The following is a 69,703-nucleotide window of genomic DNA, read 5'->3' as shown; positions in this document are numbered from 1 at the left end:
TTGAGGGTGGCACAGCACCCCAACAGCCTGCCCGGACACGTTGTGGAGTCTCCTTCTCCGGGGATCTTCACAACCCGCCCGGACGCCGTCCTCTGCAGCCTGCTCTGGGGGAACCTGCTTTGCCAGGGGGGTTGGAGCAGATGATCCCCAGGGGCCCTTCCAACCCCTGCCACTCGCTCATTCTGAAAACAGAAACCTCTGCTCTTTGGCAGTAAAGGACCAAGTCGTTTCTCCAGTGCCCTGGGCTCACTGTTGTTGGCCACATTGGTGTGGAGAATGCCTGCGTGTTTGCTCAACAAACTTGTGGTCCTAAAGCCGGAACACGCGTTGGGGAGGGGGAACTGGTGAAATACACTGATACAGAAATGCAAAGCACAAGAGCAGCTCCACCGCTGCTCACAGCGTGGAACTGGTATCCCCCAGCACAGCTGACCTGGACCAGCTACTGCAGGCTGTTCCTCCAGCCAGGCCTTGCTCTTGCCCAAAGCAGGCAGGTGCCCAGCACAGCACATCAGGAGCGAAGCTCAAATCCCTGCTGCTAGAGCAAGAAGCGCAGGCTTTCTTCCCCACGGGCCAGAGCCCTGACAGCAGGGGAACTCCCAGGCCACTCCAAACGGCACAGTGCCCATGCTCAGCTCCCACTGGCACTTGCTGGCATCCTTCCTCTTCCTCCTCAGAAGGAAAGGACAATTCCCAGCAGCACTGCTGAGAAGCAAAGGTGCCAGGTACTGCGTGATGCCATCACGGCCACGGGCAGGCATTTCAACTGCTTTGTTCTGGACACCAGAAAACTCAAGTTTACTCGCACTGCCTGGGCTGAACCGTGCTCCTGCTCCAGGGAGAGACAGTCTGCCTGCGAGGCTTTTCCTGCAGACAGCAGAGGCAGAAAACAACGTGAACCAGAAGCCGTCGGTGACCGCACGACGTCCATACTCATCCCTCGGCAATGAGGTCGGTTCGGAAGCCAGTTGTCCTCGGAAGGGTTTCTCACAATGCATTTTCCTGAACACACGATCACCTCTACTCCCAGCCCCTTGTACCAAGCTTCTGCAGACCTCCACCATGTTCTAACTCTCGGCTGTGACCCCAGCCCTCACAGACCACACTTACTGGCCCCCCGGCTTCTCTTCCAGAAAGGTCTCCCGGGAGGCTCCGCTGCTCCTCACACAGCTTCAGCCACAGCCCAGCACTCGGTGGCCACAGCTGCCCCAGCCGCCCTCCCTGCCTGGACACCGGCTGCAGCACGCTCGGGGCACGGGGCAGAGCCCAGCTCTGCACCTCCAGCGCTGTGCCGGGACGCGGCCGAGCACACACAGCCCCAGCACCTCCTCAGCCGACGCTGCGCACAACCCACTCCGGTGCTGGGAGCACGCAGCGGCGGGTGCCGTCTCCTCCCGGCTGCCATGCACACGGGGAAAGCGCGGCCCCTCCAAGGGCGACCCGAAGCTGTGTGCCCACCAGGAGACCAAAAGACCTGGCAGCAGCACTCGACCGAGCGCTGGGGAAGAGCAGGCCACTGATAGAGGGGATTGTAAGAAATGTGAAACTGTAACAAAAAGCCTTAATATTTTCTAGTTTTTAGTAGTCTTTAGTACTGTAACTTGTATTCCTGCATGCACAGTGATCTAACGATGTAACTGTTACACTAATCCCTGCTTTCTCATTAAGGAATGTAGTGGAAGGACATGGGCACAAGCTATCACTTAGTCGTTAGACAAAATAATTAAGTGAAACAAAAGTGGTCTTGGTTCTCAGCAAATAATTGGGATAATTGTGGGATAAAAGAGACTCCTAAATAACTCTACTCCAGACAGCTCGGCCTTGGGAGGGCAAATGCGCCAAGCTACAGAGATCAGGAGGCACCAAGACGGCAACAAGACCGGAGCCAAACCACCTGAAGGACACGATATACGTGATCCTGGAACGGAGTTTGTGCAGAGACAAATGTCAATCAGTGAACAGCGTGATGAAGAGGATGGGCCTTCATCTTGGGACCCCCAAAGACCACCCAAAGATGCTAACAGACATGCGTGAAAGATATTTACATATGCTAATTAGTTCCTAGAAATATAATGAGTATTTACATGTGTGATTGTATTTAACCTGAAGCAACAGGGTGTCTGGTGCGCAGGTTTGGAGGAGAAATCCCCGGTGTGCCCAGCGCCGCAATAAAGAATCCCTGCTGAGCAGTGTACATTGTGCTGTGAGGTTTTCCTACCGGATCTTCGAATCAGTTTGGCACCCCAGATGGGACCCATTCTGTTCGGCTGCGGGACCCGGTAAGAAGAGGACCCCCTTGGGCCCTCGGGAGCCTTTTCCCAAAGGGGCTCCTCGCCTTATCTGGATCACCGCGGGAACAGACAAGGACCATCTGTGAGTAAAGGTATTCTTTTACTACTCTTTACTACCGACGGGGTTCGAGTCCCCTGAGTCGTAATTTAATTACGCAGGGAGAGTATACCGGGCTGCCAGCGCCTTAGAGGTATACAGGGGTTCAAGTCCCCACTGGATGGGGTCTTGACTGATACATGGATCATTATTCTGGAAATTGCCTACGATTCTGGCAATCGGTTTGGATTGCAGTAACTCCGGGTTAAAATTGTGTGACTGTGTGTGAGGCCTCTGTGTGAATGAGACACCTAAACAAGGGTGAGTGTGGAGTTTTGACCTGCGGTTCTGTTCTCCCGCGAGGGAAGCAGCCGGTGAAAAACAAAGCGTAAGAAAACAGTGAATGTTTATTTTAAAGTAATTATCCTATGTTGTTATTATACTACTAGTGATAATCATAATAGTATGTTGTATTTGTTATAAGTGTCATACAACATTCCGGTGTAAAATTGCAGTTCAGTAACTATTTCTCGTAGCTTAAAGTATAGAATTTGGTTAAGTAATTAGAGCTGTCGGCGTCAGAAGGGTTGGTTTAGGCTTGTTTGTTAGGGTTTGCTGTACATTGATTGGGGAACAAAGAGGTGGACGTGCTGCATAATGGGAACTTCACAGAGCAAAGAGATTCTGAAGAAGAGCCCCTTGGGCTGTATTTTGCATCACTGGAAGGAGACAGGGGGACCCCCGGGAGGTAGTGTGAATAAAAGGACGTTAGTTAAGTATTGTAATCAATGGTGGCCGTTGTACAAGTTAGATGATGAGGCAAAGTGGCCTGAGAATGGCACCCTGGATTATAATACTTTGCTACAGCTCATGTTGTTCTTGAGAAGAGAAGGAAAATGGGATGAGGTCTCCTATGCCAAAATGTTTTTCACTTTGCGAAATCACCCCGAGTGGCAAAAAGAAAGTGGTATAAATCTAGCCCCGCAGACTGGCATTAGAAAGGGATAGAAAGAACGAGCTGGGAAAACTTAAGCGGTGTTGTTCTGCGTGCAGCGTAGGGCAAAGGTGTCTGAAAACAAAATGGAATCAGAAGAAAGTGGAGGAGCGCAGGGAGGATTTTGTGTCACCCCCCCCTCCCCGATGCTGGGTCGGCTGCGGGAACCCCCGCCCGCGCAGACGGGGACGAGGCCTCTGATGAGGGCGGAGCGCCACCTAGCGCTCAAGTCCCGTCACTGCTCGGACTCGCAGTGAGGTGGGAGCCATCATCCAAGCCCCTTTAAGACAGGCGATGGGGCCGGGGGGGCCGACCCTGATAAGAACACCCTTCCAAATGGAAGATACAGACAAATGGAGAGAAACTGTAAAGGAATCCAGGGAAGATCCTAGCGGGGTAGCCAAGAAATTTGAACGGATAGTTAAGAATTTGGATCCGGATTGGAAAGATGTGGATTTGATGTTAGAGGCAATGACAGAGACTGAGAAAGGAATTGTGTTAAAAACAGCAAGGGATCATGTGAGGGCACAAATTACTGCAGGTACCTTACAAGGGACCGAGGAGCAACATGTTCCACTCAGAGACCCGGGGTGGGGCCCTAATGATCACACGCAGTATCGACTGTTACAGCAATACCGTATTTGGGTTCAGTGTGGGCTGGAACACAGGATCCCGAAAGCAGTAAACTGGTCAGCCTTGTATGAAGTAAAACAAGGTCCGACAGAGACCCTGAGAGAATTCCTGGATAGATTACGAACAGCAGTGCGGAAACACACAACCATAGATCCGACATCAGATGCAGCTAGACAGCAGCTGGTATCTCTGTTTATAGGACAGGCTGCTAACGATATTAGAAAGAAGCTGCAGAAGCTTAAAGAACCAGATGTAAGGAATTTAGAGACACTAGTGGAAGAGGCGTGGCGAGTGTATCGTAACAGGGATGAGAACAGTAAGAGGAATTACGATCAAAGGAGACTAAAAAGCAATGAGTGCGCTCGTTGTAAGGGATTCGGACATTGGCAGAGGGAATGTCCACAGAAGAGAAAGGCACCCTGCCCCACAATAGCTGCTGACCTACAGGACACTGAATGACGGGGACCTGGGGAATCCACCCTAGCGGATCCACTGGTTAATATCAAGCTAGGGAAACGCAGTGTGGAATTTTTGGTAGACACTGGTGCGTCGTTTTCTGTTTTAAATCAACAACTGATGCCTTTGGGTAAGGATTTTATAACCGTTGTGGGCGCTACAGGCCAATCGGAAAAGGCATATTTTCTAAAACCATTAAAGTACAAATTAGGTAAGCAAATTGGAATACACAGATTTTTGTACCTGCCTGGGGCCCCTAAGTCCCTTCTAGGACGAGACATGTTGGAACAACTGAATGCCACAATCATTTTCAGAAAGGCACAAATAGAATTTAAAATTGAGGATACTAAATTAACCAAAATTCTGAGCCTGGCATTGATTCAAATTTTAGAAAAAGGAGAAATACCTCAGGATATACTGGACCAAGCGTATCCAGGGGTATGGGCTTCGGGAACCCCAGGCAGAGCCAAAAATGCAGACCCAATAGAGATAAAATTGAAGCCTGGAGCTCGACCAGTTAAGATCAAACAATACCCCCTTAAGCTAGAGGACTGAAGAGGAATTAAGAAAATAATTGATAGTTTTATAAATTTTGGATTGTTAGTGTAATGTGAATCTGAATACAACACCCCCATTTTGCCAGTGAAGAAGTCGGATGGGAAAAGTTACAGGTTAGTACAAGATTTGAGGGCAATTAATAAAATCGTGGAAGATCTCTACCCAGTAGTAGCTAATCCCTATACCTTGTTGAATAAACTGGAAGATAGCCAGGGATGGTTTACCGTACTGGATTTAAAAGATGCCTTTTTCTCTTTACCTCTGGCCTCAAACAGTCAGAACCTATTCGCTTTTGAATGGGAAAATCCAGATTCTGGACGAAAAACCCAGTTAACCTGGACAGTGTTACCCCAAGGTTTCAAAAATAGCCCTACCATCTTTGGAAATCAGCTAGCTCGGGATCTCGAAAAGTGGAATCCTCTGACACAAAAGGGGACTTGGTTACAATCTGTCGATGATCTCCTCATCGCTGCAGAAACAGAGCGGGATTGCAAAAAATGGACAGTGAGTCTTCTTAATTTCCTGGGACTGAATGGTTATCGAGTTTCTCAACAGAAAGCTCAGATGATTCAACAACAAGTGACTCACCTCGGACTCAAAATCTCAAGAGGACAACGAGAACTGGGAAGAGAGAGGAAAGAAGCAATCTGCCGGACTCCAGAACCACAAACGGTAAAAGAATTAAGAGCCTTTTTAGGAATGACAGGATGGTGTAGACTATGGATATATAGTTATGGGCTAATGGTAAAACCCTTGTATGAACTGTTGAAAAATAATGCCAGATACCTGATTTGGACCGGAGATGCAAAAAGGGCTTTTGAACAATTAAAAAGGGAACTTATGAGAGCCCCGGCTCTTGGACTTCCAGATGTTCTAAAACCCTTTTGGCTACTTTCTCACGAGAGACAAGGCGTTGCCCTGGGAGTGCTCGCTCAACAGCTGGGGCTGCACAAGGGAGCAGTGGCATATTTCTCCAAGCAATTAGATGAGGGAGGCAAAGGATGGCCTGGGTGTCTGCGAGCTGTTGCAGCAGTTGTCCTTAACATTCAAGAAGCTCCTAAGTTCACTATGGGCCAGAAAACGACAGTCGTAGTCTCACACACAGTTTCTGCAGTATTGGAACAAAAGGGGGGCCATTGGCTCTCACCATCCCGATTCCTGAAGGACCAGGCTGTTTTGGTGGAACAAGATGATGTTAATATTGTGACAGCTAACATCGTAAATCCAGCATCTTTTCTTAGTAAAGATTCCGCCACTATGGAACCCCTAACGCACGACTGCTTGGAGACTATTGAAACAGTCTGTTCCAGCAGACCTGATTTAAAGGAGGAACCGTTGGAAAGCGCAGAGGACTCCTGGTTCACCGATGGCAGCAGCTTCATAAAAGACGGAGCTCGTAAAGCAGGGTATGCAGTAACCACCGCACACAAGGTAATCGGGGCAGAACCTTTACCTGCAGGTACGTCTGCTCAAAAGGCAGAGATAATCGCTTTAACCAGAGCCTTAGAATTGGCGAAAGGAAAGAAAATAAATATTTGGACAGACTCCAAATACGCCTTCGGGGTCGTCCATGCTCATGGAGCATTGTGGAAAGAACGAGGACTGCCCACAGCTCAGGGTAAACAGATCAAGCATGCAAAAGAAATCTTGCAGCTTTTGGAAGCTATAAATCTACCAGAACAAGTGGCAATAATGCATTGCAGAGGGCATCAAAAAGGTAACACTGAACAGGAACTGGGAAATAAACTGCAGGTCAAGAGGCTAAAAGGGCAGCAGACAGAAATTCTGTAAAAACCTTGGCACTGGTACCAGACGGTAAGCTCGTAGATACAGAAATGGAATTTAAATATTCAAAAGAAGATATGAAATTAGTAAAAGATTTGGGAGCCAGTGAGCAAGGTAAGATGTATTTAACACCAGATAATCGTATAGTTATACCTTCAAACCTATTATGGGAAGTAGTCAGAACAGAACACAACAAAACTCACTGGGGAGCAGATGCATTGTATAAAGATTGAACAAGAGAACAGTAGGCAGAAACCTGTACACTACTGTAAAACAAGCAACCCAAATGTGTGAAATTTGTCTGAGAAATGATCCAAATACAACATGCAAAGTACACTTTGGGAAAACTGGAAAGGGGAACATAGCAGGACAACACTGGCAAATAGATTTTTCAGAACTTCCAAGAAAAGGGGGGTATCGATACTTGCTGGTTATAACAGACACGTTTGCCGGATGGCCTGAAGCGTTTCCCTGTAGAACAAATAAGGCTCGGGAAGTGGTACGAATTCTGTTAAATGAAATCATACCCCGGTTTGAGGTGCCAGCAATCATATCCTCGGATAGAGGGTCACATTTTTGCGCACTAGTAGTACAGCACATCAGTAAAATTCTGGGTATTGATTGGCAGCTACACACCCCCTACAGACCGCAGGCAAGTGGCCAAGTAGAAAAAATGAATCATTGGATCAAACAACTGGCAAAAATCGGTCAGGAGGCAAATTTGTCTTGGGACAAAGCTCTACCCTTAGCTTTACTGAGAATCAGAGTAAAACCCAGGAGCAAAGAGGGCATTAGTCCATTTGAAATTTTGTTTGGAAGGCCTTATCAATTGTCATATCAAGCGGGGGACATGGTGCAAATTGGGGAGGGGTACTTACAAGAGTATCTGTTAGCTTTGGGAAAGCAGATAAATAATGTTCAAAAATGAGAAGCACGGGGTAGGAGCCTAGACCAACCAATACACTTAATCAAACCTGGAGACTGGGTTTTTGTTAAGACTCTTTCAGGTGATCCCCTTGGAGAGAAGTGGAACGGACCTTATCAAGAGCTGCTAACCGCTTGTACTGCAATCAAAATCCGAGAACAACCAGCTCGGATTCATTATTCAAGGGTCAAGAAAGCCTCTGTTCCCTGGACTGTACAACAACAGTCGCATCTCAAGATAAAAATAACAAGACGACCACGACGGGTCTAACTCCGTGGGTAATGATGGTAGCCATGAGTCCAGCTATTTGATAAACTCACCTCATGGCTACCAAATTTATCCTGGTTAAAGAACCTGTTTCTCCTAGCTCTTGTGACAGGAGGTGTATGTGTTTTGGCCTGCATAATGATTCAATGCTGCAAGTGCTGTAATCGATTATGTTGGGAATGTAAGAATGGACTGATCTGATGATTACTAAGACTTTTTGATCTAAAAGAAACAAAAGTCTTAAAGAGAAGGGGGGAATGATAGAGGGGATTGTAAGAAATGTGAAACTATAACAAAAAGCCTTAATATTTTCTAGTTTTTAGTAGTCTTTAGTACTGTAACTTGTATTCCTGCATGCACAGTGATCTAACGATGTAACTGTTACACTAATCCCTGCTTTCTCATTAAGGAATGTAGTGGAAGGACATGGGCACAAGCTATCACTTAGTCGTTAGACAAAATAATTAAGTGAAACAAAAGTGGTCTTGGTTCTCAGCAAATAATTGGGATAATTGTGGGATAAAAGAGACTCCTAAATAACTCTACTCCAGACAGCTCGGCCTTGGGAGGGCAAATGCGCCAAGCTACAGAGATCAGGAGGCACCAAGACGGCAACAAGACCGGAGCCAAACCACCTGAAGGACACGATATACGTGATCCTGGAACGGAGTTTGCGCAGAGACAAATGTCAATCAGTGAACAGCGTGATGAAGAGGATGGGCCTTCATCTTGGGACCCCCAAAGACCACCCAAAGATGCTAACAGACATGCGTGAAAGATATTTACATATGCTAATTAGTTCCTAGAAATATAATGAGTATTTACATGTGTGATTGTATTTAACCTGAAGCAACAGGGTGTCTGGTGCGCACGTTTGGAGGAGAAATCCCCGGTGTGCCCGGCGCCGCAATAAAGAATCCCTGCTGAGCAGTGTACATTGTGCTGTGAGGTTTTCCTACCGGATCTTCGAATCACCACCTTCCCTCGCGCCCTCGAGGCCCTTGTTCCTGCCTCTGCCTCGCTCCACGCAGCGCAGCACGCAGCAGCACACGCAGCCGTCACAAATGCATCTGCCGGGTGGCACAAGGGGGCTGCGGATGCAGCTTGGGCCGCACGCGGCTCGGCTGAATCCACTTCTTCTTCTTCCCCCGCAAAAATCCTCTTTAAACACAACAGCACTTGCACCCACCGCCCCCGAGAGCCGCCGGGAGGGGCCAGGGACACCCCAGCCCCCTTCACCCTCTCCTCCCCACCACGCCCTGGGGAGCCTGCTGGGGCGGGACGGAACACGGGAGCCCCCACGTCCCTTCCTGGAGACGCCACAGAGTCCCCAGCACCCAACAGCCACCACAGAACATGGCGCGGCCACCGCTGCGGCTCCCACCCCGCGGCCCCCGCGCCCCGGACCCTGCACACTTTTCTGCTCCCCGAAACCTTCTGCCCCCCAGGCAGGCACCCACCCCGACCCCTGCAGCCCGCGGACGCTCTCGGGGACAAGAGCGGAGGTGACCGCCGGCCATCGCTCCCCTCTCTCCTGCAGCCTCAGCCAACCTCCGCCAACCGCCCACGCAGCAGCAGCCCTTCCCCGCAGCCTGGGCACCCCCGCTCTGGGGGGCTCCCCCGGCACGGGGGGCACCCCCGGCCCCCCAGCCACCACCACCACCACCTACGGCAGCCCTGCCTGCTCTGCCACCCCGACACCTTCGCCAGCCCCACCAGCCCCAGACCCCGGGCACCCTCAGCACCCCCAGACCCCGGGCACTCCCACCACCCCACCACCCCCGTCCCCACCGCACTTTTCGCACGGGGCTGCAGCAAGACCGGCCGAGCGGCCCTGCCCTCGCCTGCCTGATGCGCGCCCAGGAAATCCCATTCCCAGACCATTCCCCAAGCACTTGGGGCCATCTCTCCCGGTTCACCTCCCAGCAGCGACTCTCCTCCCCGATTCCCAGCCCCGTCCCACCAGCACAGCAGCTCGTCCCACGGGGACCACCCTGCCCACCACCTCCCCATGCGCCTGGCGCAGAGCCGGGGGACGTCGGCGATGGGGGACGGTTCGGCGGGTGCCCCTCGAGGGTCCCCCCGGCCCACCGCCGCTCCCTCTCGCCGACCCAGGGCTGCAGATGGCTCCGTGCAGCTGCTGCTTCGACCCCCGCCTCTTCCACATCCTGTGGACCAGCTCCCACCTGCCTCCACCGGCCCACACTGCGCTGGACCCCAGCACCGTTCCTCTGCCGGCTGCTGCCCTGGGGGGCCCCGGGGTTCCTCCGTCCTGGGCAGCCCCTGGGACCCCTCAGGGCCGCCCACACCACCGGGCACCCGGCAGAAATCAGAGCGCAGTGGTGGCCCCAGCCCCCCTGCTGCAGCCAATGTCCGTCCCCGGTGACCAGGACATCGTGGGGCAGCCGGCACAGAACACCATTGCCGGCACGGCCACCACCGTGGGGGCACAGCCGGGCAGGGACATCCCCCCAGACAGCGACGTCACCCCCAGCCCCTCTGCTTGACCCCCAAAGCCTTGGTGACCTGGCAGATGACGTGGAGGTGTCCGAGGAGGAACTTCTTCGAGAGGCCCTAAGGCCCTTCGGTTCCTCCTTGGACACCCTGGGGGTCAGCCAGGAGGGGCCCGGCAGCGTCCCCCTGCCTGGGGACCCTGCGGGCACCGGCAGGGAGGGGGGAGCGGTGGCCCCAGCACCACTGGAGAAGCCAGCGTCCATCCCTGGCTACCTGGACGTCGAGGGGCAACCGGCAGACACCACCACTGCCGGCACAGCCACCCCCGCAGGGGCATCCCCGCGCAGCGACGTCCCCCCCAGCCCCTCTCCTGCGCCCCAGAACCAACACCTTGGGGACCCGGCTGACCACCTTGAGGTGTCCAAGGAGGAACTTCTTCAAGAGGCCCGAAGGCTCTTCCGTTCCTCCTCGGACTCCCTCGGGCTCAGCCGGGACGGTGCCAGCAGCGTCTCCGTGCCTGGGGACCCTGCGGGCACCGGCACAGCCATCCCCCCCCGCGCCTTCCCCTCGCTGTCGCTGCCCCAGGACCTGCTCAGCCCCAACTCCCGCGCCCTCGGCTCTGGCAGGCAGCACGGGGGTCCCAGGGGGGGATTAGACCCAGAGAAGGGAAGAGAGGGAGGGGGGAGGAGTGGGGGGGAAGCGGGGGAGGACGGGAGGTGTATTTTTGGGGGGGAGGGCGGTTAGAGAAGCTTTAGAGGGGGGTGTCTTTTGGGAGGGAGGGGGGTTAGAATAGCCCTATGGGGCCTTTTCCCTTGATTTCTCGTTTTTCCATTAAAAGTTGTTTCTCCACAACGGCTCCGTGATTGTGTGGGAGGGGGAGGGAGCGCAGGGGGCACCGGGAAACAGCACCCAGGAGGTGCAAAAGCCTCGCTGAGCCCCAGATCGCAGCCGCCGAGCCCCAAAGGGCAGCCGGCCGGCCCCAGGCCCCAGCACCCCCAGCGGGGCAGGCAGTGCCGGGGGCACTCCCCTGTCCCCCTCCCCAGGGGAAGCAGCCCTGCAGCGGGGCAGCCAGCACGCACGCGTCCTCGCGGGACTCACCGACACGGCCCCACGCACCAAGCAGCACGCGGCCCTGGGACAAGGACAGACCCTGGGGGCCGGCACGGGGACGGACACACGACAACAAGGGCTCCAGCGCCTTCGTCTGCAGCACAACCAGTGTCCCCTCCGGCTGGGACCGGGCTCGCTGCAAAGCCCTGCAAAGTGATACCCGTAAATGTAAAATTTCCACTTCCCAGAGTGATTGGCATTAAACTAAACGAGATCCTTGCTGTTTTGAGAAGACAGGAAAGCTCTAAGACAGAGAGGCTCCTCAATAATTCTACCCCAGACAGCTCAGCCTTGGGAGGGCAGATGCACCAAGCTACAGAGAGAAAGAGGCACCAGGAGGGCAACAAGACCGGAGCAAAACAACCTGGAAGGACACGGGATACGTGATCTTAGAACGGAGTCTGCGCAGAAACAAAGGTCGGCCAGCGGACACTGTAACAGACTGGAAGATGATTCCTGTCGAGTGCACATATTGTGCACCTGTGGAAACCAGCATCCTGTGAAATAACAAAACCACCTAAGGCATGGAACAACAGACAGCACAGCTGTGGGGTTGAGACCAGGCTAACTATATCGCTTGTGCAAGGAAAAAACCAAGTGTGCATGCGCTTACAGGAAAAGGACATTTTAGAGGACACCGAGGAAGAAGAGACTCTTCATCCCGAAGACCGCCAGAAGAACTATAAAGACCACCAACATCATGAAATGCATGCGTCAATAAACGATGCCACGTAAGCACAGAGAACCAAAAGGAGGAGGAGGCTTCGACCACTACATCGAGAAGGAGGAGACCAAGAGCCCCACCTGAGGCTCAGCAAAGCCGTCTTTGATGCAGAGCCTGGGAAAACCGGAGCCAGTGGATGAACTCGGAGCTTTCACAGGCGGCCTCAGCATCAGTGCTGAGAGCAGCTTCCACACGCCAAGCACAGGCATGGAGAAACAGCTTGTCACGAGCAGCCAGTCCTCTACGAGGTCTCCAGACAGCTTGGCACCAGGGAGGGTTCCTCAAGCAAGCTCCTTGTCGGGGAGAGGGTCTAGGAGGAGGCTCTCCCACCATGGGCATTCTCAAGTCCAGCTCCTCGAGAACATGGCCTTGCTGCCCGCTCTCTTCCCCTACAGAGGCTGAACCAGCTGCCCAGTGGCTCGGGCCATCTCCGTTTCCAGCGGAGCCCAGCAGTCCGTAAGCATCCCAAGACAGCGCCTGTGTGGATCCTGCCCCTCTCGTACAGGCCCACGCTGGCCGGGCTGGTGTTTGAGGGCTCTGCACGGCACGCACACAGCGCCTACCAAAAAGCTCTGCTCAGCGCTACCAGATCATTTCTAGCTCAACTCAGCGGCACAAAGACAAACAGGGAGAGGCCACGGCCCCACGTGCAAAGGGAGCAGAACACACAGCAAGAGATGTCAGGGGCAACCCTGGAAGCAGCCACAGGCCGTCCACCACGACCCCCAGATCGGGGTCCCGCAGCTCAGCCCGCCACCCACACTGCTTCGAGAGCGCTGCGCCAGCGGCTCTTCCCATCTCCTGCCAGGGGAGAGAACAGGCACAGGCAGCAGAAATAACGGGGTCAAGAAAACTACAGATCACAGCCTTGCCTGCACCATCCTCACAGACACCTGGGGAGAGAAAGGGTCTCTTTTATCCCTACAAGAACATTGGTACAAAGACCAGAAGAGGCACCCCAGGGCACAGCCAGCGAGCCAGGGGCAGAGCAGAGGCACGGCAGGACAAAACGACGGTCACTCAGCTCCAGCGCAGGAGGCCGAAGTTCAAGTCCTGCCCAAGCCACAACAAAAGCTGTCATCGTTTTAGAATTGTGTATCGCGCACAAAACATTTCTGGCGGCTGTAACCCAGAGAACCTAAGAGCAAACTTGTGAAGGCACAACTGCAACTCACAATTTTAATGCTGTTAGGGCATCCAGAAAGCTCTGAACACCTTCAGAGCAGGAGAGCTCACACGCACAGCACAAACTGAAGCAAACATTCCTGCTGGCAGGCTGATGCGTCCCACCTTCCCAAGGCACCAGCTTTAGCAGCAAAGAAAGAAAGATCTCGCTAAACGACTGTTACCTTCAAGTAAGAGAAATCTGCATAAATTGCAGCTACACAGGGTTTCTTTTCGATTTTTTTTTCCCTTTCCTCACAGTAGAAAGATACTGTAGATGGGTGAAGTGCTGCATGGAAAGGGCCCCTGGAGGTGTCTGTGCCACCACCCTCTCCCAGCCACTAATGCCATCTGGCCCCCAGGGCACCTCCCAGGGCTGCACCACCCTCCTGGGGAACAAGTTCTCCCCAACACCCACCCAGAGCACAGCGAAGCTGCACATTCTGCCTTTTGCCCCATCTTCTCCACTGTCTGCCACAACTGAGAGGAATCCGGCTCCATTGTCCTCGCAATGGCCCTTTAAGCACCTGCAAACCACCATCAGATCACTCCTCAGGCTCCACGAGCCCAGCCACCCCAACCTCTTGCCTTTACTTGTCCACAATAACAGGCATCGATTGGAAACAAATTCAGGGTAACAGTGCCCACAAATTAACAACAGCCCTTGGATTTCTACTTGTTTAAGGTAAATGCAGGTTAAGGGCTTTTCTGAGAAAATGCAGAAAAAGCTCCAATCCGCTTGCTGTTCTAAAACAGACAACACACAGCTGAAATGACAAATGAACTACACATCTCTCTTCCCCTTCGCTACCTCCTTCTAACACGCAGACACTTTAGCATAGAGCGTACCTGTGAAGGAAGTATTCTGGCAATCGCCCCGCGACAGCCATGAGAAACTCCGAAACTGCTGCCAAGCTGCTCATTCGCAGCAGGTTTCTCCCCCTGCTTCTGGGAGGGTCTCCTAAGGAAGCCTGGCTTGCAGCCCGGCAGCCCTGAGGGCTCTTTCTCTCCGGTCCCACACACCTCTCTCCAGCTTCCACTCGACCCTCCTCAGGCACGGGCTCTCTCACCTGTTCCGTTTGCTGCCTTTTCGCTGCAGGATTTGTCTCTTCTGCCGATTTCCTCTTCAGAGGCAAGCGGTCTTCTGGAGAGACGCTGCCTTTCTTCCCCTCACACCCGTGAAGGTTTCTCCAGGTGGAGAGAACATCCAGCCAATACCTTGGCTCCTCAGTGACAAGGCTTTGAGCCTCATGCAGCATTTTCCCTGGAAGAAAAAGCAGCTTCAGGTTCAGTAGTTCAGGCTCAGCATTTGGTTTTCCTGCAGACCGAGAACAGCTGTTAGCAGAGACCGTGTTCAGATTTCATCGATGTGTGAGCCCAGGAACCGCAGCAGCAGCCATCACAGGCACAGCTGAGCTCTCAGCGCCCACCTACCCCCCAGCAGAGACCCAGCCCTCCCTCTGGTTACGAGCTCTGCAGAACCAAGAGTAAATCATGCAGGGGTCGAACTCTGCACAAGAATTCAGCAGCCCTAGAAACCAGCCCAGCCCTGAGAGTCACTCCCAGGGACGGAGGACCAGCCTAACGCACCATCCTCCCCGAAAGCCCTTGGTCCAGGATGAGAGATGTGGGGCACTTTCCAGGGCTGAAACACAGACACGAACGGGAATCGCACTGATCCAGCCGGGGCCTCCCGCGCCCGCCCTGCCCGCAGCCCGGGGGGGCCGGGCCGCGCCTCCGCTCCCGGCCCCCGCCCGCGGCGCCGGCTCCGCAGCAGCGGAACAGCCGCTGCCCGCAGCCGGGTCTCCGCCGCTCCCCCGCCGGACCTTTCCCGGCCGCAGCCCGCCCCGCAGAGCCGCACACCCAGCCCCGCCGCCGAGGCGTTTCGGGCGGGCCCCTCCCGCAGCCCCGCAGCCCGCGGGGAGGGGGGCGGCGCGGCCTAACCCTAACCCTAACCCTAACCCTGAAAGATGAGCACCAGCAGCTCTGAGGACTCTCCAGCCAACAAGAGGCCAGCACCACACCAGGGACACTGGAGGGGCCCTCACCAGACGCCCAAACCGGGACTGGGCCATCAGCTGCGGCACGCGCTGGCCCTCAAGGGCTCCCAGCCCCCCAGATGCAATTATCCGAATAAAAAAATTTCATTAAAACGACAGAAAAAGCCTCAGTGTTACCAACAGTGCAGATGGCATTGCTGTCTTCACCCTTTTTAGCTTTCTTTTACAGGGAGGGGTGGGATGTGAATACTGAGGGGTCCTTCTCTGTGTGCCAGGCAGTGTTTTGTTGTTCTCCCCCAAGGCAAATGCTGCTCAGCTCCGGGCCTGCAGCTCTCGGCTGGTCCCTGGGCCAGTGTCTCCAGCCCAGGGGTCTCCAGGGCCAGCCTGTGCCTCATCGCTCACCACCCAGCCCATCCCCCTCTTCCCCACACCCTCTGCCCCCACATCTCGGGGCACTGCTCCCCAACCAGCCTGCACTGCTGGGTGCAGCCTCGCGACGGTGGCACCCAAACCCCAGCTCCTGCACGGAGTCATGACGTGGTGCTGCTCTCTGCACCAGCCCAGGGTCACACCCTGCCCCAACAGAGCCCCAACAAGTGCAGCCCAGGAAGCGCAGAGTCCTGCCCCTGGGGAGGGACAACACCAGGCACCAGCACACGCAGCAGGCTGCCCGGTGGGGAAAAGCCAGGGAGAGGTGCCCGTGCTGCTGCCCTCCAGCCAGCCTTGGTGCCACCAGCATTGCTTCTCCTCTGTGGAGAAAGGGCCCGGCATGGGCAGATGCTCGGCAGATGGATGCTGGGCAGCTGAGTGCACTGCAATAGTCTGGTTTGGAGAAAAAGAGCCTGAGGGGCCACCTCACCACTCTCCACAGCTTCCCGAGGAGAGGATGTGCAGAGGGAGGTGCTGAGCTCTTCTCCTGGGGATCCAGCGACAGGATGCGTGGGAATGAGACGGAGGAAGAGGAAGGCAGAGGAGGAGGGAAGAGGAACAGGAGAAAAAGGAGGAATGAGAGAAAGAGGAGGAAAAACAAGGCAAAGAAGAACAGAAGTAGCAGGATGTGGAAGAACAGGAGAAAGAGGAAGAGGATGATGAAGAACCAGAGGAGGAGGAGCAGGAGGAGGAAAAGCAGAAGGAAGAACAGAGAAGAGAAAGAGGAGGAGAAGGAGGTCAAAACATCTTCAGATTCACTCTAGAGTGGCAGCACATCAAAATCCTTGGAGGAAACACATTCTGCATTTGTTTGTCCATGGGCATTCGCTAACCCCAAGCCTACTGGGGAAGCCATTACTCACGGGAGTCATTCAGCGCCATGGCCATCGCTCCTCTGGGCACAGACAGGAAAGCTCTGGGTGACAAAGGCTCTCAGGTCGTGCTCCAGAAACAGCAGAGCAGCACCAGAAGATCCCCAGCACCTGATCACACAGACACAATTCCAACTCAGTGACACCATTACTGAAAACAAAACACCCAGAGCAGCACCTGCCATTACAACTCCTTCAGGGCAGCTTCAGCTGCTGCAGAGCTGCAGGCTGACGACCTTCCCACCGCTGCCACAGGCCCCCACAGCAATAACGACCAGCAAAAAGCACCTCTGCCCGCGGCCCACACCCACCCAGCCTCCAGCGGCAGCACAGCTCAGCCCGCAGCTCTGAGGCACCGACCAGCCTGTGCTCACAGCCCGTGCCACCCACGGGACGGTCTGTGCAGAGTCAGCTCACCATGGCCTGCGAGAGAGGGGGGCGGGGGGGGGGGGGGGGGAGAGAAAACTCTGGGGAAAAGGGAAGGTGTGGGCAGGAAACCAGAAATCCCTGACAGGGCTGGGAGGAGAGGCCCGGGCCGCCTGTGCCTGCCCACTGGCCACAGCTGAGCCAATCAGCGGAGCTGTGAGGACAGGCCCGGACTGCCTGTGCCCGCCCACTAGCCATGGCTGAGCCAATCAGCGGAGCTGTGAGGACAGGCCTGGGGCTGCCTTTGCCCGCCCACTGGCCATGGCTGAGCCAATCAGCGGAGCTGTGAGGAGAGGCCCGGGCTGTCTGTGCCCGCCCACCAGCCACAGCTGAGCCAATCAGTGGAGCCGGAGGCGGTCTGTCAGTCCCAGCCGGGCTGGGGCAGGGCCGGGGGGGGGCAGAGGCTGAGGGGCCTGAGGAGAAAGAGGTGAGAGATGGGGGGGGGGGGGTGGGGGGCAGCCGGGGCGAGGGAGAGCAGGGCTGGGGCAGGGCCGGGCTGGGGGAGCAGCAGCAGCAGCAGCAGCAGCAGCAGCAGCAGCAGCAGCAGCAGCAGCAGCAGCAGCAACAGCAACAGCAACAGCAACAGCAGCAGGGATCTCCCCGTGCGGAGGGGCCGGGGGAGGGAGCTGGAGCCCTTCTCCCCCCAGGCCCGGCCATGGCCCCGTTCCCAGCCCTGCGCCCCAGGGCTCAGCTGGTGGTGACAGACCGGGGCCTCTGCTGTCCCCAGGCTGTCGTGTGGGGCTCGTGCTCGTGGAGCACCCCTCTCTGCTGACAGCCTGTCATAAACGGGGATTTCCAGACATGGGAGTGGTTTCTCCCTCCTGGTGGGAGCACGCCCCAGGGCTGAGCTGTCAGAGAAGCCAGTGGGGAGCGCTCCTGGCTGGATGCGGCTCCCTTGGCAGATGTTTGTGCCTGAGTCTCGGCCCCGAGGTCTGATTTGTGCCTTTCCCCCCACCCAAGCTGTGCTGCCAGCTCTTGGGAAATGGGGGTACCGAGGGTGGGTGGATTTATAACAGCCGGGATGCTCCAGTCAGCCTGTCAGGGATTTTTTACTTCCTGGTTCCTGCAATAACAGTGAGATTTCACCCAGGAAAGTACGGTGTTTAGCTTTGGTTACTCCTTGTGTGGATTGTGTCAGTCCTCAGCCAGGTGCACAGTGGCTGTCAGAGGAGGAATGAGACTGTTCCAGGGTGAAGTGAGCAATGGGGATCTCAAGCCTGTTTTGTTTAAGGCAATCAGGTGAAAAACTGCGGTTAGAGCTGTCTGCGTTGCTTACCCTTCTGATTGCAGTGCTGCCCTCTACTTCTCTGTAATACTCACTTCTACTACTCAGTTCCGTCAAGTTTAAATTTCTGTAAATTGGTACTACACTTTGCCATTGCTTCTACTTGATTCATCATCCATTTGAAAATTCCCTGTTCAGGTCTCTCTGCTTTCTTCTCTCGCCTGTCCCCCAGAACGGTATTTGACTGCAGGGCCTGCAGAGTCTGTGTTTCCTCCTCATGGTGAGGAAAATATGGACATGAAAAACAAAGAGGTAGTGATTGTGAGAAGACGCCTGCCTTTGTGCTCATTTTCACATTCAAGTCCCTGTTGTGTGTTCTTAAATGATGTGGGTTACTCTAAGTGTTAGCAGCCCCTTGTCTGCATCCCTGTGCTCAGGAGGTGCATCAGAAGCTCTGTCTGGGCATTGCTGGTGTCAGACAAGTAACCGTAGCCCTTTCTGAAAAATAGCTGCTGGGTGAGTTATTTCCTAGGCCGTAACAGAAGGGTTTCTGGTTACATCTGCAGGAACTCAGGAGCAAACCCTGCTGACGGAAACCCTCAGAAGAAAGGGAAGACAGGAGAGAGAAGAGCAGGTCAGTAGAGTTGCGCTGCTTTACCCCAGATGGTGTCACACCTGCTGGCACAGTGACTGTGGGTATGGGTGCTCTCAGGGTGTTTTCTGATCTTTTCCAGTGTTCACCACCAGAGAGGACCTATGGCCCTAGGGGAAGGACGGCTCCCCCTTCTTTGTGCACCCCAGGATCTCATTGTGATGCATAACCTCCTGTGCAAACAGAAGTGGCCGATAGTCGAGTTCTTTAGGGAGGCTGTTGTGGGCAGGAGGAAGATCCCGGGAGCAGACTTCATTCAAGTGGTCAAAGGGGTATGGAGGGAGCAGAACGGGAGTGAACTGCTGCCACTGCCCGATGTCCTTGTGTGCAGACCTGGGGTGGTTCCAGTGGGGGAAATGGTGGCGGTTCAGCAAGGGGCACTTTCTCTTGTCTTACCCTTAGAGGACAACTCCCACAGTCTGGAAAGCTGGAGGGGAAAGGGAGAGCAGGGATATGAGAAGTGGGATGTCATTGAGGGCCAGTTGTGGGAGTGAGGGTCCCCATTGCCTTATGGTCTCCAAAGAGAGTCACTGCTAAGTTCTGCAGCTGCCTGGATCCTGCTGCAGACACTGAACTGGCATCATGTTTCCCAGTGTCGATACTCGACCTTTTCCCCACCAATCTCATATATATATTCCCATTGTGCTGCCATCAGCCCGTATCTGTGCAGCACTGTTTACTCTGAGCCTCCCTTCCCACAGGGTGCAGGGGACAGAGCTGTGAGGAGCACACTCAGGTCAGCGAGGTTTCAGCAGTGCAGGTGTTAACTGATAGCCTAGTCCAAGCCAAAACAAGCCATCTCACATCCTAGGGGGCTGGGAAGTTTGGCGTGTTAACAGCCAAGAGGTCTGCAGAAGGCAGCAGAAGCCTGTTAAAGCCCAGTAAAGTTGTAAATGCTTAAACCTCACCAGGTTTCTTTGTGCTGTGCTTCCCTGCAGAACACCAGAAAATCTCACCCTGCCTACCTCTGGGGCAAGCCTTGATGCTTTTGTGATCACACTGCCATTTTCTGTATTGGCTGTCCGACTGAAGTTCCCATGAGAGACAAGGACCTGGAGAATGTGGTCATTTTGTTGACTTCCTTGAAGCGAGGGACTGTTATGAGCAGTGTGAATCTGAGGGAAGGTCAGAACCTGTGGCAGGAGATCAGAAACGGACAATGCAGAGAGACCAGAAGAGGTGAGAGGAGCACAGTGTGCTGGGAGAGCATCTCAGTAACGTTCTTGATGGGAGATGCCAGAGTGGGTCCTGAATATGGGTCCCTGAGACCCTATGGCAGCCTGTAGCAGAGTGGCCAGGAGGGGACTGCTGGGGAAGAGCTTGAGAAGCCAGGGCATGTGCAATGCTGCAGTCAGCCCGATGGCCAGAGACAGGTCACTCAGTCCTTCAGGCTGGGCTCAGAGTCTGCAGCCTGAGGTGTAATGTCCTCTTCTGGAGTTTGGCAGTGAGCATCGATCCTCCAGCTGATCAGCACCAGACCCTTTCTGCAGCTGTTGGCAGCAGCTGGAAAACAGAGGTGCAGAAGACTTTGCTTTTTAAAACCTGACTCAGACCAGAAGACTGGTCATGGTACCTGTGCTGTCTTTACCTGCACTTTTCACATCTTGGAGAGAAGAGGCGTTTGGCTGCCTGTTTGTAGTGCTGTTTTGCAGGTTAAACATACTCTGTTAGCGTGGAAGAGAACTGGGCATAGACAACCAAAAGCTTCAGGCAACTGCAAAGTTGAGATGGGGGCAGTCTGTGATATTTCTGTCCGGATCAAAAGCTCAGGGGTGTTTCCATTCAAACAGTGGAGTCTGCTGGGAGCTCCAGTCTCCTGACTTCCAAACCCTGTGTCGTAAACAGTGACCAGCCACGATGTTTCTTTCTGCCACTCTCTAACGCAGTGTCTCTGGGCTTTTCCTTTGATTGGTTTTTAATCTCTGGTAGGTGTACAAGCTCAGTTCTATCCAACCTCTTGCAGACCTGCAGCCTGCCTGCCTTCTGCTGGGGGCCAAGCCAAAGGGGTGAAGTCTCGTGCTCGTACCAAGTCCGAAGCAAAGTTCAAGCACTGAGAAGTTCCCCAGTCAGCCCTGAGCCAGAGTGCAGCTACCTGAGCTGCGACGGGATGGAAGAGCCTGGAAAACAATTCATCGGCGCGAGGCGATGGAAGAAGGTGCGGTGAATGTGGCACTTGGGATGAAGTGACACGCTGGGGTTCGTGTCTGGGTTAGTACTGTACCTGCACACTGACTAAGGCCTTGGTGTCTCGAGTTTGGGTATGGACTCTTGCAGAGTACCAAGTTAATCTGTCTGTGAATAACCACGTTGTCTCAGGGTCGGCAGGGCCTGATAAACTCCATCCAGGAAGAAATCGACGGTGAGATGGCTTATCACAATAGGTTTTGTGTAAGGGCTTCTGGAGCATCTCCCTTCCACGTTCAGTGGATCTGGGGCATAGCAAGGTTTTGGAAAAATCTGTGGAGGAGTACCCGTTGCCGTTAGGCGTAGGAACAGATCTGTGGAACATGCCAGGCATAAGATTCCCCTTTTCATCTGTGTGCTCCTAAGACCAGAACTGTACCTTTCCATCCATTCTATTAATTTTAAGGGTCTGTTGGCATTTGCAATTCGCAGCCCTGCAGAGCGGGTAAGCTGGTCCATAGGTTGGCTTTCCAGGCAAATGCAGGTGTCTCCTTTCAGACTACAGACAAACCCCTCCTGGCATAAGGGCGGTATGCTTGCTTTCTTCAGTGAAGATTCATAATGCAGTACCTGTCCTGGTCCCACTGAGACTTTAAGGGGACAGATAGCAAGGAGAGGTGGTTTCTGGTAGAGGGTGGGCTTTGGTGCATATCCAACAGCCAGGCTTGTTTGCCTCTGCTGCTGGAGTTTGGACTGTGGCTATGGCCGACTTCTGGAATGAATACGTATAATCCGTATTCCGCCACAGGCTTATAAGCCAGGCTACCACGTGAAAACCTAGGCTTCCAAATCCCCATTAACAGGAGAAACAAACAGACACAAAGAGCAAAAACCTCTATCCCTTGGTTAAAGAGGAAATGCGGAGGGTTTCCGGACTCTGGCAGCCCAAAAGGCATTGAAAGATGTAAAGCCAGCAGTCGTGGAAGCTCCCTCGTTAGCCCTGCCAGACTACAACAAGCCTTTTTTATTATATTTAGGTAATATGGCTCTCAGAGGTGTTAGGAGGAAGAGGGCGGGACTCCCCGCCCGCGTGACGGGGCCTTTTGTCGCAATGTGCTGGGTCACATGAGGCGCGGGGGGTGGTTGCCGTGTGCCATTGTGTGCACAGTGACGTGCTTGCGGCTGTCGGCCGGGAAACCCCTCACTGGAACCCTGAGGCAGGGGTTCTGTTGGTGCCATCGCCAGCGGTCGTGCCTGGCAGCGCTGGGTGCACGAGAGGGAGCCAAGGCTGAGCCGGGGCCGTGGAGGCCTCTCCCCATCGTCCTCCCGCCCACCAGCAGACGCCGTCGCGGAGCAGGCACCGCCTGGCCCCAGCCATGCCTGGCGTGCACTACAAGTTCTCTGCCAAACTGGACTTTGATACCATCAGCTTCCACGGCCTCCACATCTCCCTGCATGACCTCAAGCGCCAGATCATGGGCCGCGAGCAGCTGAAGGCATCCAACTGCGACCTGCAGATCACCGACGCCCAGAGCAAAGAAGGTGAGTGGGGCGGCGGGCACGGGGCCTCGGGGACCGCCCGGCTGGTGGAGTTGCAGACCACCGCATGGGGCTGCAGCCTGCGGGAGCCCCGCTCTGCTCTTTGCAGCTCAACTCAGCGTAGCGTGAGTCAGCCTGGGGCTCGTCCCGCCAGCGTGTGGGGGATCAGGAGGGCCAGCGGCACCGGGGATACGCGGGGTGGGCAGCGGTAATGCCATTCAGCCACGACCGGTAGCTGTGACTTGTATTGAGGCCTCACAGAGCTGTTTGTTTGGGGCTGCTGTTCTGACGACGGCCTTTGGATCCGTGCTTTAGAGCAGAGCTAGGCATGGAGGAATATGTGGTTGATGGGCGACATTTAGCGCTCACAGAAGCTTTGGTGTCCTGGAATTCTTCTAGGTAAAATGCTAAAAAGGTTTGGGAGGATATCTGTGGGGATAATCAGGACCTGTTTTAAAAAGGGGGGGTGTGGGGGGGTGGCGTGCCCTCTTCCCTGCTTCCTATAGACGCGTGTTCTGTAAAGGCAGAATTCCCTTCCAAAAGCCTGTTCTCAGGAATGATGCATTTTAACTTGCCTCTATTAAATTTGATGTGAATTTCATGACCTGTCTTTTATAACAGATGTTTTCACAGTATTGTGGAAGAACTGCAAACTCCGTGACTCAGGTTTCTGTAACATTCTGACTCAGAACACTTGGAGAATGTGCTGTTCTGCTTATCAGGCAAAATCAACAAACTGTAACACCAAAATGGGAGTCTGAACTGGCCTTAGATGATTAGTTTTAGGGAAGAACAGTGCTCTTGGCAGACTGTCTCTTGAAGTCAGCCGTTGCTGGAGTTCAGTGTCGCAGCACGCACTTGACAGCTGTAGTAGTGCCACGATGTGATGTCTTCAGAAAACCTCAGGCTAACTCTGAGTGAAACCATTTGGCCTCACAGCTGCTGTCTTCAAGACTGCGCAAACTGAGCATTTCAGAGCAGACACTTCAGCAGCTTTTAAGGCTTGCCCTTCCCCGTGCCGTTTTGTTGATGTGCTAGTGTGGGGGATTTCTTTGGTTACGCCTCAGCGTGCAATTAATTCCTGGGCTGCCAGGCAGCATTGCTGTGTGGAGCCTTCCTAAAGGGTTTGGAGTTCCCCGTTTCCCTGGGTGAACTGAGGGTAAGCCGTGTGCCCATTCCAAAACCATGATGTTTCAGTGGAGCCCATGCAAGGTCTGTCTGGGAAGGAGCTGCTCGGGCTCTGTCCCCAGCAGGGCTGGGACCTCTCGGGGCTGTGCGGTCAGCGAGGTCAGTGTCCCTTGGCCAGGGGCTTAGGGCAGGTGTCTTTTAGTTCATTACCACGGGGTGTCCAGCTCGGCTTTCGCTTTCCCAGTCACACGCTGAAGTGGCAAGCCATGCCAATAAGGCATTAAGGCATCAGGCAGTCTGTGTAATCAGATTAATGACTGAAAGTATGTTAGATTTTATTGACTCATCCTTTCAAAGCAATGCAGGTGCTCTTTTGGAGCACAGTACTGTATAATCATAATGCAAATCAAAGTTCCATGAAGCATCTGGCCTACTGCACTAGCTAATTCAAGCAAGGATGAGATACCAACTGTGGTTGGGATCCTCTTTTGGTGGAAGCTGAAAATGCAGAAATAGCAGTCCAGTCTATTAATCAGGATGTTTCGAGGCAGTGCCAGCGACACAGAGGACTGGTTTGTCACAAAGTGTGCAAGTGGTGCTGATTAGAACAGAGTTGAAAAATGAGATGAGGAGAAAGCATATTTTTAAGCAGCAGGGAGAAAATGTGTTCTTGGGAAGTACCCTGTTTTCTGGTCGAGGCAGTCTGGCATGTCAGCAGTCATTTTGATCTCTTACTCTGCAGATCGCTTCCCCAGTCACGTAACAGCTGGTGAGCAAGACATCCAAGCCTAATAAAGGCTTTTCTTTGTCGTTTCGCATGTAGGCTTGCCTTCTGATGACTTCTGCTGAGCTTCTGTCCTTTATCGGAGTGAAAATACTTCTCTAGACAGTGCTCAGAGAGATGCCTTTGCAATGCTGTCAGCATCAAAATGGTGGATTAAAGCAGGCCATAAAAGAAAGTAGGAACTTTTTTCAGTAACCTGTTTATACCGTATATATGACCCAAATTATTAAAACTAGCAGATTTTTAGAATTATAGGTGAATTGAAAAATGGAATTTTTAAGTGGTGCATTAAATGTGAAGCAGTATAAATTTCAGAGCGTGGCTTGAGTTGTTTGTACTTTTTTGCAGGAAGAAGGTTGTGGATACTAATGCAGTTGTTAATTTAAGCTTTCTAAGTCATCATGAGGCAGCAGTCAAAGTAGCTGTTAACTTGCCTGCCTCCACTCGTTCCTTGAAATACTTCTTTCCTGACTGTTCTGTCTCTTCTGCTCCTGACTTTACTATAACATCCAAATCTTCCTTTGCTTTTGCAAGCTTGCTGAATTGAATCCTTAGTTTTAATCTCAGGTCAGATTGAGAAAAGCCCAGTAGCCACTCACTGTCCGTCACTGGCAGTAAAACAAGTTTTGTGCTCAAAGGGAGTAGGAATCACCCATGTTGTTACCTCCAGCTTGCTGAGTATTTCTGTTGGAGCTCTGCTTGGACACGTGTGAAAAGTCGCCTTGTTGCGCAGGAGGTCACTGCTCACTTTGCAGAGGTTGAGGTGTGTGGTGAGGCCGAGGGACGCTACTTTGTAGGTCCTGGGAGTTGCCAAGTCTCTGCCAGGGGATGCTGCTGCCCTCGGGGAACAGGTTCCTGCTGGGAGATGCCAGTAGGCAGATTACAAGGAATGGCTGCTGACAGTGCTTTAAAATATTTAGTCATATCCAGCTATCCTCATATATTCAGTCTCTTTCTCGGAGAGGTGCTACCCTTTGTAGTCATCCGCAGAACAACCACCATCCTCAGTCCGGCACAGGCACAGCAAACTCCTGTCTTTTTGTGGAGCCGCTGTTGCTTATCCTCCGTCTCTGGAATCTCAGTCCAGTGGTTTGTGGTGTGGACCAAAAGGAGTGCTCTGTGTGACTCCGTTCAGCAGGTAGAAGCAGCTGCTTTGGGCTTTGAGAACTGCAGCTGGCACGATCTCCTGGCAGTGGTTTGTCTGGGCCCGACAGCTGTTTGAGCTCCTGCTCCATCACACAGCCCCAGGGCAGGCCTTTCTTGACAGTGGCTGTGTGGTGGTGAGATTTTCCTTTTGAGAAGAGCTCCAGCTGTTGGCTTCAGGCTAGCACTTCTGTAAAAGCTTCTGTTTTTGTCATTAGTAGTCCTTTCTCCTATGATTTGAAACTGCTCCAAAGTCCCGAGGAAGCTTGCTGTTCGGCTCCGTAGGGGTTAAGATCAGAAATTAGTTTTGTCTCAAAGATTTCCCAGTTTTCTGAAGAAGGATTCCATCATTTGGAAATAGAAGTAAAATTTTCATTTCGTTGTTGAAATACTGTCTTCTGATAGGTATGTTTTGGTCTGAGAGAGGTTCCTGCCTGTAGGAATAATATGCTGAAAAATGGAGTGTAAATTGTGAAATATTCCTGTTCTGTGTGTGATCACTGAGTAAAACCACCCTGACGGAGCTTGACTAGACATACATCATCTTTGGTTTTCAGAGTATCGTTCCGATTCGTCTGTCAGGGTAAGGGCTTTTGATATTGAAGACCGTCGGCAGATTACAGGGAATGGCTGCTGACAGTGCTTTAAAAGATTTAATCTTATCCAGCTTGTGTAAGAACAAGATAAACACTGTTCTCGTGGAGAGGCCTTTGCATTTTAAGCTTATTCAGTCGAAGTGTCACAGGTAGTGTTTTTTTTTGTTTGGGCTTTATATAAAAGGTCACAAGGCTTCCCTCCTCTGCAGAAGACTAGCGTGGTGAAAGCCAAGGCAAAGCATGGAGAGCTTCAGGCACACTCTGTTTTCGAAAGGCTGTTAAAGCCTGTCTTTGTAAGTGATTTAGTTTGAGTGTCTCTGCTCTGCGAAAAGTGAATCGAAAGAATTCACATCCCTTTGGTTAATTCAAACTAGACGATTAGCTTAAGAGGGGAGAGACAGCTTTACTTTGAGCCAATTCTGCCTTCCTTGTGAAAGCAAGCTGAAAAAAGCCCCAACATTTCTGTGATTCAAATCCTAGCACTGCAGTTTCATTACTGTCCTGGTTTTAGCTTGGATAGAGTTAATCTTCCTCCCAGTAGCTGCTGTGCTTTGGATTTAGTAGGAGAACAGTGCTGACGATGCGGATGTTTTCAGTCATTGCTATGAAGTCAGGGACTTTTCCAGTCTCCCATGCTCAGCTGACGAGCAGGTGCGCAGGAGCTGGGAGGGAGCACAGCCAGCCCAAGCTGAGCAGCGGAAATATTCCATGCCAGGGATGGCACGCTCAATTTGTAAGGGTGGCTAGCAGGGGGGTAGGCATCCTTTTTCTTTAATTCGCTTTTCTATGAGTTGGCATCCTCTCCTGTCTGGGAGTTCGAACTTTTGCAGGAGTTTGGTCTTCAGCGGGAATTTTGCAAAATTCATGAAATCTGCAAGTTCCAGGTTCTGTGATCGCTGCTGGGGAACTGGCTGGGAATCGGTCATTAGGTGGTGGGAACATTGTATTGTATAGAGTTTGTTTTGCATATTCAGTAGCAGTAGTAGCTGTAGTATTTCCTTTGTTGTCTTATTAAACTGTCTTTATCTCAGCCCCTGAGTTTCCCCTTCTGTCCATTTCTGCTCCCCATCACACTGGGGGGGAAGGGGAGGAGTGAGCGAGCGGCTGTCGGGACCTCGTTGCTGGCTGCTGCGTTAAACCCCAACAGTTTCCGTTGAAATGTGAAGCACTGCCCAGCTGATAAGTGTGGCTGTTGACGGATTAAGCTCGCAGAAGCAGAGTTGGCAGGCTCTCCTCTCTGTTCTGTCAGTCCTGAGCACTGGCAGCAGAAGGAAATCACTTTTAGTGAACACCTTGGAAGGCAATGGCACAGAGCTTCATGCTTTAGCCAAGCGCCTGTTTTGTTGCAGGGCAAGCCAGTCAGATGCTACAATCTGGTTTCTGCAGGGGAGACCTTGTTTTTCTCCAAAGATCTACTGGTTTTGTAGCCTACCAGAAGCAAAAGCAACTGAATCTCCATCAGGAAAGAACTTCATGCATTAGCAGACTCTCTTTTTGTGACCTCTGAGACCCTTTTGTTGTTGGCATTGAAACTACTTTTAAAAAAAAGAAAAAGATTTTGCTGCTTGTGTTTGATGATCAAACCCAAAGATTACTTGAAATGTACTGTTAGTGTGTTTGAGACAACAAAAGCGTGATGTTACATATAAAATGTTGCTTTCATAGCTGTAAAGGTATTCTCTGAAGTGCTATGTAATTACATACGAATATACATTCCTATGAATTCACAAAGGTTTTTTTTCTGAATTCATGTTTTTTTCAGAATACACTGATGATAATGCCCTGATTCCGAAGAACTCATCAGTTATTGTCAGAAGAATCCCTGCCAGAGGACTCAGAGCTACCAGCAAAACACATGCTGCGTAGGTATCTGTAAAGCATTGCCTGCTCGGTTAGGGGTTTCAGGGTGTTAACTTGGTTTATGGACGTCAGTTCACAGAGGCGTTCAGGTTGTACCTCTCCTGCTAAAGCTGCTGTTAGGTTTTGGTGGAATGAGGTGGATTTTAACCTGTGTCCACCAAAGCAGACAGACATTTTTAGGCCTGCTGGGACATGGGGTTCAAACTCCAACAATGGTAACTTTTAAGATGATGCTGTTGGGTTTGTTCTTGGGCTTGATTGTTCTGAGACCCAAGCTGTAGATCCCGTTTCCTCTGTGTGGAGAGATTCCTTATTCTCTGTGTTTGCTTTTACTGCTTTTGTAGTAGAGAGAGAGAGGCATTTGCATTGTAGTGTAAACTTACCATCTGCTCCATCCTCCAAAGAGTCTGATTCTCAGTGTTTGACTAGTTCTTGCATTTGGGGGAGGGGGGTGGGATATGGCAAGTGTTCTTACGCCCCAAATCTGGGTATTTTTGCACACAAGCCTATAGAGGAAAGACCAAGGCTTGCCAGCTGGTGACCCGTGCAAACAAGAAGTTTAGAACTCTTAGAGTAATTTGTGATGAAGTAGACATGTGACTTAGGGGTTTTGTTTTAGTTGCACTGCATGTCCCAAGAGAGACCAGTTTCTGGATACAAATACATTTCGACATTCACTAGACTATCAGAACACATTGTTTTGGTTTTCAGGTTCTGTAATCTGCTTTCACTGCTTTAAGCTGGGTACAAGTGCTTTATTTTAACTTCTGATCACCTTTATTTCTTCTTCCAGAAGTCGAACTGAGCCAGGGAGTGGAACATCAAAAGCAGTACGTAAAAAACCAATCTCCCACTTTTTTTCTGTAAAACTGCATTTAATTCTAAACGGTGTAGCCTTGTGCTAATTTTCCACACATTGCCTTAAAACATGGTATATGCTGTAAATGCACTGTATTCGATTCAGCGTAGTAAAAGCTGAGGAATGCCATCACTGGCACAGTTCTAATGTGAATATTGGTATTTGTGCCTACTGATGCATTGTATTTCATATTGAATATGCTGGAATACTTCCTGTATGATTTTGTGTTGCACAGATAATGCAGGATCGTTTTTAGATCACATAGGTTCGAGGTTTGCACAGCTGAGCGTGGTGCCATGTTCTACACCTGTCTGTCTGTAGCTGGTTAAATGAACGCTTGCATAGCTTGTTGTGTGCTTTTTGTTTCTTGCAAGAAGAATTGTTTGGAGTGTATTTTTTTCCATTTTCACGTTGTATCACTTAGCTTTTGTTTTTAAATACTTTTTTTTTGCCTAATGTTTTTTGACAATGTTATCAAAAACCATGGAGAACCTATTATTGTTAAACCTGGTGTCCTGTTTCTTACTTCTACCTTGGGGGTTCAAACAAATACAAACCCCAACTTACCTGATATGTTTTGAGGCCAGTTCTTGCAGCTAAATGATTTCTTTTCACGTCCTTAAAAAGTGGGTATTTGTTCTTAAGCCTGTGTAATTGAAATGATATTGTTTGGGCCCCGCTGAGTACATCAATGTCTTTCATAGATTGGCGTGAATGTAAATGGGATTATCACGTTCTGCATCTAATCTTTCCACTTTATCTGATGAAGCAGTTTAGTTTCACAGTTTGCCTGCAAATGAAAGCATATAAAGCAGAATGTACAAATTCTGGCAGCAGGTTAGAGCCTGGTGCTTTTGTGGGTAAGAGCCCTGTCCTTTTTCCTAACTTCTGCCTGCTGTCCGTTTTTGGGTGTGGGTGACTTCAGGGTTGGACGCTGCTTTAATTTCCCAAAGGTTCAGCCTTTCTTTAGTATGCCACCGCTTTGAAGATATATTTGGAAAAGGGGCAGCATTGCTCTTCAGGTTTCAAAGCACTGTCATTCTGCTGCTGAAATAGAAACAAGTAACACAAGGAAATATCGAACTGGTAATGGTCTAGACCTTGATTTGCCATTTGGCTCGACGACTATGTGTAACTATGCATGTCAAAATAGCCCTTATGGTAAAAAACTTACTATGTGGTGGTTTGTATTTTTCATCTTTATTTGAAGTATGACTGCTTTTTCTTCACTAGAATCATGTGAGGCATTACACTAACCCTGGATCACTGGATCTGATCACTTGATTAGCTGTTAGGATAATTTAAATCAGAAACTCATGAACTCTGGGTCTATGTTTTCTGAAGCATACAGCCTCTGATTTCCTTGCAATGGTATGCAATTAACTTCATATGGAAAACTTTTTGTATGTAGGTCTAAAAACACCAAGTCTAAACCTGACTTCTGCAATTCTACCACTGGTGGGTTCAAATTCCTTTTTGGACATCAGTGCCTCTCTATTGTGACTTTGAGTAAGTTGAACTGGCCCTCGTAGTAAATTTCATGCATTTACATAAACCACGTTTATGGTATTTGATATAATTCAGATGGGGTTTTATTTCTTGAAAACAGTATTTTTCTCTTTGTTTACTGCCTTGCCTATAAAGACAAGTCCCAAGCTCATAAATAAAGTTCACATTCTTTTAGCCTCGTGTGTTCCCTGGCATGTCCGTATTACCTTTCCAAGGAGCATTTTCCCATAAACTAACAGAGACGTCTCAGAAAAAAACAACAAAAAAACAACCAAACAATCCTGGAGCGGGAGAGAAGACTTAGTGTGAGATAGAACTAATGAAAGGTAGTGAAGGACAAAGCAAAACCATGCCCTTCTTGTTCGCTCTGACTGTCCCTGATTTGGGTTGTCAAGCCAAGGTGCAAGCCGTGCGTCTCTCTTTACAAGTCCCCTCTCCCTCTTGCACTGTAAAAGCGCTGCAGCCTCAGGTGCTGCTAGTGCTGGAGACACAACTAGCTTTATTCTTAAAGTTAGCTCAGGTCTTAGTCTAAAGTGTGGGGTTTGGGGTTTTTGTTTGTTTGTTTGTCTTTAATACACATATTTCTGTACACATTTCCAAGGAGAACGTGCATCTTAGTGTGGTAGGAAGAAGTCACTGGACAGCTTGTCAATTACTGTAGAACAGTAAAGCAGCAAAATTAAAAGGAGTTACGATGTTTTTTAGAAGAGCATGCACAAGAACTTATACTTTGAACATTTCTTCCTTGTCTTGCTCTTCTGTTAGCTATCATTCTACACTTCCAAATGTGCGCTGCTGTCCCACTGTTACTACAGCCAGAGCGAGGAAGTGGATACTTTTTGATTTAGTGTTCCTATTTCAGACTGCGAGGATCTCGAGGTGGTATTTGTCCTCAGAGGCTGCAGAAATGCAGAGAGTCCTGGCCATTGTCTGAGCACTGTCAAGCACAACGGTGATCCTTCCTGGCTGAAATTTGAGTGCAGTCAGGCTATCAGGTTTTAGGAAAGCACTGTAATCTAAATGTAGCCCTCCAGCAGTGAGGTTAGCCTTTTCCTCCTATTTTCTGTGCCCCTTCCCACTCGCTTTATGTCAGTTCCTTTTTAGCCTTCTGTTGGAAATGGGAGTTAATATATTGACTGTTGATTTTGGGTGTTTGGGTTTTTTTTCAAATTCTTCTGCAGTATTTTCTTAAGGTTGTATACAGCTTTCGCAGAGATGTTTTTTCTACTTGACTGATTGGAGGAACTGGCAGGAAATACTATAGTAGAAATTTCAAGGGAAAAAAGGCACAAGATTGTGGGATCATTGGAAGATGGCTGTTGGACAAACATAGTAAATAGTACCCAAGTTACCTATTTTCTGATTTTGAGAACTGTTTAGTAGAAAGGAGTGCTATTACCTCCTTTAAGAAATTAGACCATATCCTGCAGGCCACATAACAACTGCTTCCTGGCAAAAAACGCAAACTAGGTAATAGTTTATGAACAGCTGTGTTTCAATTACTGGTCAAGAGGAGACTGTTCAATGCTAGACTCCAACAGAGAGCTTTCCTAATTTCTTGTTTGCTTCTGAAAAACCACAGAATTATAATGGTTGTGCTTCCGTGAGAGAACATAGGCCTGTCTTTCCACATGTAAAAAGCAGTGTCATGTGGAGCGTGAAGCTTCAAAATACACGATCAGGCTTCCTTTTTAACAGAACTAGGTACGAAATGTTCTGAAGAGAAGGGAAGTCGAATCCTCTGGTCAGACTTGAGATGGAAAGACGGTCTCTTTTTGCCGTTCTGCATGTGATTTGAGTGTCTTTCTGGCATCATTTTACCAGTGTAAGCTGTACTGCTGCTGGTGGCATAATGGAATTCAATATCCTGGAAAAACAACCAGATAAGTGTTACCCTTGGAAAAACTGCACTTTGATGTTAGTTCTCAATAAACACCGCAGCCCTCAAGCGGCCTGAGGACTTCATTCCTGCAGCTGCTCCAGTAGGTATCTGGGAGAGAGGAGTGTGGTTGCAATGGAGAGAAAAATTCCAGGATTGTGCTCTGAATCCATGCTTTCATCATCATTAAAAACTGGTTTTGGTCTGACAGCAAGGAGAATAAGATTAAATTCTCACACTTTCCAAACCAATTTGGGCAGTATGGCCCGTGGTCTAATAAAATACAGGAAATCAGTTTTCTCAGTTTTTATAGGCTACTCTGTCATGGGAAACACATTTATTTCAACACTTCGAGCAGTTTGTTTTTTTCTAGACAAAGTGGTGGGTTACTTTTATGGCTAATGTTTCGGATTGGTGCTTTTATTGGGGTTTTGTGGGGTACGGTGAGTTTGGCATTTTTACACTTACTGGCAGGAGGGGCAGCGTTCATGTCTCAGGGCTGATATGCCTGGACTTTGTTTTGACAGGCAGCTACTGTGTGCTTAGAAGCCTAACCTTGTGCATTTATGAATGATGAGACATTAACCGATTCATTTAAAAACTACACTGAAAAAAAGTTTCCTGAAGTGACGCTTCCTTCTCAAATAAACTTAATTTTTTTAAAATCCCTTTTAGCTGAATATTGACAGCTGCCTTACTCCTTTGACTTTTAAGCAGTGTTGAGCATTTGGCAAGGGTCTCTCTCCGAGATATTCTGGAGGAATGAGTAGATCTCAAGTGGCTTTGGTTGTTTTAGTTTCTTCTCCTTCATCACATCGGCACTCTCAGGCTGTCAAAGGTTTGGACTTTGTTTGGAACAAGTACAAATCACACCAAGTTGGAAATGCCTCTTTCAGTGACGCTCAGAGGATATAGTGCAGACTTTCAGACTACAGCAGAGGTTAACTATTGTTGTGTTTTGGTTGTAGAACTTCAAAATGTGTTTCATTTTTTGTGAACAGGTTGATGACTCTTCTGCATGTCTTCCTCTGGCCCAGCTTATTAAGGTACATATATATTCTTGTCAAATCCTTAAAAATCAAAAGAGTTTCCTTCATATTTTTAAATCTTATACTGTGATCTATAGCTGGATCACTGTTTCAATCTGAACACAACATTACTTTCATTTATAATAGTTTAAAATATTTATTTGAATCTTAAAATATGAGTATCTTTTGACACTGTCCTTTAAAGAGAAGCTCCCACTTTGGGAAGGTAGAAGGTGAGCACCTTGTCAGACTCAACGTGATGTGGCACTATTACTCATCTTCAAGACACAAAGAAGAAGAACCTCAGATGCCGTTTACCGTTTCTAACACTTTTCATTAATTTTGCATTGGAAACTACCACAATTCTCAGCGAAGAATTCAATTCCTGTAAGTTGTGGACATTTCAGTGGGGTTTGCAAGAACCAAAACAGAGGCGTTTCTGTAACACAGACAACAGCGCTGTCGCGAAACCTGTCTGTGGTTCTGTAAACTCCTGTGAAGTTTGGCTCTAAAATGTGAAACACTGCCCAAGTGGTGTACACATTTCAGCTTTCTGGAAAACGCAAATATTTCCAAAAAGTGCAGGAACATAAGATAAAGCAGCTCAAAACTGTTACGTACTTGACCTCTTCAGTGCAGACCGGCTTAGCATGGAGGCAGTGTGTTACAGTCAAAAGTTTTCTGGTTTATTATTACTGTGTATTAAAGGGCATACTTGAATTGTGGTCTATTCCTAGAAATATTTTGTGGGTTTTGGATGTCTTCTGGAAACTCTTTGGGTTCCAACAAATTAGTCAGGTATCCATAAAGTTTTCTGTAAGAGTTCATGGAAATGATTTCAAAGATGTTGGTCTGGATTATGTTACTGTTCAGAAAAAATTGTGTGTATGAAACAACCATTTAATACAACGCTGAAACGAGTGGGCACTTTTCTGAATGAACGTGTATAAAACCAAACCCACGAGTGACTGATCTCAGTGATAGGTGCTTGAAGGTCCAGACCATTTACAGTCGCTCCCTTAGAGCCTGCTTGTATCTGGAATCACAGAATAGTAGGGGTTGGAAGGGACCTCTGTGGGTCATCTCGTCCAACCCTCCTGCCGAAGCAGGGTCACCCAGAGAAGGCTGCACAGGACCTTGTCCAGGCGGGGCTGGAATATCTCCAGAGAAGGAGACTCCACAGCCTCCCTGGGCAGCCTGGGCCAGGGCTCCGTCACCCTCAGAGGGAAGAAGTTCTTCCTCGTGTTCAGACGGAACTTCCTGTGCCTCACTTTGTGCCCATTGCCCCTTGTCCTGTCACTGGGCACCACTGAAAAGAGCTTGGCCCCATCCTCCTGACACCCACCCTTCAGATATTTGAACAAAGAGGACTTTAAAACAAATCAGCTGGCTTCACTGATTTGAAGATCTAGTTCTGCATAGGGCTCTATTACAATTTGCCTATTAAAAGGGCACAATCAACTGGAAGAAAGTGCATGTTTTTCTTACAGTAGTTCAAGAAGTTAGCAGGGGGGGAGCTTGGTCAAATTTCTACTGAAAAGAATCTTTTGTCTTGCTGAGTGACTTTAAAAAACTTGATTGTTTTTAATGCTTCCGTGTCTGAAGCTGAATTTCATCAAGCAGAAACAACTGCCCCGACTCTTCAGCTGGGTGTCCTTTCAATGCCGTAAAATGGAAATAAGGATACTTGCATACGTCTTTCTCAGTGAAATGTGCAGTGGATGTCTTCTCCTTCAAATAGTCTGGGGCTTAAAAACCGGTTTAAAAACACTGAATACTACAGGTTTTTCTACGCACAGGTTCAGTCCACTCGGAATAGAATTGGATTGGTTACACAAGTCCTTCTGTAAGGCCCGAACAGAGCCTAAGGACTGGAGTGCCCAAGAATGCTCCTGTCAAGTAGATTGACAGGTACACAAAGACCATGCTGTGGCGTGAGGACTCCCCAGAACATCTCCAGGACAACTCTCTTTTGTAGAAGCAGCTGTCTTCATGCCCCCCACCTAGCGCTGTGCTGTTCTTTGCAGGATGGGATGAGTGATGTTGTCTTTGCTGTGTGGGCTGAAATGTGTTTCCAGTGTGTGTGCCAATAACTGTCTGCTCAACAGACTGCCAACCTGGCTGCGGCCAATGCTTCCGAAGAGGATAAAATAAAGGCCATGATGGTGCAGTCTTGCCAGGAGTACGATCCCATCAAGTAAGTGTTGAGAATGCCAAATCTTTTCTTTGGAGATTATGGAAAGGTTGTAGAGATGTTTGTTTTAGCAAGAGAGACATAGCATACCTTTTTATTTTTTTCCCCAAAAATCTCCAGTTACATGAAAAGACCCGTGGGTCCACCTCCATCATCATTCCCTTGCCGTTACTATGGAAAACCAGGCCACTATAGAAGGAACTGCCCGACAAGTGGGGTAAGGTGGTGGGGGACTGTTGCGGTGGGAACGAGGACTCGATCAATATGATCCATAACAGTCACCTTTATTAGCAGAGAATCTTTATTATATGGACAGCACTCGGTACAGCACTCGGTTGTGACTGGTCACTATTCATAGAGCGTCTATTAATAGAACACCCGGATTATATAGGCAGAACTTGACTATGATTGGTTACTATTCATAGAACGTCTGTTTACCTGCAGCCAGCCTTGGGGCATCTGTTTATCCACAGCCGGCCTCTCGATGGCCTTGAGGCCTGTGCTGCTGCAGAGCGATCAAGTCCATATTCAGAGTGTCTGGGCTGCTCACAATATGTCCCTGTTCTTCCAGAAATCCCACAGGGGACCTCTGGTGTTGCTCGGGTTTTCATATTTTCACCTTGGCAGTCACAGGGCAAATGCACGAAGACTCCTGTTAAGAATTGTTTCTCTTGGGGTGAAGTACAGAGGTTCTAGGGCAGTGTTGCAAAGCTCCTCAAAATTCAAGGGAAACCTGGAATGATAAAAGCAAAATTTTCTTTCTTCTGGATCATAGACATTAAAGATGAGCACAGATCTTTCTTGGTTAATTTTCATGCCTATTTTTATCTATTTCACTATTACTGTAAATTTTTCTGGTTTGAGCTCTTTTTAATGACAGTTCATGGTTTCCAGTGTTCCGTATAAAACCAAGATGATTCTGTTGACCCCATCCACTGAATATTTGCGTGTTTTAATTACACAAGTCTCTGCTTGAGTTTTCATGCCACTGAACGTTAGTCACTGACTGTACACGCGTGAGGTGTGAATCCAGCCCTCGTATAGGGACGGAGAACAGAAGTTTCTCCGGTGACTGATTCAGGGCACGGAATTGAGCTCTGGCTCTGAGCTGCGCTTTGGAGGAGGAGCGGGTTTGTGTCTCTCCCCTGCGTGGATGCTGAGCTCAGGGATATTTCACGCTTAAGGAACCTGAAGTTAAGCCAAAGAATGTCGACTGAGTGCAAACCACTGCTCAAGCCTTCGGAACATCCTGGCTATATTCATTTAGGAAAAGAAGTATTTTAGCTGAGCAACCCCTACGCTAGGTGAAAGGAGAGGATTACAGGCTTTTGCTGCTTCAAATCAACATTGAAAGGTCATTTGAAGTGTGGGCCTTAAGATGAGATATGTCTGCATTTCTTTTCTGAACAGGACAAAAATTTTGTGCCTGCTCCCAGAATGAGAAGGAGCACAGGAATTCCGAGGAGTTTCCTGATTGAGCTGAAAGATCCCAACACAAAGGGCGCGATGCTGACAAAGACGGGAAAATACGCAATACCAATTATTAATGCGTACGTATGGCCTTAAGTGGACTGACCAAAAGGAGAAAAACCACGCGTAAATGTCTGAGTGGTAATGCAACCATGTTGGCCGGCATCTGTGATTACGAGGGAGGAAGCATTGTCGTCGTATCTTCACCTTAAAATCTGTGATACTTTCTAGTATTAAAATCGCGGGATCCTGCCCCTGGAACTTGGGTCAGCTTATGGCATTTCTGTATTTCTGCAAAACATTTCAGTAGTGTTGACAGTGGGAGTCGTTCTCTTGGAAAGCTCATTTTGCTTCTGGTTTATGTTTCAAAGGCTTCTTGCAAAATTTAACAAGTGGCTGTTGCACTGAGGTTTCCGCCCCCTCTGACTTTGAGCAAATCCCACATGTGAAAGAGACAAAAGTTCTCCTCTTGCTCTAAACTAAGAAAATACTACTACTGTGTACTGACAGGAGTGGCTGTTTTAAAAAGCACTTGGTAGCACTTCTGCTTTTCTGTCGTGGATCTCCTTGGGTGGAAGCTGTAACACAGACTTCCTTTGTTTATAAAATGTAATTACTCGGAGACTAACTTTATTGTGAGCCTGCATTTACTCTTACCCCCTGGAAAAAGAGAGGTGGGATTCATTTCACCTGCTCTCTAGCTGTCAAAAAATCATTTTTCTTGTCTGAGCTAATTTCTTAGTGGATCCAACAAATGGGAGAGTTCTGCAGAAGGAAAATTGTTCCCCCTCCCCCTTCTAGTCTTGTGGCTATAGAAAAGTAGTTGAAACTGAATGCCTACATTTCAGAAGGCTGATGTGGAGTGAGAAGAATTCCATCTATTACCTTCCTTTGATAAAATCCACAGCTTGGAGAAGTTTTCCTTTACCCGCCTTTAACTTTTTTCCTGTTTCCTTACCCCCTGCCCCCTCCCCCCTCCCCTTCCCGCAGGGAAGCTTACGCCCAAGGCAAGAAGGAGAAGCCTCCCTTTGTGCCAGAGGAGCTGCCCTCCTCCTCCTCCTCCTCCGATGCCCTTCCGGATGAGCTGCTGTGCCTCATCTGCAAAGACGCAATGACTGATGCAGCCGTTACTCCCTGCTGCGGCAGCAGTTACTGTGACGAGTGTGAGTGTTACTGCCTTGTTTGTTAGCTCAGTGCATCGCGTCTGATCTTCTGAAGCGGAAAGAGGAGATAACAAAACTACTTGGTTACCCGTTCTGTTTGATACTTAGGGATACCCTGAGTCGGGAAGGACTCTTCTTGTACAAAGGGGGAAAAAAGACAGAAAGCTTCTTCCCCTTTTCACCTGTCCAGTTGAATCCTCTTCACGCGCGGAGGGACGGCTATGAGAAGAGTGCACACCTGTGCAGGTGCTGACAGCGTTAGATACCCAATGCATTTAGTCTGTCCGCAGCCCTTTCTCTCGTAGAACGTTACATAGCCAGCTCTGGTGACTTTCTGCAGCCTGCAGCAAACGGATCACTGGGCATTTAATGACCATTCTGCTCCACGGGAAAGCTAGCTAAACCCTTCAGAATGCAAAGATCCTCATGGTCTTTTGAGATGTGTTTTCTTCATTAACCTTGAGGAGGGTGACTTCTCACTGTACGAGACAAGGGAAAACAGACCAGTCAAAACATCAAGGCACAGCCTGCTCTGCATCTTCAGATGTGACAACAGTGAAATACCAAAACTGTACAGTTCTTTGCTGCGTACTAGAAATCTTCTGCACTCTGGAACCTTTATAGCTTCATGCTCTGAACTGAAGACCATAGTAACTCATTAACTGTATGGTGTTTTTACAGCTGATTAGAACCCCCAGCATTTCCGTAGCTTTGCTAAAAACTATTTGGATGATTCTAATTTTTCACAGGTATTAGAACAGCATTGCTGGCATCTGAGGAACATACGTGCCCAGCGTGTCACCAGGCAGGCGTTTCTCCTGATGATTTAGCTGCCAACAAGTTCCTACGCCAGGTAACATGATGACTTTTAAATAAACTGTTTGTAAGCAAAGCCTGTCTGCAAAAAGCTGAAAGGGAAGAAAACATTAATTGACAGCTCCTTCAGCAAGGCTAAATTGAATAAAGCTAAATGTTCTTTTCAAATGCATCGTTTGTTGTTACAGCAGCTCACAACTCTTCAGAGATGCTCTGGCAAATTGAGGTCAGGCTTTTGGTTAACAGGATTGCCTCCCTTTCAGCTCGGTATTAACACTGAAGTACTGAAATGCAGACACTCGCGGTTACCAGCGATTAACATCAGTGTTTAGTGGGATGCGTTCCTCTATCTGTCTGTTGATGTATTTTAGGATTGATAGCATTTACAGGAATACACAAGGAATTTTACTCTCTGGAGGCTTTTGTGCGTCTATGTACTCAAGTTTTCTGTTACCTTTTTGTAAATGTTCTTCTGCCTCCAGGCTGTCAACAACTTCAAAACCGGAGCTGGCTACACCACAAGGTTCCTTCAGAAGATTCAGCAGCAGCAGCAGCAGCCACCACCACTGCTGCCTGTCGCACCTCCTGGACCCTTTCAGTAAGTAAATCTGTAGATCAACCTGAACAGAAAAGACACCAAAACGCTGCAGTTAGAGTCTTCTTCTTGAGCTCCCCCGCTAGCAGTTTGTGTGTCACTAGTGCCAGTCCAGATAATTGTGGGAGTTCTGGCTGCCGCTTCTGCTCGGAGAGAGGACACTTTGAGATGCTGGACGTGTGCCTCATGCAAGAATTTTCTTAGCAGTGTTGCTTGTGTGGTGCCCTTCTCAGTCCTTCAGTGCAGGTTTACCCTGAAGGAGGAACTTTTTCCACCTGATGCCTGGAATGCAAATAGCCGCTCTGTCCAAAGCCTGTCAGGCTCTTCTGTGCCGTTGAACACAAAGGATCGCAATCCAAAAGAAGCTCTGAGGCAGCCCCTGAACTAGCACACAAACCTTTCCTCGGAAAGCTGCTGTTATCGCATCTTCCAAAACGGAGATGCAGCGTGGGGGCTTTACATATTCTAATGCTTTCATGCGCAACTGGCTTAAGAAAATATCTGGTGTAGATTTTTTTTTTTTTTCAGTTTACAGTAGTCAGGCTTTTCACACCTTGGACTTTATATTTCAAGTAGCTCTTCAAAACCCTGTGTGAATCATAAAAATTTGGTTGTTTGTTTGTTTTTTTTTGTAGTGCTGCCAATACCGCTGTATCTTCTCCTGCTCTGGTGACTGCCACCGAACGTTCTGAATCTTCCTCTCTGTCAGTGAGCCGTTTGTTGGAAGAGGAGGTAAGTTGATTTCAAGAGATGCAGGGATTCCTCTATTGTAGTGGAGCTTATTTTCCACCCCTTTGCATTTTTTCACAAGGGCTATCAGGTTGCTGTCCTAAGACAAGCAGCATTACCGAGTCTCCTGGGCCCCCAAAGGCAATCAATCCCCACCACTGGTAAGTCAGTATTACTTTAGAATTTCTTTTATCAATGATCTTCAGGTAAAGTGAATGGGATTTTGTTCTGTTTCCTCTCCCCGCTCCCAAAGGTCATCCCACGAGAGCCGGTACAATTCGCCCAGCAGGTGCCAGACCAGGCTGGGAACTGTGAGTATGGACAGAAATTCGGTGTATTACTACTTGTAACCTGTGAAATGAGGCTGTAACACGTAACTGATGCAACAGCAGATTTATAGTGACAGAAGTGTGCACAGATAGTTGTGGAGAATACAGATGGTAATTAATTTTTAAATGGCTTAACTGGAATTGGCTTTAACAAAGGGGATCTGTGCTTGCAGTAAGATTATTTCAAGGAAATCTTTTTGAGGATCTCTTGAATTGGTGAAGGACTTTGACAGGAGGCGTGATGCTAATGAGCATACGCAGAATAATGGGAAATGATTCTTTAAAAAATCAGAACAGAAAAACTTGTGAAGAAAAAACTCAGGGTAGCTGACGTTTTCTACCCCCAAAAATCGCTGGGGCAGGAGTCTGGCTAGCTCTCTGCTGGCGATGCTGTCAGTCTCTTTCCGAGAGCAGTGGCACTGAGTCCTGGTACGAGAGGCCGAGTTGAGAAGCTTTTTGATACGACTCTTGTTGAAATGCGGTCACTGTCCCTGGGTAGAGCTAGCGGTGTGTGCAGCATTTTGCTAGGACAGCTGGCTGGAAGTGTTGGTTAAGTAGTCCTGTCTGTAGGAGCGCAGTGCAAGTATTTTACGTCCCGCACAGACTGCCAAAGAAGTAGTGAAGTTCAGCAGACTGAGCTGGCATTTTAAAATGGAGCTTTACTGACTTCAGGCTAAATGCTGTTTTCCTGATGTTTGATACTGCACTGTAGCCATTCAGAGTTGCTCTTTCTGCATCTCACTGCAACAAAAACGATTTGCACTGCGAGTAGTGGTGGAGTCGTTAAAAATGTGCGTGCTCACGTACCAGTAAGGCCAGTCTACACCACCTTGAATCAATCAGTGGCTGTGGTAGTTCATGCGCCAGAGGGGAGTGGAAAAGACTGACCCTTCCTGCATGTTTTCACACTAACAAGCAGCAGCTGTTCTGTCTGGTGAGCAGAACCTTTCCCACGTCATCAGGTTCTGCAATTTGCAGTAGCATTATGTCGGCAGCTGCGTGAATCTTTGACGTGAGCATATAGACAGGAAAAATAAACCCTAACCGAATTTGGGAGGAAAAAAACTGTCGAGAGTGACTGTTTTGAATGAACTTCTATTTTTTTTTTCTTTTTTTTTAAGGTCCAAGTCTCCGTATAATACTTCACCTTGCTGCAGAAGATCACATACCTACTCCAAGTCGAGATCTGCCCGCTCGTGCTCCTCCTCTCGATCATTAAGGCGTTCCCACTCTCGTTCCCGCTCACCATCACCGCCGTATCCAAGAAGAGGCAAAGGGAAGAGTCTAAAGCATCGCTCTCGGTCAAGGTCACACAGGTCTCAACATTCAAGGTCACGCTCACGCCCATGCAGAGGACAGCTTTCACAGTCAAGGTCTCCAGGGTTTAGAGGCCAGTCTCCCGCCAAATGGACTGCAGCTCGAAGGGGAGGAGAGAGGGAGCGTTTTAACAGAGGCACAGAAGGTCCATCCTGCGATCTGAAGGCTTACTGTGGCACTGAAAGCAGTACTGTTATTTCCAGTTTGACTGACTTTAGAATGGCCTTACTCTTAGTAATGGAATGACTTCAGATGGTGATAGCAAGTAACTTATTTCTTTTGCCTTTAATAAAAATATTAAGACATGATTTCAAATAATAAACAACATACAACAGAAAGAATCTTGATTTGATATGTTTTTAATTAGATGTGTTGCATATTACAAGCCATGTCAGGTCACTGGTAATCAGCCTTGACTTTGCTGTTCAAAAACAACAGGGCTAAACTTGATCAGTTCCCTGAAATCATTAATTAAAATAATAAAAGTCCCTGGGAAAAAAAATAGCAAAGAGTCATTCACAGCTCCAACAGATACCGGAGCAGGCCATCTGCACAGATTCAGTACAGCTGTATTTTTCAGCCCTTTGGTGACATTTGTATTGCATATGCACACCCCCAGCTCGTCCAGAACATCACACCGCAGGCAGAGTCAGGAGAGAGAAAACGTCCTTTTACTGTGGACACCGAGTGCGGGAGCCTGGCAGTCACAGGGGCTCCTCCAGGAGCAGGAAATCAGCACCTGCAGCGACACGGTCAGAGAGCACGGATCAACGCGCAGAGGCAGCAGCAGCCGCGGCTCGGTTCCCCTGTCTCTGGGAACACAGCGCACAGGGAGCTGTCGACAGCCCAGCAGACAGAGCTGCTGCCGGCAGTGGCTGCGCGGTGGCTCTGGCGCCTTGTCCCCACGGGCGATGCCCTCGCAGAGCTGTGCGTGCGCAGAGAGGCCCCGTGCCCCTGTGCCAGGCAGCGGGGCTCCGTCGGGAGCCCCCGGGAGCTGCCGTGGGGTCCTTCCCAAACCCTGCGCAGCACCAGCCCGAGCTGCACTGCCTCAGAGCAGCGCTCAGAGCTGGGAAAGACGGGCAAATGAGCCCGGCACACACCTGGGCTTCTGCACTCGCTGGACCCTCCTGCTTTTTTCCACTCCCCGTCTTTTTCTCTCTTGCTTATTTTCTTCTCTTGCTGGCATTCCCTCTCCTCTGCCCACACCTCTTTTCTCTTTCTTTTTCTTCAGTGTTCATGTTCCTGGGGGGAGCCTGCAAACCTTTCCATCCCACAGTGGGATTAGATAGGGGAAACCAGGACCCACTGGAATCAGTTCTGCATTTCACCAGAGCTGACTCCTTTTACCTGCTTTCGTCCAAAGGCTCTTTGGTCCTTCCGCACATACCGGGGAGTCGAGCGGTGTCCCTGGGCTGGCAGGAGGCGAAGTGACAGGTGCCTACACCAGAAATGGCGGCGTCAGCAGGTGGCAAGGGGCGCCCGGGAGTCGTCAGTGACCGTTTGGCAAACAGGCTTTGCTTGGGAAATAGGTCTTGCTGTAGAAAATTTGGAGGTATTTCCTTTGATTAAGCACACGCCTAACACATTTGAGGAACAACCTTTCCAGTTTCACCTACAATGTATCACCCCAAAGAAAAAAAAACACCAAACCCACAGAAACCCAGCAGGGATGGAACGCCAGGAAGAGGCCCAGCAGCCACTTGGACTCATCAGGAACCACCCTCCCACACCAGACACATTGTCCCAGTGGTGGTGGAGCTGCCGTACCTCTGCCGTTTCCGATCCCACCACCGCTGTGGATGTGCCCATGGGCGCGGGCGACTGCTCAGCTGGGGGACCAGACAGGTCAGCCACCTCCTCCCCAAAGATTTCTCCGCAGTTCTCGGTCATAAACTCCACCAGTGTCTTCACCTGCACACAGCAAAGCCTTGCTCTCAGCGCAGGGGCAGGCAGGCAGCCTCTCCCACTCCTGAGCCTTGCTTCCACGCAGCAGGCTGTCGCTGTGGGGCTGCTCTTCCAGGCAGCCACCCCACCAGCGTCTGCTGGAGAGAGGGGGCAGCCAGGGACCTCTCCACAGCCCAGCTCTGATCACCATCCGGCTGCAGCCGTCCCGCTTCAAGAGAGCGTACCTTCTCCGTCACCTCCAGCATGGCCTCCAGCGGCAGCAGCTCCTCGTTGGGTGGGCTCAGCAGGTTTGGCCCAACGCGGATGGCCAGGCTGATGACGCTCATCCTGCTGCTGGCTGCGTGCTGGCCGATGTGCTGGAGGAGGGACAGCAGCCGCTTCAGGAGGACAAGATTTGCTGCAGGCAATCTGCTGGCCACCCTGAGGGAACAGGAACACCACGATGACAAAGCAGCTGTTGCCCCAGCCCTCCTCCAAGCTTGCCAGAGGCAGCTGGGAGCCAGTGGCTGTGTTGCGCAGCTCTCCAGGGGCTCTCACAGAATCACAGAATCACAGAATGTTCGGGGTTGGAAGGGACCTCTGTGGGTCACCCAGCCCAACCCCCTGCCCAAGCAGGGTCACCCATAGCAGGCTGCACAGCACCGCGTCCAGGCGGGGCTGGAATATCTCCAGAGAAGGAGACTCCACAGCCTCCCTGGGCAGCCTGGGACAGGGCTCCGTCACCCTCAGAGGGAAGAAGTTCTTCCTCACCACGCAGTGCACAGGAACACAGCGCAGAAATCAGGAACATGAAATAAAACGAGGAGCTGGCATGTGACTGCTAGTGACATGTGCTGTGACAGTTAACGAGTGCGTCCCGTGTAACACAATTCCTTCAGAGGATGATGTCGGAGTAACCCAGAGGTGTTTTTCTCCCCTCTCCCTGTTCCAGGTTTCCTCCAGTAATCGCCAGTCTGATGCGACTCATCCGACGGAAGCTTGCCAGCAGCCGTCACTGTTCCTGCTTGTGGAGGTGAGTTTCTTGTGACAGGGCTGTCTGCCCCAGCGTTTCCTTTTCGGAAGCATCTGATGTTCAGCTGAAAGAGAAATCAGAAATCTTCCACTAAAATTCACGCTTTTCTTTGTTCGTTCTGGTTGGGTTTATGGTCCTGGATCGTTTATCAGCTGGGTAGGTGCAGGAGCGCGTGTGTAGGAACACGGTGGAAACCCTGGAGCAGTGATGGAGCTCTGGTTTCAGCAGCAATGGAGGGATGTGTCATGCCTGCACCCAGTTTTGAACCAGCGTCGCAGTAACTGAAGTTTTTGCATGTGTTACATGATGGATGTTACATGATGTCCTTCATCTGTTGTGGCTGCTTTAGTTCTTGACTCCATCAAAATCAGCTGTAGTGCTGGAAGTTGCAAAACGTTCTCCTCTTCTTGTGTTATTTGGTGGTTATTCCAACCACCAAACAGCTCTGTGCGGCTGTGCTTTAGCTTTGCAATGTGCAACATTTATGTCAGCAGAGTTCCAGTAATTGCTAGAAATGCAACTGTGGTGTTTGGTTTGGTTGTTGCTTTTTTTTTTAAAGTATAAACTATTTCCTCAAAGTTTTAGTGGATTTCATTGGCCAAAGTCACAAGGCATGATTGCACCTTGATTTCATTCAAGCTGTTCCAAGGGAAAGTACTGAAAAATGCTACAGAACCTCTTTCAGCTTCCCCTCCTCCCCACCCCGCTACTAAAGCTGCTGTTGCTCTTTCAGACAGAAGGGCTGTCATTTTCACAGGGTGTCTTTGTCAAGTTTGGCAAAAATCCCGTTCCCGGCTGTGCCACTCCTTACTGGGTCCTGTCTGTGTGCACACACGACTGCATTCAGTGGGCGGAATTACGGGAAGGAGTTTGCAGCAGGCTGCTGTCGGCCATGGGCAGTGCTATGGAGTAGTTATTTCTGCTGTAGCCAAGTAGAGCTGTGAGGAACTGGGAAGCGTGCTGAGGTCTGACGTGCCTGGAGACGTTTGGTGATGTAGACGTAGCATGGGGTTCTTTCTTCCTTACAGCCTCTCATCTGTCTGTCTGTCTGTCCCAAGGGCTGGAGGCGTCAGTTAAACCCAGTGGCTTTCCACCACAGATGGTGAAAATCTCAGGAGTACGACTTTGGTGGGTCCTGTCGGCACGCGGGCAAGGGCACTGGTCTGCCAAGATGATGTGACATCCTCAGAAGAGTTTGGTGTCTTTTCTCACTTTTGGAGTGTTGCCAAGTTACACTCTGGGCTTTCTCATTCTGCTCTGATCTTGCAGAAGCTCGGTCCTTCTTTGTCCCTCTCCTGGGTACCTTTCTGGAAAGCCATTCCAGAGGCCCATGGTGTCTGAGCAGGGGCTGTGTCCCTTCGCGCGGTGGCTGTTGGCGAGCTGCCAGCTCACAGGGGCTGGTGGCTGTCACCCTCCTTGCTGTGTGAGGGACAGGGAGCAGATGGGACCCCGTGCTCTCCTGGCCTGCCTGGATGTGTGCTTGGCAGATGTGAGCAGATGGAGATGGCTGCTTTGTTGAGAAGAAACAAGAGTACCTCTGAGATTTAGTCAGTTAAATGCTCAGCTGTTAGGAAAGAAAGAAAAGGCTTCCAGAGGGTGGAAGGCAGGGTGTGGGGGGGCGCCCCGGGGCATGCTGGGAGCTGTAGTCCTGGGGCCTGCCCTGGGGCAGGGGCTGCTGCTGGCCATGTTGGTTCCCGGGGCATGCTGGGAGCTGTAGGCCCGGGGCAGGGGCTGCTGGGTGGCCATGTTGGTTCCCGGGGCATGCTGGGAGCTGCAGGCCCGGGGCAGGGGCTGCTGGGTGGCCATGTTGGTGTGGCAGGGACAGGATCCACTGCAGGCCACGGCTGAGGTGAGGGCTGGGGCTGCCCGTGAGGGGAGCGGGGCCGTGGGGCGGGCACTGGGGGCTGTGCTGCCTGCTGGCCACGCGAGGGGGGCGGGGGGGAGCTCCCCGCTGGAGCTGGGCCCGGCCGGGGCAGCCCCGGGGGGGAGCCCAGAGCTGGGGAGGGGCAGGGGACGGAGACGGAGCCCCCGGGCACAGGCACCAGCGGGCTGTGGGCTGAGCAAGGGAAGGCAGAGCTGCTTCTCTGTGTGTTGCCTTTCCCTCTGCTCCCTTCTCCCCTCCCTGTGTGTTGCCTTTCTCTCTGCTCCCTTCTCCCCTCCCTGTCCCTCGGTGAGGCTGGTGTCCTTCCCTGGTGTCCTTCCCTGGTGAGGTGAGCTCCCAGCCCGGGCTGAGGGAGAGAGAAAAGGGGTGAGGGGGGAGGGGTCGCAGCCCTGAGTGTGCAAGTTTCATACAGACGCCCGGTTCTGAAGATACAGCGTGTGTGTGGGTCAGCGTTACCTGAAGATTTTTTTTCCTGGTTGATTTGATGCAGCGTGGTACATTTTGGTGGGAACACGGGGATGATGTATCCGAAGTTGCTGAAAATGAGGTGATCCTGGTCATAGGTTTTTTTTCTTTGCCTGTTCTGGGAGCATCATTCTGCATGTATTGCTAAATGTATGTCTTCATTTCATTGAAACTGCAGTGTAAAACTGGAAATATTGTACCTGCAAAAGAATGGGAACAGCTGTCCTTGTTCGCCAAGGTGAGCAGAGAAGCAGTGGGGAGCAGTTTGCAGGATCAGAACTTCAGCCTGCTCTGGGTGATAGACCCTCAGGTGGGTAAAGAGAAACCTCGCTTTTTGAAATACAACTCTTCCTATCATGGTATTTCTTTTGTTCGGTTGTGTTGGCAGTCAGACTCTAAACATGTGATTAAACTGTTAAAAATCAAGCTATTTAAGGATTCTTTACTGTCTTAAATCCCATTACAAGCAGTGCACTGTGTTGCCCTGTGGATACTGCATTCTCATGAGTGACCTGACTGGAAGTTTTCCTTTTCTTTCTAGTACAGGGATGCATTTATGAAGGCAAATCCAGGGTACAAGTGGTACCCCACAACAAACCACCATGTGACGGCTCAGACATCCCCTGTTGCAAACAGGAGAAATCCATGGGCTTTGCCTCAGACTCTGGGAGAGATTCACTAAGCCTGAGGAAAGAGACTACAAGGTGAAGAAATGCCCCAGCGTCACTTCAGCGTGGCAGGTGAGATTTCCACCCATGTTGCTCAAACACAGCAGCTTCAGTTTGTTTGAGGATGCGGTGTTGGAATTGAACTGCAAGAGCAGTTTTCTCTACTGCACGTAGTACTGTAGTGCTGATACCTTTCATGTCCCAAATGCGGTTGCCAAGACTCGAGTTAAAACTCTGCATAACAACCTAAAATTTTCCTTAGTGCATGATTGTTTTGAAGAGTCAAGTCCCGATCTGTGGCATATCATAACGCACACCCTGTATTGGGTCCAGATTTGACTGAAGCTTATTTCAGGGGTATCTGCTGTTGAAGATTTTCATTTTCTAGTCAAAAGGGAAAACGCTGGTTAGAGTGATTCACAGATCCGGTAATAACCTAACAGTACAATGTATGCTGTTAACCAGGTGTCCTTTATTACGGCACTGGGCACATGGGGGATCTCTCCTCCAAACGTGTGCGCCAAACACCCTTTAATTTCAGGTTAAATAGAACTACAATATGCATATTAATCGTTATATTTCCGAGAGCGTATGAATCTATTCCAGTTCTCCTTTAGCAGGTGTATTAGAGCTCCTGGGTGGTCTCTGGTGGTCTTAGGTCGTTACTTCATCTCTTTCGGTAGTCTTCCTCACTTGCCCATGAGTTACATCCGGGGCGCTGCGCATGCTCGGTTCGTTCTATCTCGTTGCAAAACTGCAAAGCTGCTTTTCGCTGGTTCTTGGTCGCAGCTCCTGCTCTTGTCACAGTCTTGTCCTTGCTAAGTTTGCTAATCTATAAGGAGAGCTTGCAACTTCCACACAGGTGCTTTGTTAAAACTAAAACTAGAAAATACCACTGCAGCTAGTTTGGTAAAGTGTCATGTTTCTTATTATTCCTTCTATCAAGAGGTGTTAAAGTTCTTGTGGATGAATGTACCACAGGCGAAAACTTTTTGTATTTAAATCAGTAGAACTGCTATTTAACTTCACTTAAAGAGTGCCCTGTTGTCTATTACATCTTGGAGAGGAAAACATAAAAAAAAAATCAGATCTGTGACTAAGTGTAGGTGCAGTGCCTGAACGAATGAAAAGCAGGTCATCTCTCACTGGTGTCCACAGACAGCAGAACTGTTGCAGTCCTGACCTTGAAATACAGAGACATTGACATTAAATACTGGGACCTTAAGAACCTTGGCTTTTACATTGTCTTTCTATATCTCATTTTAGTTTGCTGCCACTCTTTTGTTTCGTTTGTCCCTTCACTTCCTTCATCCTCCTCCCTACTGAGATCTTGTTGAAGGCTAAGTTTTTGAAATCATTGCCTGTATTTGTGGGTATTGCTTGTTTTGCTGTAGATCTCTAGCTTTTTGCATAGCCTTGCTATGTCTGTGTTCGTGTGCTGCCCTCAGGTTTTTAGGTTTTGCCTTGACTTCCTTAATCTTCCTCCCTAATTAAGTTTTCTAAGTCGAAGGGTTTCCAGAGTGCCCTTGCTTTCTACATTGCGTTTCTGCAGCGGATTTAGTTTGCTGCCATGGGTTATTAGATTTGCCCTTCCTTAATCTTCCTCCCAATTTCAGTGTTCATATGAAGTCTTAGGATTTCACATATTGTTGTCTTCAAGAGTTTTGTGTCATTCCTTAGTGCTTACCTTTATTGTTCTATTATTTTTTTCGTTTTTCTTTTAATCTCTGTGGGTTTTTCACTTTTTGACATTCATTTCTTGGTCTTCCTTTCTGCTGTAGTCATTCTGTCTTGGTTTGTGTCTTTATGCTGGCTTTTTGCATTGTCTTTCCACAGCTGTCTCAGTCTGCTGCCACTCTTTTGTTTCGTTTGTCCCTTGACTTCCTTCATCCTCCTCCCTATTGAGATCTTATTGAAGGCTAAGTTTTTGAAATCATTGTGTGTATTTGTAGGTATTGCTAGTTTTGGTGTAGATCTTTATCTTTTTGCATATAGCCTTGCCATGTGTGCCTTTGTGTGCTGCCCTCGGTTTTTAGTTTTTACCTTGACTTCCTGAATCTTCCTCCCTGGTTAAGTTTCTTTCTAAGTCGAAGGGTTTCCAGAGTGCCCTTGCTTTCTACATTGCGTTTCTGCAGCGGATTTACTTTGCTGCCATGGGTTAGAAGTTTTGCCCTTTACTTCCTTAATCTTCCTTCCTTATTTTAATGTTTGTGTGAAGTCTGAGGATTTCAAATCTGGTTTTCTTCAAGAGTTTTGTGTCATTCCTTAGTACTTACTTGTATTGTTCTATTTTTTTTCCTTTGTTTCTTTAATCTCTGTGGGTTTTTCACTTTTTGACATTCTTTTCTTGGTCTTCCTTTCTGCTGTAGTCATTCTGTCTTGGTTTGTGTCTTTATGCTGGCTTTTTACATTGCCTTTCCACAGCTGTTTCAGTCTGCTGCCACTCTTTTGTTTAGTATTTCCCTTGACTTCCTTCATCCTCGTCCCTATTGAGATCTTATTGAAGGCTAAGTTTTTGAAATCATTGCCTGTATTTGTAGGTATTGCTAGTTTTGCTGTATATCTCTAGCTTTTTGCATAGCCTTGCCATGTGTGCCTTAGTGTGCTGCCCTCGGTTTTTAGTTTTTGCCTTGGTTTCCTGAATCTTCCTCCCTATTTCAAGGTTCATTTGAAGTGTAACGTTTTGAAATCGCTGTCTTCAAGAGTTTTGTGTCATTCCTTAGGTCGTTAGTATTACAGATTTTCTTTCGAAATCTCTCTTTTAGTTTGTGGTCCTTGTATTTCCCTATAGTTTTTCTTTTGTTCCCTAATCTCTGTTGGTATTTCACTTGTTGACATTCATGTCTTCGTCTTCCATTCTGTTCTAGTCACCTTTTTGTTGTTTTTCCAGAACACCTTGGCTTTGTACATTGTCTTTCTACATCTCATTTTAGTTTGCTGCCACTCTTTTGTTTCGTTTGTCCCTTCACTTCCTTCATCCTCCTCCCTACTGAGATCTTATTGAAGGCTAAGTTTTTGAAATCATTGCCTATATTTGTAGGTATTGCTTGTTTTGCTTTAGGTCTCTAGATTTTTGCATTGTCTTTCTATGTCTGTTTTAGTGTGCTGCCCTCAGGTTTTTAGGTTTTGCCTTCACTTCCTTAATCTTCCTCCCTAGTTAAGTTTTCTTTCTAAGTCGAAGGGTTTCCAGAGTGCCCTTGCTTTCTACATTGCGTTTCTGCAGCGGATTTACTTTGCTGCCATGGGTTATAAGTTTTGCCCTTTACTTCCTTAATCTCCTTCCTTATTTTAATGTTTGTGTGAAGTCTGAGGATTTCAAATCTGGTTTTCTTCAAGAGTTTTGTGTCATTCCTTAGTACTTACTTGTATTGTTCTATATTTTTCCTTTGTTTCTTTAATCTCTGTCGGTTTTTCACTTTTTGACATTCACTTTTTGGTCTTCCTTTCTGTTGTAGACATTCTGTCTTGGTTTGTGAAACTCCCCCAGGCACCAGTACAGGCTGGGGCGGCCCTGCTGGAGAGCAGCTCTGCGGAGAGGGACCTGGGTGTCTTGGTGGACGACAGGCTGACCATGAGCCAGCAGCGTGCCCTGGCTGCCAAGAAGGCCAATGGCATCCTGGGGTGCATCAGCAGGAGTGTGGCCAGCAGGTCAAGGGAGGTTCTCCTTCCCCTCTACACCCTAGTTAGGCCTCATCTGGAGTGCTCTGTTCAGTTCTGGGCTCCCCAGTTCAAGAAAGATGAGGAGCTACTGGAGAGAGTCCAGAGGAGGGTTAGGAGGATGATGAGGGGACTGCAGCATCTCTCCTACGAGGAAAGGCTGAGGGAGCTGGGCTTGTTCAGCCTGGAGAAGAGAAGGCTGAGAGGGGACCTTAGAAATGCCTCTAAATATCTGCAGGGTGGGGGTCAGGAGGACAGGGCCCAACTCCGTTCAGTGGTGCCCAGCGATAGGACAAGGGGCAACGGGCACAAACTGGAGCAGAGGAAGCTCCAGCTGAACACGAGGAAGAACTTCTTGCCTCTGAGGGTGACAGAGCCCTGGCCCAGGCTGCCCAGGGAGGCTGTGGAGTCTCCTTCTCTGGAGATATTCCAGACCCGCCTGGACGTGATGCTGAGCAGCTTGCTCTGGGTGACCCTGCTTGGGCAGGGGGTTGGACTAGATGACCCACAGAGGTCCCTTCCAACCCCGAACATTCCGTGATTCCGTGACCCACAGAGGTCCCTTCCAACCCCCAAACATTCCGTGATTCCGTGACCCACAGAGGTCCCTTCCAACCCCGAACATTCCGTGATTCCGTGACCCACAGAGGTCCCTTCCAACCCCCAAACATTCCGTGATTCCGTGACCCACAGAGGTCCCTTCCAACCCCGAACATTCCGTGATTCCGTGACCCACAGAGGTCCCTTCCAACCCCGAACATTCCGTGATTCCGTGACTCACAGAGCGCCGTGGCAACCCCCAAACATTCCGTGGTTCCGTGGTTCAGTTGAGTGTGCAGGGAGCGTGCAGGGAGTGTGCAGAGAGGCCAGGCGTGCACAGGGAGCAAGTCGTGAGCGTGGAGCGTGAGCAGTGACCATGCAAGGAGCACGCGGTAAGTGTGCATTAAGCGTGCAGTGAGTGTGCAGACAGGCCAGGAGCGTGCAGGGAGCTTTCTACGATGGCACGACTGGCTGGGTAGAGGAGGGGAGAGCCGTGGGTGTTGTCTGCCTCGACTTCAGCAAGGCTTTCGACACGGTCTCCCATCGCATCCTCCTAGGGAAGCTCAGGCAGTGTGGGCTGGACGAGTGGTCGGTGAGGTGGACTGAGAACTGGCTGAATGGCAGAGTTCAGGGGGTTGTCATCAGCGGCGCTGAGTCTGGTTGGAGGCCGGTAACTAGCGGTGTGCCCCAGGGTTCAGCACTGGGCCCAGCCTTGTTCAACTTCTTCATCAGTGACCTGGATGAAGAGTTAGAGTGTACCCTCAGCAAGTTTGCTGATGACACCAAACTGGGAGGAGTGGTGGATACACCAGCAGGCTGTGCTGCCATTCAGCGAGACCTGGACAGGCTGGAGAGGTGGCCAGAGAGGAACCTGATGAGGTTCAACAAAGGCAAATGCAGGGTCCTGCCCCTGGGGAGGAACAACCCCAGGCACCAGTACAGGCTGGGGCGGCCCTGCTGGAGAGCAGCTCTGCGGAGAGGGACCTGGGTGTCCTGGTGGACGACAGGCTGACCATGAGCCAGCAGCGTGCCCTGGCTGCCAAGAAGGCCAGTGGCATCCTGGGGTGCATTAGCAGGAGTGTCGCTAATTGGGGCGCCCTCGTTAGCAGCGCTAATGTAGAGCAGGGCGCTGATTGCCCCGGCTGCGAGGGGCGCGGGATTTGGGGGGGCTTGGGGGGTCCTGACCCCCCCGCTCTGGCCCCACTGGCACTTTGGGGGGGGGGGCACACCCGAACTGCGGGGAGGGGGGCGGAGCGTGACGCGGTGCCCGGGAGGGGCGGGGCATGGGGGGGGCGGGGCGATGGCGGCTCGGGAGGGGGCGAGCAGCCAATAGGCGGTGCAGGCGGTGACGTCATGCGCAGCCATTGGCCGAGGCGCCGCCGCTCGGCGCGTGCGTTCTGAGCCCGGGTCGGCGTCAAGCGATACGTGGGGTGGGGGGAGGGGAGGGGGGGACACCGGCGCCGTGACAGGCTCCCACGGTGCCACCCAGCCGGGGTGGGGCCGCGGTGGGGGGGGCTGTGCTGTGACCCCCTGCCGCGCGCAGGCCTCGCGGCTGAGCACCGCCCCGCTCGTGACATGTGTGGGCTGTGGGGAGGGGGGAACCCGGGGGGTGTCCGTGGGGCTCCCCGCACCCCGCCCAGTGCAGCCAGGGGGGGGCTGTGGGGGTCCCCGCCCCTGGGCGCAGCGTGGGGGGTGGGGTGGGGGTGTGTCCCCGCGGGGGGGCGGTGTCACACAGTGGGGGCGGGGCGGGGGGGCGGAGCCGCCGCCATAAAGCTGCGGGAGGGGGGCGGGGGCACGTCCCCTCCCGGCGGTGCGGAGCGATGCGGAGCGGAGCAGGCTGCGGTACCCCCGGCAGCGGCGGCTCTGCGGGGCCGGTGAGCGCCGGGGGCGTTTTGGGACCAGGGGGGCTCCGTGCGGGCCCCGTGCGGGCCACAGCCCCCTGACACCCGCCCCCCCGGGCTCCTCTCTCCACAGGTCTCGGCGTACCCCCGGCCCCCTCCCGATGCCTCTGCCCGCCCCTCCGCATCCCTCCCCCCCCTCCCGGTTTATTTTCCTGTTTTTGTTGGTTGGTTGGTTGGGCTTTTTCCTACCCCGCGCCCCTCCCTTGTTTCTCCCTTCCCCCCGCCCGCAGCAAGATGGTGCAGAAGGAATCTGAGATCCCCGGTTTCCACCGCTCCTTCAAGGTAAGGGGGTGCTCCCCGCCCCCGTGATGCTCCGGGGGGGGATGGGAGGGTGCGGGGTTGGGGTGCGGGTCTGCGGCGGTTGGATCCCCTGCCCGGAGTGGGGGGGGGGGGCACGGACACACATCAGCGACCTCCCCCTTCCCGCCCCCCCCCCCGAGGAGGGAGGGGAGCGCTCAGGGTGCTGCCACCCAACCCGGGCCGCAGGACCCACATGTCCCGCTGGCCCGGGGGTCGGGGTGCTCCCCGAGGGGGGTCAGACACCCCCCCCACACACCCCCCCCACAGCAAGGCTTTGCTCACCCCGCTGCAGCTCCCACGGGTGTCCCCCGTGGGGTGGGTCAGCGGGTGGGCTGCATGTTCCCCCCCCCCCCAGCTGCACTCATTCACCGCACGTCTGCGAGCAGGGGGTGGGGGGCTGCCGGGCCCAGCCTGGGACCTGTTGTGCGAGGGCCAGATCCTGGCAGGGGGTCTGCAGCCAGGGCACCAGGACCCCCGTGCCTCCCGGTCACTGTCACGCGAGGGGGGTGCGAGGGGGGGGTCTGGGTCCCCCAAACGCTGGCTCTCGTCAGCCGGGCACCTTCGTGGGAGCTTTGTTTAGTTTGGCTCCCGGGGCTGCGAGGGATGCAGGGACCTCACCCGAAACCTGCCCGGCTTATTTTAGCTGACACCTAATCCTGCTCTGAGGACTTCTGGCTGGGGTTTGGGCCCCCCCCTCCATCCCCCCCTCCATCCCCCCCCTACGTTCCCCCACCCCGGGTGGTTGGGGACCAGGACGGGGGGGACACGGGGGACACCTCGGATGCGCTGCCGGAGCCGCCGCGCAGCGTCTGCCCTGTGTGTCCCATCCCCCAAACCTTTTGTGTGCCGGTGCTGCGGCAGCGGGCAGGGCCCCCTGTCCCCTGTGTACACCCCTGGTGCCCCCCCCCGGGAGGCCTCATCCTGCCCGTGGTGCAGGGACTTGGGCCCGAGCCGCTCATCCCCGCCATGACATGGGGGCCTTGGGGGGGCTGGAGGGTGACACCGCACTCCGCAAACCCTGATACTGTCTTTTTTTAGGGGGGTGAGGGGGGAATCTGGCCAAACGCTGCGCAGGAGCGTTTTCAGGCATCAGGAGTGGTGCTTGGTTGGGGGGAGATGCTCGTGGCATCCCCGCACCGCGATGGGGACCCCCCGGCCCCTCGAGAGCCGCCCCGGCAGCAAACAGGCGCTCTCGGGCTGTTTCTGGTGGCGGTGGCCGGGGCTGGCTGCTCCCGCGCCGCGCTGGGGCTGGCAGCCAGCCCGGGCACCGGGGCACCGGGGCGGGTTGGGGAACGCCGCCGGGAGCTGCTGCCTCCACCCAAACAGATTTCGTAACCCCGCGGAGGACAGGGCCCTTTCGCCTCGCGGCCGGGTGCCCCCAGCACTGCCCCGTCCCACGGTGGGGTGGCTCGGGGGGGGCTGAAGTTCCCCATGTCCCCTTTGGGGTGCTGGGGGCGGAGGCGCTGGGTTTGGGGTGGGGGAGGCAGTGGTTCCCACACCCATCACCCATGCGGGGTGCAGGGAGGGTTGGGAGCAGGGCCCGATCCTACCAGGTCACGGGCATCACGCAGCCACGGGCACGGCGCTCACCGGAGCGGCGCTGAGTGGGCTCCGGCCCCCCGTGACCTTGCGGGGAGGTGGGAGGACGCGGTGCGGTGGCTCCGGAGCCCGTCCTGCCCTGTGGCTCTTCGTCCTCCCCCCCTCGCTGTAGTTCAGGTCAGGGTGGATGTTCGGGGCTGGGTTGGTACGCGCAGCGCCAGTCCCTCTCATCATCGCCCGCGTGCCGGCCTGGGGCTGCTGGCGCAGAGGCATGACCCCGCGGCAACATCCCCGGCAGGAGACGTGGTCAAACCCTTCCTCCTCCTCCTCCTCCTCCTCCTCTTCCTCCGGCTCTGCTGCATCCCTCTGGCAGCAGTGCCGTGAGCCGGTGCCCTGCACGAGCAGAGCGTGTGCCAAGGCCAGCGGCGTGCCTGGACCGGGCGGGCGGCGGCGGCTGGTCCAGCGACTGCCGTCTCACTCGTGTTCTTGGCCCTTGCAGGAACAAAACCCCTTCGAGCTGGCGTTTGACCTGGAGCCCGTCTTCGAGTGCCCTGGACCTCGGGATGTCGGCCCTCTGCATTCCCTCGAAGGCGTTGAGGGGCTGCCCCAGGGGTGGCGATGCTGGGGGGAGCGCAGGGTGGCTGGGGGTGACTCAGGCCAGTGGCTTTGCTCCGGCGCAGATGTGCCTTTGAGTCAGCCCATCGACATCCCCAGCACCAAGAAAAGGAACAAGAAGCAGCACTGCAGAGCCACCGACAGCTTCTCCGGCAGGTTCGAAGGTGAGCGGGGCTGCCCAGGGACCCCAGGGGTCCCCCCCCCGGGCTGCGGCAGGGCTGGGGCCCTCCTGGTGTCCCCAGGCTCGGGGACAGCCGTGGTGTCCCGTGCCGCAGTGGGGCCAGCAGCTCAGGCGCCCTCTCTCCTGCCAGATGTTTACTGGCTGTGCGACGAGGTGCTGGGAGAAGGGGCCCAAGGCAGAGTCCAGTCCTGCGTTAACCTCGTCACCAACAAGGAGTACGCAGTGAAGGTAAAGCTCTGCGGCTTGGGGCTGCAGAGCCGGCTCCTGCCCACCCCCTGTCTCAGTTTCCCCTTCTGCCCTCCACATCCTGGGCTCCTGGCTCTCCTGGCTGTGCGGAGCTGGCACAGGACGACGGTTTCACGGGGTAGAGGGGATGGAGAGGGGCAGGAGCGGGGCAGGGCCAGGCCACGCAGGTGGCACGCTGTCCTCTGCCACCGCCCAGCTGCAGGACCTTGGTCAACCCCCTTAGCCACGCTCCTATCCCTGTAAATTAGGGCAGACACGAGATTAAATTAACGCTTGCGCCGCGTCTAGGGACTTGGGGCAAGCAGGGGCATGTGGTGCGGCAGGGTGGCCAGCCCCCGCTCGCCCCAGGGAGGTCTTCGTGCCCCCGCGAACACTAGAGGGGTCAGGGTGAGCCAGCTGCTTTTGGGGTTGGGGATGGTGGTGCCGCATCCCTGCACCCCACAGGCTCCCAGTCACGGCGTGGGGGGGCTGGGACAGGCCCTGTGTCCAAACGCAAGGGGCACTTGGCTTCCCCTGTTGCCCCGGGGTGCTTTTGGGTGCCCAAGGAGGGAAACTGAGGCAGGGGGAGGGCTGCATGGTGGTTGGGTGTTCAGTGTGCCCCGAAGGGCTGGGGGTCAGTGAGACCACCCAGCTCTCCCCCGCGGGTGGAGACCCCCTGCTCACCCCATGGCACGTCCACCAGGCACCCACTGTGCCAGCGCCCAGCGGGGCGAAGGGCCGTGCTCCGCTGCCGGGGCGGCTGCGCCGGGGCTCGGCCGCAGAGCTCGCCTTGGCTGCGGGCCCCGGGAGGGAGCGGCTTGGCCCTGCTGCCGGGAACAGCCTGTTCTGCTGCCTTAACCCCTTCGGGCACCCCCCGCCTGCCTCTGCCCGGCCCCGGGGGTCCCCAGCGCCGGGTGGGTTGGGGCGCGGTGGTTGCCGGCCCCGGTCCCTCCCCAGCAGCGGTGCCTCTCCCTGAGTCTCGCCCGCTTTGCCTTGCAGATCATCGAGAAGCGCCAGGGCGACGTCTGCAGCGGGGTCTTACGGGAGGTGGCGATGCTGAATCTGTGCCAGGGACACAGGTACCGCAGGGCAGCCGCCGTCCCCATCCCCCACCGTGGGCACAGGGCGCGGGCTGAGACCGGGCTGACGCTCGAGGCACCCATGGGCGGCAGGCAGGCCGCCCTCCTGCGCGGCTCTCCCTCCGCGTGGCCTCGCCGGGAGCATCCCGAGGTGACGTGGAGCCGCTTGCCATGACGACGGGGCCGCGGCAGCCGAGTTGGAGCGGTGCCGAGGGGCGAGCCGAGCTGCCGCCGCGGCGTTCGCCGTCCCGCCGCGGAGAGCTGCTGAGCGGGGCTGTTTCTGGAGCGGGGCGAGCGAGCCAGGAGGGTCTGCGAGCAATTAGGGAGCGGGGCCCGGCGCTGGAAGCCCCTCTCCCCACTGGAATGTGGCCGGGGGCCCCAGCCGCGTGGTTTCAGTCGCTGGAAACCCGATTTTCTCCTCCGTTGGCCCTGCCCCGGGGAGCCGTGTGGGGTGGGGGGCTGCGGGGAGGGGGGGACCCCGCGATCTTTTTGGGGGGATGCCAGGCTGACGCCGCTGTCCCCGCAGGAACATCCTGCAGCTGATTGAGTTCTTCGAGGAGGAGGAGAGGTTTTACCTGGTGCTTGAGAAGATGAGGGGAGGTGAGTGTGGTGCCGGGGCGGGGGGAGCGGGGGCGGCAGGAGCCCCCCCAACACCCACGAGCCCCCACTCCGCTCTCGCCCGGCCGCAGGCTCCATCCTGACCCACATCCAACAGAGAAGCCGCTTGAACGAGCTGGAGGCCAGCACGGTGGTGCGGGACATCGCCAGCGCCCTGCACTTTTTGCACAGCAGAGGTGAGCCGAGCCACCCCGGGGTGCAGCCGTGCCCCCCCCAGCCGGGGGGTGCTGCCCCCCCCTCCTGCCCGGGGAGCAGGGGCCGGTGCCGGCCGTGGGCGCGCAGGGTCAGGCCCGGCTGCGTCGTGTTGTCGCGGTGCGGAGTCTGCTCCTCCGGTTTGGCCGGGACTCGGGGCCAGCAGCAATTTGTGCCCTTCGCCATGACGCGGGCGGTGATTTGGGGTGGGGAGGGAGGGGTCCCTGCGCCGCCCCCAGACCTTCTGCTGTGGAAATCTTGGGGGGAGGGGGGGGCAGGCTTTTCCACTCATCGCCTCTTCTCCCCCCTCCCAGGAATTGCTCACAGGGATCTAAAACCGGGAAATATTCTGTGCGAGCGCCTGGACCAGGTGAGCGGGGAGCAGGGGGTGGTGCCGGGGCTGGGGGGGCCCTGGTTCCCCGCGGGGGATGCTGCTGCGGCAGCTGGGGCGCGAACGCGGGGCTGAGGGTACCCGGGGGCTGCTGGGGGGGGTCACTGACCGCTGCTCCCCCCCTCCCCAGGTCTCCCCGGTGAAGATCTGTGACTTCGGCCTGGCAAGTGGCATCAAACTGAAGGGGAATTGCTCCCCCATTTCCACCCCGGAGCTGCTCTCGCCGGTAAGCGTGCAGACCATGGGGCAGGGGGGGTATAATGTCGATGGGGGGGGTCCTGGGGGAGGGGTCTGTGTTGTGGAATGTCCATGGATGGGGGGAATGTCCCTGGTGGGGCTCCCCCAGGCTTTGGGGCTGCGTGCAGCCCCCTGCTGCTCGTTGCTCCCGTCGCTGTGGGACCCCCCTCGGCGGCGGTGGGCGAGATGCGGTTCTGTAACGATGGGGGGGCCGGGCAGCGCAGGGGGGGCTGGCGCAGAGCCCGGGCTGCCGTGAGCCTTAGCAACAGCCGGCCCCGGCGGAGGCGGCTGCACAGAGGCTGCGCTTTCGGGGAGAAGTGGGTCAGGCAAGGGGCTGGGGGGGCCACCGTGATCCCCCCCACTCCGGTTGTGGGTGAGAGGGGGCTGGGGCTGCTTGCGTGCGGTGCAGCCCCTGCAGGGTGGGCACCCCGAAAGCTTCTGGGGTGCCCCTGCGTTGCAAGGAGCTGTCTCACATTTGGGGGGGGGCACATACCAAGCCTGCCCCCCCCTGCAGAAAGCCGTGCTCCCCTTATCACCAGCAGCAGGGCCCCCCCCCCGTGCAGGTGTTGCCCTGTGCCCCGCTGTTTTCGGGGTGCTCACGGTGTTTCCAGGGTGCTCACGTGCTGGGGGGGGGCAGACCCTGGCCCACGCGGGGTGCCCAACAGCAGAGGGGGGGCCAAAACACCCCCCCCCCCCCTTGTTCCTCCGCGTTTCCCCTCCCCCAGGGGGAGGACCTGAATTTCTGAGGTGTCCCGAGTTTCCCGTTCTCAGCAGCGGGGGCAGAGGGGGGTGGGTGCTGTGGTCCCTGCCGGGTGGAAGCCCATGCAGGGTTGCTGCGGGTTGGGCTTGCGTGGGTGCTTTTCTTCTTCTTGCGGTGGCATCAGCTGCCGAGGCCGGCGAGGCGTCTCGTTTGGAGGCCTCTCGTTATGTTACGGGGTGATTATCTGCTGGCTGCAGCTCTGCTCTCCCCTGGTCACGAGGCGGTGCGGGCTGCGGGTCGGGTCACGTGCGCTGGAAAGCCCCAGAGCCCCGGGAGCTGTGGGGGAACCATGGGGGAACGGGACCGCTGGCTCTCGCCTCGCATCAGCGTTAACTCCTCCGGCACCGGATCCGGCGCCCGCTGCGGCGGCCCTGCCCGCGTCAGGCAGGGGAACAGGCAGAGCCGGCTCCGTCCCCGCCGCCCGCCCGCCATGTCCCGGGCGATGGGACGGACGCTGCCCCGCTGAGCCGGCCCGGTGGCGGCAGTGCTGGGGGGCAGTCTGGGGGGGTGTTGCACCCCTTTAGGGTTTTATTTTTTTCGGGGTGGCAGGGCTGTGACATCCCCCGCGTGGCGATGGGAAACCTGGCCGGGATGATCTGCCCTGCCAGGACCAAACCCGGGAAGCGGCCGTGTCTGCACCCTCATTTTGGAGGGGGTAGCCCCTTAGTTCTGGCAGACACCCCCCCGTCCCTGTCTCTCAGCTCTGCCCCATCGCTCCCCTGTCCTTTGGGGCTCACCCCCGCCTCTCCCCGCAGTGCGGCACCCCCGAGTACATGGCCCCGGAGGTGGTGGAAACTTTATACGGTTACGAGGAGATGCCCACCTACGACAAGCGCTGCGACCTGTGGAGCCTGGGCGTCGTCCTGTACTTCATGCTGAGCGGGTACCCCCCCTTCGTGGGCCGCTGCGGCTCCGACTGCGACTGGGACAGCGGCAAGTCGTGCTACACCTGCGAGGTGCGTGGCGGACCCCGGCAGTGCCGAAACCCGCCGCTGGTTTGGCAGCACCCCTCCCAGCTCAGCCGCTTTTTTATTTACCCCCCCACCCAGGAGATGCTCTTGGAGAGCATCCAGGAAGGGAAGTACGAGTTTCCCGACAAGGACTGGGCGCACATCTCCTCTGGGGCCAAAGATCTCATTTCCAGGCTGCTGGTGACAGATGCCAAGAAGCGGCTCAGTGCGGCCCAGGTCCTGGAGCACCCCTGGGTGCAGGGGGTGAGTGCTGCTGCCCCCCCGCCCCCTCCACTCCCCAATGCCGGGGTGGGGGGACACCCCATTGCGGGGTGCTCGGCTCTGACCTGGCTGCGTTTCGTTGCAGTGTGCCCTGGATAACACCCTGCTGACCCCCATCATCTTGCAGAGGTGAGCGTGGGTGGCCCTGGGGTGGGGGTGGGGGACACATTCCAGCCCCCCAAATCCTGGCTCCTCTCCCCAGTGAGCTGCTCTCAGCTCTGCTTGGCTGCAGCTCTCGCCATCTGGGAAGCTGTTGCAGCACGTAATTCGGGCTGGAGCCGTGTTTTTGGTGCCTGACCCATCTGGCGTGGCATGCGCGTGAGGGGACACCCCGATATTTGCCCCCCAACCTCCCTCCAGCCCCCCGCATCCCACCCTGAGCTGCTTTCTCCCCGCAGGAAGAGCAGTGCCAAAGAGCTCACCTCCTTCGCCGCAGAGGCCGTCGCCGTCAGCCGCCAGCTGACATGGTGTGACAAGGATGAGGAAGAGGAGGCGGAGGAGGAAGCACGGCCCGTCACCATCAGTGCTACCTCATGGGCCATGCAGCTCTACCCCCTCCTGAGTCCAAGCTGGTGGTCAAGCAGCGGCAGAAGTGCAACCTGGTCAAGGCGGTGGCTGCTGGGCAGCACCTGGTAGCCCCCGTGGTCGTGGTGGCTGACCAAGCGTGAGCTGCACCCCTCGGACCTGCTGTACCCCACGTCCCCCCCATCCTCCTTCTTTCTTCCCGCCCCCCCCAACCCCCACCATTTCTGGCTAGTGACAAGATCAGGACTCGTCCCTGTGGCTGGTTTCCAGGGTTTTGCTGATCTTGTAGGTCTGGGGTTGGGAGGGTTTCTTGAAGATCTGTTTTTTAAGGTATTAAATCATTAAGGTTGCTTCACCCAGGACATCTGACTGACACACGGACTTTTGTTTCCCCGACTCTTGGTTTCTCCTCTGAGATTTTTTCCTCCCTCCCTGACACCAAAGGACTCTTTGTATCCGCGGCCGCTTTGCCGAGTTCAGCTCATTTCATGCTGTGAACAAAAGGCCCTCGGTCGCGTTTTCGACAACGGGAGTTGCATTTTAACCTCGTCCCTCCCTTCGGAGCTGCGGGTCTTTCTCCGATGTTGGGGTCGATCCCACAAACCCCCCCTCCCGGGGGTCTGGGAGGCATCTCCCGGGCGCAGGGACCCCCGCCGTCCCGTGCTCGGGGGCATCCGCGGCTGCGCTTCGAGGGGCTGCGGCGGGCAGGGAGCAGCTCGGGCCGGGGAGAGACGGTGCCAGCGAGGGAGCAGCTCCCCGTCCCACTGAGCCGCCCTCTCTCCTCGGCAGCCTGCTTTCAGAGTAAGCTGTTCACCCCTTTTTTTTCTTTTTTTTTTTTCTTTTTTAATTGTTTTTAAACTGCTAGCTGTGCTTTTCTGCAGGGCATGGAGAAATGTCTTCCTTTCCCCCCGCGCTCCGGCCGGCGGCTCCCCGGGGGTAAGGTCAGAGCCGGGGGGATGCTCAGGCGCCTGGGGCCGTGCTCTTGCGCTGGGTCGGGCGTTGCACCCCTGTTTGTGGAGGGGGGGGCTCACCAGTGGCTGGTGGAGGTGCAGGGCAGGATGAGGTCTCCAGGGGGGCTGGAGCAGCCAGAAAATATTACCCCTGCGGGAATAGCGGGGTGCTCTGTGGGAAGGGAAGGACCCCCCTTTAAAGAGCACTGGGACTCGTTGCAGGGCAGTGTGACCTGGCATGGCTTCGGGCTGTCCCCGAGGCTGCCGTGGCCGGAGGGTCTGGGGGTGCCGAGGGTGCCGAGTGCCCCAGGATGTGCCGGTGGGCGAGCGGCCGGGCTGGCGGCAGCACCCGAGGGCCACGGCACTGGGGAGCAGCTTGGGAAGGGCTCGGGATGCGGGGCCGGAGGGTTTGGGGTCACGGCGGCAGTGCAGGGTGGGACGGGCGGCTGGGGAGAGCTGGGCATGCGTGTTCATGTGTGTGCATCTGTGTTCATGTGTGTTCATGCATGGAGTCACGCTTTCCTCGGAGCTTGCTTTGGGGAAGGGAGGGAATGCTCGCGGGGGAGGGCCTGGGGGTGCTGAACTGGGACGAGGCCCTTGGCTGGTTTCTGCGGAGCGGGGCCGGATCTGTCCGGGTGAGCCAGCAGCGCCCGTGCTGGGGGCCGGGCTGGCCTCCAGCTCGTCCGAACCCCCCCTGGCACCACGCCGGAGGGGCAAAGCCCCGCTGCCTGCCACGCGTCGTGCCACCGAGCTGCGCCCGCCGCCGTCCCCGCGCCTCACCGGGAGGGAGGGTGCCCCTTCGTTAGCGATCTCCTCTCCCTTCCAGCTGAATGCTTTGAGCTGTATACTCTGAAAAAGCAGCCTCGGCCCATGGCGTGCACAGGGGAAGGCTTTGGGAGCTTGCTGTGAGCCGGGGAAGAGACTCCCCCCAGGTCTTCAGCCGAGGGCAGTCACTGTCTCTGAAAGCAAAACAAAGTTCTCCTTTTTGTTTGAAGACTGCTGACAGCAAAACTATGCAATATCTGTTGTTTTTTGTTTCAGGGAGGTGTGTGTGAGTGAGCTTGGGACATGGTGATCTCGGGTGTTGATGGAGCTTGGGGCAGGGACCGTCTTTTCTGGCCCTTCCCGGCCCTTCTGCCGAGCGGCGTCGGTGGGTTGGGAGGGTGCTCCCCCCAAAACCGCCTCTGCCTTCTCCCCTGGGTGCCCCTGGTCCCACCACACAGGGTGGGGAGGAGCAGGGCAGCGGCGAGGGGAGACCCCCAGCACAGGCACCGCGACACCCCAGAGAAGTCTCCTTTAAAGGAAAAAAAAGAAATCCATCTTGATTGTACATTGTTACTTTTTATAGCTTATTTTGTCTTATCAGTTGTCGATAATTCCTTATTGTCTTATAGTAAGAAATACCGAACGCTGTACAGTACGCGATGCCTTGAGCTGGTGTTGTGGAAGCTGTTGTTAATGCTGCACGCCGCAGCCTTTTTTAAAAAAGAAAAAAGTCTCGGGAAGGGGATGGCAGGGGGAAGTCTCTCCCATGTTTTTTTGGCCCCCGTGCTGGTGTTGGCAGACTGAATTTCCCTCTCTTCCCGTGCGTAAGGCCGAGCTCTTCCACAGAGAAATGCGGTACACGCTCTGCCTGCGGCGGGTGCGTGGCCGGGGGGCCGCGCGCTGGGCCGGAGCTCGTCCCCGTGGGCGCGTTGCCCACGCGTGGGCATCCTCGGCCGGGTCCTTGCGGCGAGGCGGTGGACGTGCCGGCGAGCATCCGAGCTCTTCGCTGGTCGCTCGGCCCAGGCTTGGCTTTGCGTTGCGGCTCGGGGGGGTCGGTTTTGGACCCGGCGCTCCTGGCGTGGCACTCGGGGTCTGGAGGGGACCTGTGCCGCGGGGCTGGCGAGCTCCTGGCAGCTCCGGCGTGCGGGCCAGGGTCGGCATCTCTAGAGAAGTTTTAAGGAAGGGAAGGGACCGGCATGGCTGAGCCGAGACCGTCTGGTCAGACCAAAGGGCAAGAGGGAACTGCCCTGGCAGTGGAAGCAGGGACAGGTGTCTTGGGAAGAGTATAGGGATGCTGCCCGGTTGTGCAGGGACGGGGTCAGGAGGGCCAGGGCGTGGCTGGAGCTGAACTTGGCAAGGGATGCACAGAATAACCAGAAGGGCTTCTACAGGTACGTCAGCCAGAAAAGGAAGGTTAAAGAAAGCGTACCCCCCTGATGAACAAGAGTGGTGACCCCGTATCAACAGACGAGGAGACGACTGAGGTACTCAGCAACTTTTTTGGCTCAGTCTTCACTGGCAGCCTCTCTGCTTGCCTGTCCCGAGTCCATGGACTGCAAGACGGGGACCGGAGGGGCAAAGCCCCCCCCACTCTGAGGAAAGGTTCGTGACTACCTGAGGAACCTGAACAGACATAAGTGTATGGGACCTGATGAGATGCATCCCAGAGTCCTGAGGAAATTGGCTGCTGTAGTTACCAAGCCACTCTCCATCATATTTGCAAGGTGATGACAATCACATGAAGTCCCTGGTGACTGGAGGATGGGAAACATGGTGCCCTTTTTTGAAAAGGGTAGAAAGGAGGACCCTGGGAACTACTGACCTGTTGGCCTCGCCTCTGTGCCTGGGAAGATCATGGAACAGATCCTCCTAGCAGCTATGCTAAGGCAGGTGGGGTCAGGGAGGTGATTTGAGACAGCCAGCATGGCTTCACCAAGGGCAAGTCCTGCCTCACCAACCTAGTGGTTGGTCTTTCTATGGTGGAGCGACTGCATCAGCGGACAAGGGGATGTCATCTACCTGGGTTTCTGTAAAGCCTTCGACACGGTCCCCCACAACATCCTTCTCTCTAAATCGGGGAGGTATGGATTTGACGGGTAGACCGTTCAGGTAAATAAGGAGTTGGTTGGAAGGTTGCAACCAGAGGGTGGTGGTCAATGGCTCGATGTCCAAATGCACAGTGGTGACAAGTGGTGTCCCTCAGGGGTCTGCACAGGGACCGGCACTGTTTAATATTTTCATCAATGACTTAGAGAGACCGAGTTCTCACTGAGCAAGGTTGCAGACAGCACCAAGCTGAGTGGTGCAGCTGACACGGCACAAGGACGGGATGCCGTCCAGAGGGACCTGGACAAGCTGGAGAAGTGGGCCTGTGTGAACCTCATGAGGTTCAAGAAGGCCAATTGCAAGGTCCCGCACCTGGGCCAGGGCAAGTCCCCGCTATCAACACGGGCTGGGGGATGAAGGAATTGAGAGCAGCCCTGTGGAGAAGGACTTGGGGGTCCTGATGGATGAAAAGCTGGACGTGATCTGGCAGTGTGCGCTGGCAGCCCAGAAGGCCAACCGTGTCCTGGGCTGCATCAAAAAAGGGTGGCCAGCAGGGTGAGGGAGGGGATTCTGCCCCTCTACTCTGCCCTGGTGAGACCTCACCTGGAATCCTGCATCCAGCTCTGGAGCCCCAGCACAAGAAGGACATGGACCCGTTAAGGCTGGGTTGGACTGGGCTCTGAGCAAACTTCTCCAGCTGAAGATGTCCCCGCTCATTGCAGGAGTTTGGACTTGATGAGCTTTAAAGGCTCCTTCCAACCCAAAAGGTTCTATGACTGTGTGATGTCTAAGGACTCTTGTCCCTGTCCAAGAAATTGCTAAGAGTGAAATCACCAGGATCTTCCCGCAACCCCCTACAAAAGTTCGAAATAGAATATAATCGAATAATTCCGGCTGGAAAGGAAGCTGAAACCATCATCTAACGCGGCTGCCTGACCGCTGCAGGGCTGGCCGCAGGCTGAAGCCTGTTGTTCAGGTCACTGGAGACCGCAGCACCGGGAAGAGGGGGCGGGAGCAGCGCTGGTGCCATCGTGAATAGCACCGGGCGGCGGGCGCTGCGCCTCGGCCCGCGGCTGCCCGGCGCCGGCTGCCCCGGGGCCCGCGGCGGGTGAGGGAGGGGCGGCCCGGGCTCCGGCCGGAGCCGCGCGGCGAGAGGGCCCGGCTGGCGGCCGGAGGGCCCGGCGGGGAGCGAGGGCGGCCGAGCCGGGGCGGTGCGCGGCGCCTGCGGGAGCGGGTCCCGGCGAGGGCCGGGCGGCCGGGCCGGGGGGCCCTTCCCCGGCGGGGGCTCCGTGCCCCGGGCCCGGCGTGTTCCTCCGGGGCCCGTTCGCCTGGGGAGGCCGCGGGCGGGGCGGGGCGGGGGAGGCGTTCGCTGCCGCCGGGCCCGGGGCTTGGTGAGGGGGGGGAGCGCTCGCCGGTGCGGCCGGCGGCTGCGGGAGCGCGGGAAGGCGGCGAGCGGCGACGGGCGCTGCCCCGCGGCTTCCGGCCCCGCGCGCTGCCGCGGGGGGTTCGGTTCCCGCCGGCGTGCGGGGCGCGGGGCGTCTGCGGCGCGGGGGGGCGGGAAAAGGTTTCGAACTGAGATGGTTCGGGGTGGGCGCCGCAGGGGCGAGGGTTGGCGGGGCTCTCGAGTTATGGTGATTGATCTGCGGTGCGGTCCTGGGGCGTGTAGGGCAAAATAAGTGACGGCAGGCGTGGGGGGATTGTTTAAATTCATGGAGTTGTTAGTGTTTAGCGTTACGGAATGCATTTTAAATTAAAAATTTGTACTCCGTAATGCAGCAAAATGAGTTGAAGATTTCTGTTTTCTGTTTGCTGATAGGAGGAAGAAGAAATGGTGCCATAATGGCGGTGAAAGCTGTGCGGTTGAAGAAAGGATTCTTATTTCACCTGAAACTGGAGGAAGAGATCTTATTTTTAAAGATCAGAGGATAAGGTAACGTAACGATAGCAGATTAGTGGGGGAGAAACTGGAATTGCGAGTATAGAAAATGCTTCCCGCAGGTCGGCACAGACAGCACGGCCAGAAGTTTCCAGCAATTGGGAGGAAGAATTCGGGGTTCAGTTCCCCGTGGTGCTTTTGTAGGTTATGTACAGCTGAGCAGGTCTGGCTTTCGTGTTGTAGTTTATCTGTCAGTGCACGGGAAACAGTATTTCTTGAATATTTTTATATCAGTGGGACTTTTTTTTGTAAGGCATGTTGAAGCATTTAGGGTTTTTGTCCTAATTAATGAGAAGCCGTAGTGAGTCCGTGATGTCTTCTGGGTTTAAAGCTGCTCATGTGCTGTCCGGATTGAACCAGAATCCCAATACACCGTTAGCTTTTCAAAGTTTGAGCTGCATCCCAGTTTTGTGCGCTTGGTTTTTGTGGTTTTTCATCATTTTTTCTTCTCGGTTGAGTCTCTGGGAACGCTACTGTGGTTGCAAGCCACTAGTCTTGACCCCTTTTAGACTCCGGAGAGAATATGAGTGTCTGTGCTGTTAGAAAAACCTCCTGGTAAGTGGCCGTGGTGTTTTGTTTTTTTAATCTTTCTTAGAACTGCTGTGCATGTTGTGTCTTTGTCTGATTTGGGAATTTTAATAGCTTTTCTGGTCTGGTAATAATTGTAATTTCATTCAGCAAAGGATGTGTTCAGTAGATTAGTGGCTCGTGTCACTGTGTGTTTTCTGTAGCAGCCGTGCTGCCTTTCGTGTACAAGCATTCAAAACACACAAGTTTCACAGCGTGCTGCTGTCGACTGCAGTCCAAAAGATGCTCGTGGAGGACTGCCCAAACCATCGCATGAGTCCAAATTAAGTTTACTAGCTAATCAAATCTCTGGCTTCACTTCATAGCTCTTGTAGTTTATGCGAGTGATTAAATTAATGGACATTTACTTCTTCATTTCAGCAATCGCATGATGGCCATGATTCCGGCAGACCATTCCAGAGCAGCATTTCATCGTGTGCACCGAGTGTTACTCATCGGACAACCAAAAGTGTGGATTCAAGTGATGAAAGCTTTTCTGAATCTGCTGATGACAGCTGTTTGTGGAAAGGAAAACGGCAGAAATGTTTCAGCTTTCCTCCTGCGAAATCTGAGCCTTTTCAGCTTGGCCAGAAGCACCAAAACCAAACTGCTCTCGGTGGGTGTGGTGCTCCAGGAGCAGAATCGGGATGCAGTGGCTACTGAGCTTGGGATTCTAGGCATGGATGGTAGTATTGACAGAAGCAGGCAGCCTGAGACTTACAGTTATTTCTTGGCTAAAAAGCTGATGAAGGAAGCTCAGCAAAAGGAGGCGGAGACTTTAGGTAAAGAACTGGATGAATACATGCACGATGACAAGACAACATTGCCAGTGGAAGAGGAAAATGGGCAAGGCTTTCTCAAACGGGAGCGGCCTGTGAAAGATAGACTGGGTGAAAGACAAGAAATGAAATATAAAGGAAGGTATGACACAACAGAAGAAGATTCAGAGGAAAAAGTGGCAGATGGCTTATCGGTAAGTTTAGTAACCCCATATCTTCACTTCCTTAAGTACTGGTAAACTGCTGATGGAGTAGTAGTTTTCCTCCTCTTGGGGGAAAAAAGCTTTCTTTCTGCTAAATATGTTGGGTGTCTTACCAGATTACAAAAAGTGTGAGTGCCTTGTGTGTATTTCCAAAATCTGGGATTAAAATGCAGCATTAGGGCTGGTACCTTGTAGAAGCATCCAATAGTACTGTTCTAATTTCTTTTTTTTTTTAAAGATCCACCAGATAGTTTGTTATTTGAGAACAGTGGCAAGGAAAAACATTGTTTGTCACGATACAGATTTAGTAGTGACATTTTTAGGAAACACCCCGTGAGTAAAGATGTGTGTTTGGAGTTGGACACCAGTGAACACCTGCAGTGGTCACCATGAAAGTCTGGCTAAGTTATAAACCTTTGGAACTGTAGGTGACTGGGCCTGTGTACTGTTTTGGAGAGCACAGCTTCTG

At 53.1% G+C, this 69,703-nt stretch overlaps 2 protein-coding genes across 2 annotated transcripts; both read left to right on the top strand.

Annotated features, from left to right (window-relative positions):
• Nucleotides 1-22,502: 22,502 nt before the first annotated feature.
• On the top strand, nucleotides 22,503-36,828 carry LOC142365261 (E3 ubiquitin-protein ligase RBBP6-like). Its single transcript, XM_075445909.1, has 5 exons — nucleotides 22,503-22,668; nucleotides 28,079-28,178; nucleotides 28,970-29,074; nucleotides 35,766-35,862; nucleotides 36,727-36,828. The coding sequence occupies exons 1-5, from the start codon at nucleotides 22,503-22,505 to the stop codon at nucleotides 36,826-36,828; spliced, it is 570 nt and encodes a 189-aa protein (XP_075302024.1).
• Nucleotides 36,829-37,267: 439 nt separating this feature from the next.
• Nucleotides 37,268-62,365, top strand: LOC142365260 (MAP kinase-interacting serine/threonine-protein kinase 2-like). Its single transcript, XM_075445908.1, is given in 13 exon segments — nucleotides 37,268-37,312; nucleotides 56,433-56,712; nucleotides 56,860-56,957; nucleotides 57,954-58,033; nucleotides 58,560-58,633; nucleotides 58,723-58,827; nucleotides 59,158-59,213; nucleotides 59,365-59,460; nucleotides 60,987-61,187; nucleotides 61,281-61,445; nucleotides 61,549-61,592; nucleotides 61,862-62,010; nucleotides 62,013-62,365. Coding segments are annotated over 13 exon segments (1,512 nt in total). The 3' UTR covers nucleotides 62,132-62,365.
• The last annotated feature ends 7,338 nt before the right edge of the window (nucleotides 62,366-69,703 follow it).

This window comes from Opisthocomus hoazin, chromosome 34 (genome assembly GCF_030867145.1).
Source record: "Opisthocomus hoazin isolate bOpiHoa1 chromosome 34, bOpiHoa1.hap1, whole genome shotgun sequence".
NCBI classification, from domain to species: Eukaryota; Metazoa; Chordata; class Aves; order Opisthocomiformes; family Opisthocomidae; genus Opisthocomus; species Opisthocomus hoazin.
Note: the sequence above shows the minus strand (reverse complement) of the source record. Positions and strands in the feature narration are given on the sequence as shown.

Bases quoted from the DNA above. Each gene is read 5' to 3' on its own strand.
- LOC142365261 (XM_075445909.1), top strand. From the start codon at position 22,503: ATGCCTGGCGTGCACTACAAGTTCTCTGCCAAACTGGACTTTGATACC. The intron at 28,179-28,969 runs GTAGGTATCTGT...TTCTTCTTCCAG, and splicing joins ACCAGCAAAACACATGCTGC to AAGTCGAACTGAGCCAGGGA. The intron at 29,075-35,765 runs GTGCTAATTTTC...AAAAATCTCCAG, and splicing joins ATTCTAAACGGTGTAGCCTT to TTACATGAAAAGACCCGTGG.